The 61,016-nt window shown below is 41.2% G+C and overlaps 4 protein-coding genes across 10 annotated transcripts; 3 read left to right on the plus strand and 1 right to left on the minus strand.

The window, feature by feature from the left end:
- The first annotated feature begins 2,570 nt into the window (after window positions 1-2,570).
- On the plus strand, window positions 2,571-21,038 carry LOC122773276 (eukaryotic translation initiation factor 4 gamma 1-like). 4 transcript variants are annotated; one of them, XM_044031822.1, is made up of 25 exons: window positions 2,572-2,841; window positions 3,648-3,740; window positions 3,970-4,060; window positions 5,731-6,717; window positions 6,880-6,968; window positions 7,820-8,024; window positions 8,525-8,658; window positions 8,785-8,910; window positions 9,004-9,411; window positions 10,360-10,500; window positions 10,657-10,893; window positions 11,018-11,122; window positions 12,972-13,262; window positions 13,660-13,771; window positions 13,877-13,991; window positions 14,086-14,336; window positions 14,476-14,606; window positions 15,232-15,404; window positions 15,716-15,841; window positions 16,405-16,486; window positions 16,572-16,670; window positions 18,236-18,367; window positions 18,455-18,536; window positions 18,913-19,053; window positions 19,587-21,038. In XM_044031822.1, the coding sequence occupies exons 2-25, from the start codon at window positions 3,699-3,701 to the stop codon at window positions 19,769-19,771; spliced, it is 4,485 nt and encodes a 1,494-aa protein (XP_043887757.1). In that variant the 5' UTR covers window positions 2,572-2,841; window positions 3,648-3,698; the 3' UTR covers window positions 19,772-21,038. The 4 variants fall into 4 exon arrangements, with proteins under 4 accessions (XP_043887754.1, XP_043887756.1, XP_043887757.1 ...); XM_044031823.1 differs by having other exon boundaries at window positions 14,479-14,606; XM_044031819.1 differs by having other exon boundaries at window positions 2,571-2,841; window positions 8,785-9,411.
- Window positions 21,039-23,440: 2,402 nt separating this feature from the next.
- On the plus strand, window positions 23,441-30,053 carry LOC122773847 (C-type lectin mannose-binding isoform-like). Of its 3 annotated transcripts, none has more exons than XM_044032810.1 (7): window positions 23,441-23,455; window positions 27,116-27,167; window positions 27,272-27,319; window positions 28,049-28,444; window positions 28,692-29,036; window positions 29,133-29,221; window positions 29,697-30,053. In XM_044032810.1, the coding sequence occupies exons 3-7, from the start codon at window positions 27,283-27,285 to the stop codon at window positions 29,781-29,783; spliced, it is 954 nt and encodes a 317-aa protein (XP_043888745.1). In that variant the 5' UTR covers window positions 23,441-23,455; window positions 27,116-27,167; window positions 27,272-27,282; the 3' UTR covers window positions 29,784-30,053. The 3 variants fall into 3 exon arrangements, with proteins under 3 accessions (XP_043888745.1, XP_043888744.1, XP_043888746.1); XM_044032809.1 differs by lacking the exon at window positions 23,441-23,455 and adding an exon at window positions 26,761-26,797; XM_044032811.1 differs by lacking the exons at window positions 23,441-23,455; window positions 28,692-29,036 and adding an exon at window positions 26,761-26,797.
- Window positions 30,054-31,420: 1,367 nt separating this feature from the next.
- Window positions 31,421-49,439, plus strand: pcsk7 (proprotein convertase subtilisin/kexin type 7). Its single transcript, XM_044032635.1, has 17 exons — window positions 31,421-31,533; window positions 32,659-32,948; window positions 33,934-34,143; window positions 36,511-36,645; window positions 39,782-39,947; window positions 40,053-40,143; window positions 41,184-41,238; window positions 41,423-41,561; window positions 41,646-41,746; window positions 42,336-42,503; window positions 43,056-43,160; window positions 43,250-43,352; window positions 46,082-46,238; window positions 46,388-46,482; window positions 47,117-47,222; window positions 47,891-48,008; window positions 48,186-49,439. The coding sequence occupies exons 2-17, from the start codon at window positions 32,700-32,702 to the stop codon at window positions 48,471-48,473; spliced, it is 2,286 nt and encodes a 761-aa protein (XP_043888570.1). The 5' UTR covers window positions 31,421-31,533; window positions 32,659-32,699; the 3' UTR covers window positions 48,474-49,439.
- Window positions 49,440-54,652: 5,213 nt separating this feature from the next.
- On the minus strand, window positions 54,653-60,213 carry tagln (transgelin). Of its 2 annotated transcripts, XM_044032957.1 has the most exons (6): window positions 60,096-60,163; window positions 56,704-56,746; window positions 55,922-56,110; window positions 55,513-55,684; window positions 55,298-55,400; window positions 54,653-55,222 (listed from the first exon to the last, which is right to left on the minus strand). In XM_044032957.1, the coding sequence occupies exons 2-6, from the start codon at window positions 56,713-56,715 to the stop codon at window positions 55,084-55,086; spliced, it is 615 nt and encodes a 204-aa protein (XP_043888892.1). In that variant the 5' UTR covers window positions 56,716-56,746; window positions 60,096-60,163; the 3' UTR covers window positions 54,653-55,083. The 2 variants fall into 2 exon arrangements, with proteins under 2 accessions (XP_043888892.1, XP_043888893.1); XM_044032958.1 differs by lacking the exon at window positions 56,704-56,746 and having other exon boundaries at window positions 60,096-60,213.
- Window positions 60,214-61,016: the final 803 nt, after the last annotated feature.

Genomic DNA, 61,016 nt, shown 5'->3' on the forward strand with positions numbered 1-61,016 from the left:
ACCAAATACTTGAATTTGAATTATTACAATTATGACATTAGTTTGTATTCTTTATTTCTATGTAGAAAAAGGCATCATATTGTAAGACTTGGTAAAGTATAGTTAGGGGTAGGAATCTCAAGATTAATCACAATTGGAATTCGGTAACAATTCAGATGAAATATGATTTAACAAAATAAACATATGTCTATAATATGATCCATAAATTAACTGTAGTGAAAAAATATTGATAATATTCAGACCATAGTCTGATGACTTCACCTAATGACGATTAAGCTCTGTCTCTCTCTGTGTTACTCAGTTTAGCAGTTTTTGGATCTTGTGTCACCCAGCTACACGTGTCAGACAGACCGAGGCAACAGCAACACTGCGCTAGTCATACTTGAACCTGAGTATGACTGAAACACAAAGACTTTGTGAAGTGAATTCTACTGCTCAAAGAAAACCTTGTTTTCTTGTACGTAGCTGGCCCTGCTCTGCTGCTGTATAAACACAGTCAACGCTGATAGTATTGCTTGACAGAGCCTGTTGTCAGATGAAGGATGCAGCTTACAAATAATGTTACATCATTTCTGTTCATGAAGCGAGCAGAATTATAACATTAATATCATTATTTTTTTTTAACTGCAGCTTTAAGTAATTGTAAAGAAAAAGAAACAACAGTGTGCCTCAGTTTGCATTTTACATACATACAGAATTAATTTATTCTATAGTGGTAGCCCCTGTGTTTTTCAAGATTTATTTTACATTTAGATTATCTATAAAAAAAAGTTACTCCAAACAAAATAATTGGCTGTCCTGCTGACAGGAGTAGACCGTGATATGGTACGGTTATCAGTTTCACAGTGATTCCTCCACCTGATCTTGACAGAAAATAATAGTTTTATTTCTGAGTCCTAGAATCAATATGGATTTAACTCTGAGGCTACTGATGATGATGATGACTTAGATTTATGAAGCGCCTTTCACAAAATCCAAAGTCGCTGTACAGTTGTGAACAGAGAAGAAAACCAGAAAACACACACACGAGTAAACAAACAATCAGGGGGCAAAAGCTTGAACAAAAAAACAAGTGTCGCTTCAACAGAGATTTAAAAGACTCCAGAGTTGTTGCCGGGCGAACAGTCAGAGGGAGTGAGTTCCAGAGGGTTGGAGCAGCGACACTGAAAGCCCTGTTGCCAAAGCTTTGCCTGCAGGTCCGGGGAACAGAGAGGACAGAAGGGACGGTGCACATGGAGGAGGTCGGAGCGATAATGTGGAGCATGGGAATGGAAAGACTTGTAGCAAAGGAGGAGAAGCTTGAAGGTGATCCGGAACTTAACGGGGAGCCAGTGCAGTTGTTTCAGTGTGGGTGTGATGTGTTGCCATGGTTTGCTATGGCATCAGCACAAGAAAGCATTAGGCAAATGAATGGACCTGTTTTCTGCATCCATTTATAATCATTCAAGGTAGAATTACATTACATGACGTTTTCCCACCAATACTATGAATCCTTTAATCCATTCAAGGGGAGTTCCTTTTTCTGGTATATATGGCTGCTTATCAGTAGTTGTGGTCTCTTGGGTGGACTTTGTCTCTGTTCCCGTACTGCAACACTGGCCTCATGGTCCCACACACACTCACCATCTCTGTCACCTCCCACAGAGAATGTAAGAGACGACTGACACAGAGTCACTGTGGAAGTGCTGTGACAAAAAGAAACTGAGTAAGTGGCATTCATACTTCAGCTGTGAGGCCGCGTGTAAAGGTGTGTGTGTGTGTGTGTACGAGACCACACCTCAAGGTTTGCATTCTTAATATTTCTAGGGTGTGATGCCGCTGCAGAAAGCAGGTAGAGATTCAGTATCTTGTGAAAGACACCGTGGTGTGACTCAAGGCTCTGTTGCAGCCAGTTTGTCGCTATCAGTAGTAGATGACCTTCTGTGCAGTTGCATTTTCGTCAGATAGAGTAAGTGGGAGTTGGTTAAACTTTCTGTATTTCAAGTATTTCACGCTGATGGTATCATATTGTGACCTGCAACCGTCTGCGTCATGTTTTACCCTGCACGTTGGCTTTTATTTATTTCAACTTTTCTACTCTCTTGCTCTGCCTTCGGTGTTGTATCAGATAGAAACTGCAGAGGGGAGGGGGTGAAGGACATGTCAGCACATAGCTCAGCTCCACGTGGCCACCCGTCTCCTCCCTCTTCTGCACCGGAAGGGCTCACTAACTAGTCTTCCTCTGCTGCTGTGGCAGCCTTCCCCCCTCCTCCTCCCCCCCTTCTGTCCTCTCCACCCTCTTCTCCTCCTCTCAGAAGGATTGAATCTGAAAAAAATGGGGAGAAACTTGAGTGTGCAGGGTGACGGAGCAGAGAAAGAGTATGAGGAAAAAAGGGGGAGTTCCTTGTGCCTGCTACAGCCCATTTGATAAGTTTTATTTTCCTAGAAACCCTCCCTCTTACTCTGCCCCTCCTTCACTCTCTGGCCCCTTCAACTGTTAGCCTCTGTGTGACGAGGGGGGGTGTGCATTCCAATACCATAGCTTTACAAGGCCAGTCTCTTTATCCCCCACCCTGTTCTGTTAAGCATATGAAAGAGGGAGGGAGTTAGTCAAGTTGCTAGCTAGCTTACTGACAGTCAGACACAGCTCTGTCCTGTTCTGCTGTTGTGTCGCTCTCCCTGAATGGGTACAAGTTAGACTGAGGTGAACCTAAACCTTCCTACAACGACCCGTCACCCTGCTTTATGGGATTCAAAGTCCAACCACGGGTCTACTGGAGCTGCAACCTCAGGCCCAGGATAGGAGAGGCCTGCTAGGGTTTGTCATGCTCCGGCAGAGGAGGTGCTGACAGGCTGAACCAGGTCAGTAGCAAAAGGCAAATATTGTTTTTCTTGAAGTGAACATTTGGTCAGGGAGCAAAAGTATTAAATTAGCTCTCACTCTTTTTTAACTTTTTCAATTCAATCCTTGTCCAGTGACTTTTCTGTGTTAGATTATTCAAAAACTTCTGCTTCATACAACTTTGGTAACAACTGTGACTTCCAAACTTGAGTATGTAAAGTGTACGAAACAGGAAAAGAGTGCTGACTAGAAAACACGTGCAAAGAATGGACACACCTATGAGTGAGTGTTCAGATTTTCTCTCAGTGTTTCCCCCTCTGACTGTTTGTGCGCGCGTGTGTGTGTGTGTGTGTACAGATATACATGTTAGCTGCTGTTTTCTGGACGGACTGTGCTTTGACTGTGAGAGTTTTCACATCGACCTAAATCAGCGGAGGAATTCGTTTGACAGTTTGGCTGAAAGTCGGTTAACTCGACTCTTGCTCAGTCAGACAGCTTTCCTGAGGCTGAAGCATGTTCATTTGTGCAGCAGAGGAATTTGTGCAGTGGTTAGTGTTGTGATTTGCTGTAGCTCGGTATTTAGAGTCATGTAGCTTTCAGTGAATGAGGATCAGCAGCTGGAAAGGGAGGACACAACAAAAATGCATTGCATTACGAATATTTCCCTACTCCCTTGTTTTTCTTTTGAAGCTGTAAACAGCCAGTTTTATGACTCTCTGTGTTCTTTTCCTGCAGACGTATCACCTCCTCACTTTACTCTCTCCATGTCGCTCTTGTGCAGTTGGCTTCCTTTCCTAACTCTGGATCTTCTCCCTCTCTTCCATAGATCAGAATAAGAGACCCTAACCAAGGAGGTCGAGACATTACAGAGGAAATAATGTCAGGGGGCCGCAGTGGCTCCACCCCGACCCCACCACAGGTAAGCTCCAACGCCATTGTTGCTGAATGAATAGCAATGCAGCTGCAGTCAAGTTCAGCAGTGTGGGTCAAGTCAAGTCAATTTCGTATCAAAACTTCATGTATGGTTAATGTCCTCAGCTGTCATACACTACAGTATGCATTACACTACACAGCACTGTCAAGTGGAAAAAGTAGTGATTTGGTATCATGATTTGGTGTGTGTGTTTTGTGTGTGTGTATCTTGACAGTCAGCCATATCTGGATCAGAAAATACAGCAGTGGTGCAGGCCAATGGTGAGAGCATCACAGCTGCTACCACAACGGCACTGGTCAGACCAGGTGAGTGACACATGGGCAGAATCTTAAATAATTATTGTTAATTTTGTGTGTACAATCACCTGATGAATTGTTGTTTTTCATTAACCCAGAATTAGTCTTTCATTTCAATGTCAGGAGCGAGGTCAGCTCTATAGGCCACCATTTTTACAATTTACAACTAGATACCTTTTGAGTTTTGATGCAAACTGAAGGTGAGACAGTTCTTCCAACACCATTAGGGATATTTAGCTGCAGCATGTAACTTCAAAAATAAATGTTGATAGATTTTACATACTGTCATTTTAAGCCAGTCACACAAACACCTTCAGCTTCAAACTGTACTGCTTCACCATTTTCCAGTCCTTTTTTATTTAGAGCCTCACATTTATGTCAAAAGTCATGAGAGCAGTAAAACATGCTGACGAGCAAATAATATTAATGCATGTGCAGTGTTAATAATAATAAATCTAACAATTTTGTCTGCAAAATTGTTTTTGTTGCCATGTTGTAATTTAAAAATGTTTTAATATACACATTTAAAGGTTTATGAAACTTAATTAATTTAGTTTTACAATTTATGTATTAAAGCTGCTCTTTTCTTATACAAACACTGTTATTGGGTAGTATAATCAGTTTCTGCCAATTATCACCTAAATGTTTCACACTGGACCTTTAAATTTAACTTGGTCCTCATCATGATAAGGTTTCTGGTTCAGTGGTTTTTGCCACACTTGCTGTAAAGGTGTGGCAGGTAATTTAGTGACTGACACATACTCAAGCCACTCAATTCATGTGTATTAAGGATGTCTGAGTACCTTCTTTCTCATGTAAGATGGTACTGGTTATACCTATATTGGTCTGACGCTGTATTTTATATCCTTTTTAGACAACTATGTCGTACTGATGCATTTATCACCTAGCTACAGTTTAAGCAGCCAGCTTTTGCTCAGTTAAGGGTTTACTTGATATTTTACAGATTTAATGTCCCAATACTTGATCCAGTGACAAGTATTGTACCCTAATGTTTTATGAATGAGCTTTACAAAATGAACTAAACAAGACATTGTTAGTTTACTTGTTGTAATAGTTGATGCAGTTTGAATATACACTATCAGTCTAATGTTTGGACACACATTTATGTGTATGGATAGACTCTCTCACCCAGGTTATGTGACACGGCAGGCTTTTGGTAATTACATCAGGTGATACCACATGAGATTTGTTTTCTTGTTCTGTCATGGTGAAAATGGAAAACAAATTTGTTACCAGACAAAGAACTGGTTTGTTTGTGAAAATGTAAGGTTATTGCCAGTTTTTCAAAGTTGTTGGTTTGTGGACTTTGTAAAAACATTCAGCACATAAGTCGATACTGACTGTGTGAGCTGAGGTCTCACCTGTGGAAACACTTGAGGGGAGGAAGGTGCCTGTATAACCAGTGTTTTTCAGTGGCACTATAAGAGAGAGGATAGGAATGTTATTGATTGGGGCACCAATCAATATAATGTGAAGAACACATGTGCTATATACTGAGGCTGCATGACTTTAAACAAACACTTCTGTCACGCACCTTTTATAACATTTATGAAAGGTGATCAATGTCAATCTTGGGTCGAGTCTTAGAGATAAATTGTCACATGTTCAGTGTATGTAAGATTTTTTGCAGACCCAATAACATTCTTTTGAACCTTCAGATGACCGAGATAAACCTACGCCTCCTCCTCTCTCAAAAACCCCCGAACCTTCAAAGGGTGACCCCATCCCCACAGAGGCTTCATCCTCTGACACGAACACTAAGCCCCCCATACCCCCTCTATTATCAGAAGCAGCGGATCACTCCCTCAACACCCTCACACCCAGTGCTCCTGTTGCAGAAGTGATGGACGCTCCTCCAAGGGAACCCACTCCAACACCTCAATCAGCACCTGAAGTGCCGGCTTACCCTGCACCCCTCCCTGACCCAGTCCCCACCTTAACCGCACAGGACAAAACAGACACGAAAGCTGCACAGGAGGAAGAAATGGAGGATGAAGAGGTGGAGACTAAAACAGAAGAGGCTGCTGCCTCTTTGGACCTAACTCTTGCACCTCTCTCCACCACTAACGGTGTTGCAGCGGTCGAGCCTGAAGAACTGTCCGTTGAGTTGCCACCCAGTCACCTGGAGGCTCCTCTAGACTCTCCTATTGCGCAGCCCGAGGAGCTCCGCCTTCCCAACGGCCTGCCAATCCCTGACCCGGAGGCCCATGCTCTCTGTGCAGCCGAGCGGGATGACAGCCCCATCGCCGAACCCGACGTCAGCCAGCAGCCTATCATAGAGACTTCCACAGCCATCACCCTGGAAGCACCTCCACCTGTTGTCCAAGCCATAACTGAACCTGTTGACCAGCCCACACCTGAAGCTGCGGTCCAGGAGATTCCCGAAGAGCTTGTCGTCCCAGCAGTGCCCGCCCAGACTGAGGTAGAAGAAACATCTCCTGCAGTCACTGAGGTTGATATAGAAGATTCTCCGGTGCCTGAGACCACTGCCAAGGAACAGATGCCATCACCTCCAGAACCGGTTTCCTTAGCTGAAAGCACGCCAGAAACTGTGCCCTCTCCTCCCCCTCCCACAGCTGAGGAGAAGGAGGACGTCCCCCCTCCCCAGACAGTTACCCCTGCCCTTGTAGAAACTACTATGCAAGGTTAGTCACTTTCTCACATACTGTATGTGTGTTTGATTTCAGTTCACTATAAATATATGATTCTTACTCCCCTCTTTTAGCTCCAAAAGCTTTTCAACTTTAGCATAACTAGCATGTTAGAGGTGATCTGTGGCTAATGATGTTTGCTTTTTTTCCCTCTAGCTGCTGTGTCTGTGCCAAAGAAAAAGAGGAAAATGAAGGATCTGAACAAAATGGAGGCAGTAGGAGACCTCCTAGATGCCTTTAAAGAGGTGTGTGCATGCACAGTCATACCTTTATCTTCATATATATATATATATATATATATACATAAAGATAAATGAAAGCAAGGAAAAGACTTCATATATATCTATCTATATATATATATGTATATACATACATATATGTGTGTATATATACATATATATGTGTATGTATGTATGTATGTATATACATATATATATGAAGTCTTTTCCTTGCTTTCACTGTTTGTATTAATAGCGTTTCAGTTGTTCACAGAGACACCAATTTAAAGGGATAGGGGAATGGATTTTTTTTTTAAGTGTCCTTATATGAGTTACTAAAACATAGTAACTCATGCTGGAAACCAGCTTGAGACACAGGTGCTCACTCTCACTGAAAACATGGCTGTCAGCAGAGACACATCGAAATATTGATTTTATGAATATGTCATCTTAAATCTACGCTATTGTCAAACCTCTTGTTTAGTAGAAGTGGAGAATGCCATTCAATAAACTAATTAGTTCCACTAGTGCTACTAGTGCTTGCATACTGAGACAAAAGCAGCATTCCACTTAAACAATGGTCGCTCTACTTCTGGACACATGTTTCCAGCTGTAAAAAGCCGTCTTAACAGTGACATAAAGTGGCAATCATATTTATAGGATGTCATAGAGCCTGTGTCCCTGCTAGTAGCCGTGTTTTTAAGGAGAGCAAGTGTCTGTACTATACATCATACACCACATTTAACTTGGTGGATAATTCAAATCAACCTCTCGACATTAGCTTTTTAGGTTTAAGGTTCATTTATTTTTCATTTGCATCTCACCCACTGTAAGACTGCTGTCATACTTGACTAATACCAGTTCCATCTGTGACACAGGAGCAGGTTGTGGCCGTGCCAAAACCTGAGCCCACCCCAGCACCAGAGCCACAGCTCCCTGCCGCCGTTTCCCCTCCTGCCCCGGAGGAGGCAGACCTCACCTGGGAGGACAAGGAGGACAAGGAGGACAAGCTCGATGCTGAGAACATTCAGCCAGATCCTCTCTCACCCAACGCCAACAACAAGAAGTACCAATACAAAGACGGTGTGTTTATGAACCTTTATGCCTTTCAGCTCACTTAGGTTCATGGCTGAGCTATGTGTCAGTTTACTATGTTTATGCTGGTTTCATTGAGAATGTAGGACTGATATGAAAGTTCTGTGGAAAACGAAAGGTAAGATATTGAAACAATGGTCACACCCACAAAACGTCCATTGAACTCTTTTTGTTTCACAAAATATTGACAACATTTTTTGCTCCTTCATTGTAATGTACTGTTGTAGCTACAGATTAATTTATTAATGAAATCATTTCCCTCTCCAGCTGCCAGCTGTTTTTTTTATTTATTATTATCATCAGTTCTCAATGAAGGATCATCTTGTCTTCTCCACTCTGCAGTGCTGCTTGACTCTGTAGAGAATCCAGTTTATGACACAGTTTCATTTTGGGTTGATGCTGAGCAGAAAACCAGTTTAAATTATACAATTCCCAAACATTATAATAAAAAACAAATAATCATTTTCTGTGTTATGATCCTGTTTCAGAACAATGGAAACCAATTAACCCCGAAGACAAGAAGCAATACGACAGAGAGTTCCTTCTGGGTTTCCAGTTCATCTCAGCCAGCATGAACAAGCCTGAAGGTCTTCCAGCCATCAGTGATGTTGTCCTGGACAGGGTGAAACACTCTCACTTTGTTTAGTTACATGTGCTTTTTATTTTTTATTTTATTTTATTTTATTTTATTTTATGTTTAAGTGAAATTTCACTTTCTTTCACTTATGTTTATTACTTTTCTGTTCAGGCTAATAAGAACCCTCTACGTCAACTCGATCCCAGTCGTCTACCAGGAATGAACTGTGGCCCTGACTTTACTCCCTCCTTTGCCAATCTTGGCAGGCCTGGAATGGGAGGAGGAAGCAGAGGACCAGTAAGTTTCCTTGACATGATTTATGAATTTGCACTACGTCAACATCATGGACACGACCGAGTCTTCATGTGCTCCTGCCCTCTTTCTTCCCAGCCTCCAGGTTTGGGAATGGGAATTCCCACTTCACGCCGCTCCCAGCAGATGCAGAGGAAAGAGCCAAGGAAAATCATCACCAGCATGTCGATGAGTGACGACGTGCAGCTGAACAAGGCGGAGAAGGCTTGGAAACCTTCAGTGAAGAAGGTCCGCACCCGTGCAGTAGAGGAGCCGGAGGAGAGCGGAGGAGAGCAACAGAAGACCCAGGAGCTGTTTAAACGAGTCCGCAGCATCCTCAACAAACTGACCCCTCAAAAGTTTCAAGAGTTAATGAAACAGGTGACTGAACTGACCATTGACACCGAGGAGAGGTTGAAAGGAGTCATCGATCTCACCTTCGAAAAGGCCATCTCTGAGCCAAACTTTTCAGTTGCCTACGCCAACATGTGTCGCTGCCTTATGGGGGTAAGTGATGCCAGCCACCACACGCAAGCACACATATGTGTGTTGAATAAGCTACAATGTTGACTTAAGAATCAGAATCAGAATCGCTTTTATTCGCCAAATGCACCAATAGACACACAGGAATTTGACTTTGCATCCAGCACTAGACACAGCATGTCTATGACATATATGAATATTGTACTGCTACAATACAACATATTTAATGATAAACCAAGTAAGTAAATAATAATTGATTTTTCACTTATCGTGTGGTTGTGGGGGCACTGACACATTGTGCTGATTGTGAAGTGTGTGCGCCGTTTGTTGAGAACCAGCTTGTGACATGGACAATCGCTCTCTCTGATGACTTGGCTGGAAAAGGTTTATATGATAAAATCTATGTCTGCTTAAGTCGACGTTATCCTAGGAATATATTCATAAATTTTTCTTCACTCTTGCACCATTCTTGCACCACTCTTGCACCATTGTGAAAATGGGCATTTTAACTTGTGGGGACATGTGAGCTGTTGGTCTACTGCTGCTTGGTTTGGTACGTTTGTAGCACTTAGGTGTATCTGAATGAAGGATTTCAAACACCAACGTCACCAGATAACATATTTGATATTTACTGATGGAGGCAGCTTTGGATTGACATGTAAAACCACTGGTTTTCTACTATGGTGTGACGAGTGAGTAAAGTTAGACAAACACTAACTGTGTCAGTGCCTCATACAACCACAGCTTATATTATTGACCAAAAAGAGTTTTCAATGGGGAAAAGGCCCAGAAAGGTAAAGTGTTTCTGTGATTAATTTAGAAAGCTAACATTTACACAAAAAAACTTTGGTGGTCCCAGTTTATGCATACCTGTGACAGGTGACAATGGAAATACGTAAGTGAGGAGCCACTTGCACCACTGTCATGTCCTTCCCTGATCGTAGCTCATAGTTCTTTCCTCTTTTTTTGCAGCTTAAAGTCCAAACCGCAGATAAGCCAGGAATGAATTTCCGCAAACTGCTGCTAAATCGATGCCAAAAGGAGTTTGAAAAGGACAAAGATGACGATGAAATCTTTGAGAAGAAACAGAAGGAGCTGGAGGCTGCATCAGAGGTATAGTTATGTCTTTTGAAAGTGTGCTTCAAATTTCTTATTGTTGTTTATATTTTGAGCTGTGACATGTAATATGAAATACTTCATCCCCCTCTCCTTTTATTCTGATTGTGTTTTGTTCACAAAATATCTCTATGTCACATGTGTCCTTTACAGGAGGGATTAAAACAGCGGCTCATGGATGAGCTCGAAGTGGCTAAAGACCAGGCCAGGAGGCGCTCGCTGGGTAACATCAAGTTCATTGGAGAGCTGTTTAAGCTTAAAATGCTCACAGAGGTCATCATGCATGACTGCATTGTAAAGCTGCTCAAGAACCACGACGAGGAGTCCTTGGAGTGCTTGTGTCGACTGTTATCCACCATTGGCAAGGACCTAGACTTTGAGAAGGCCAAGGTAACAGGAAGTGATAGAGAGAATGTAGTATTCCTAACTTATTGATGTATAGTTAGGTGAAGGTTTAATTTGATGATGCAGTTGCAGAGTATGACACTCACCACACTGTTGTGCTTCTGTTCAGCCTCGTATGGACCAGTATTTCACTCAGATGGAGAAAATCATAAAGGAGAGGAAAACTTCCTCGAGGATCCGCTTCATGTTGCAGGATGTGCTGGACGTTCGACGGGTACGTCAGAGGACACACTACACAAACCACAGCTTTCCACAAGGACTCCTTTAGTTTGTCACATACAAGGCAGGAGAAGATGACCAATTGTCATGAAGCATGGGTAAACTAGGGAGCATCATATTCACGTAAACGTGTATATTTAACTGCAGGATATTCCATTTTGTCATACTTACTCTTTAAACCATAATTTGGGTCGTCTGGTATCAATTTCTGTTATTTGCCAAAACCACAGTTGTGTTTCTCTGACTTATGTAACTGTAAAATGGCTGTGGCACAGTTGTATTTTCCTCATGCTTGGAAAACACAGCTTTCAGTGTACCTTTGAGCGTGTAGGGGCACGACTGATAGACTGTCATCATGTTCACAACGTGGCAGTGTTGCATTAGACCATTAGACCATAGACCATAGATAACAGATAACCACGGTAGAAAAGATTGTCAGGCTTGGGTTAGGTTTGGTAAAGTCAAATGACACATAGAGTAAAATATGGTGTTGTATGATATTTTAAATTTCTTAATTGAAAATATGGTTTAGATATTTAATAAATAGACGTATAACTAAAAATAAGTGATAATAAGTAGAAAGTGACCCACTGTCTCTGTTTAGAAGCACTGTTTAGTATTAATGACAGCACATTGAATGCAATGCACAGGCTATTGAAGCCATCCACAGTGGATGTTAGCCTTGTCCTCCACAATAACTCAAAATAAGCCACAATGGTTGGATTATGTAAATATGAATTTTGCAGTTACAGTAAAAGACAAGAGTTAATCGAGAAGTACTCATTTTGGGGAGTTGTGTGTATGTGTTCATGGGGTCAGTAGTTGCTTCCTCTTGGATTTAATAATAATAGTTATTATTATTTATTATTCTTATTCTTATTATTATTATTATTATTATTCTTATTATTATTATTATTTATTGTTGTTGTTATTATTATTATTCCTTTTTATCATCTATGTTTTGTCACGTCATTTACCTTAGCATGTAGATATCGTTTTAGAATGTGTGTAGAACTCTTTACAGCCCCAGAGACACCCATGCTGGTGCTTGAGCCCTGGCCTGTGTGAGTCTCAAATATCAGCTCTTTAATGCCTCTGTGCCAACAGACTTCATCTCATGCTGGCTACATTGACAGGTTTCTAACTATTTCTTTAAAAAAAGGATAAAATACTGACATTTGTTTGTGCCCCACTATTGGCTTTGTTCCATCTTTTTTACTTTGTTTTTCATTCTTTTCTGTGAAAGAATGCTGCAGTCCTGTAGTTCCACTACCAATCCCACCCTCAGTGTTACAAAACCTGCTGTCTCTGTGTTTTTACAAGCCACAGTCAGCTGCTCTGACTCAGCACATTGGCCCAATTTGTATCCTGTGTTATTTTATTTCCTTTTAATACAAACATTGAAAGCGAGTCTCTCGTTTCTTGTCTCTCTCATGAACATACAGTATTATGGGCACAGTCCTGTCATGTAACACAGGCACATAAGCCAACATTCCTTTTGGCTTTGTCAGCACAAAAGAAAGTGTGGTTGTATGAGGCACTGACTGGTTCCATGGCTGTGGTTCCTTTCGTACTAAAATGCTTCAAACTAGCATTACATTCATTTGCACCCAATCTCATATTTCACTGAAGTAGTGGTGATTTCTTGCCCGGGATTGGCCCCTATTTGTATCTCCTTGTATTCTTTAGACATCGACCTGTACTGATGTCTGGACTAAAGGGTGTTGTGCTACTTAAAAACATATTTGCTAATATCTGTTCTTGTGGATTGACTGTGTTTTAACTGGAAAAGTCACTGAAGTGTTGTGTCCTCACCCTCCCTCTCTCACCATGCCCCACCTCAGAACAACTGGGTGCCCCGACGAGGAGACCAGGGCCCCAAGACCATCGACCAGATCCACAAAGAGGCTGAGCTGGAGGAGCACAGGGAACAGATGAAGGTTCAGCAAGTTCTCATCTCCAAGAAGGAGTATGGTGGAGGCCCAGGCGGCAGGATGGGTGGAGGAGGTCCCGGGGGACGTGGGGGACCTCACACCCAAGGCCGCGGTGCTCCTCCCCAAGACGATGGCTGGAACACGGTGCCCATTTCCAAGAACCGACCTATTGACACCTCTCGCCTTAGCAAAATTACAAAGGTAAGAGCACAGCATGTCAGAATGTGGCATATTTAATCACTTTTCCCAAAAGTGCCTCACTTGGTTGTAGCAAACCCAAAAATACTTCCACACACTGCTTCTCAGATGTTGTGGTGTTGCGGTCGAGGTTGGTTTAGCTTGCGTCCTTCACAACAAGTCAACATTACTGTCTTATTTTTTTAGCCACTCTGTGATCAGAGAGCCCTCTGTTGGACCATCCTGTAATTACTGCACACAGTGGTATATTTTTAACCCCCTTCCTAAACGTTCAAAAGGACAAAAGGATTTTCAAAAAAATCACTGCAAACACCTACAGTGCTAAAGAAACCCATCATTGCTGTTTCCTGTCTTGTTCCTTAACTGGCGGCTTGTTTTTAACTATCTCTCTCTTCTACAGACTCCTGTTCTTGACTTAAACAATCAGTTGCTTGCCCCAGGAGGTAAAGGCACATGGGGCAGCTGGGGTAAGGGCAGCAGCGGTGGCACCAGTGCCAAACCTGCAGATTCTGGTAGGTTTCCCACATTGATGTGGTTATTCTTTAAATAAATATGTAGTTGGGACACTTTGGTGCTTAAACCTAAATCGTGCTTTGTTTGTGTAATTTCATCCCCAGGCTCAGAGTCGGGCAGCCGTTCAACCACCAGCACTCTGAACAGGTTCTCAGCCCTGCAGCAACCTCTGTCCTCCTCAGGCTCCTCACAGGACTCAGACAGGCGAGTTCCTCAGAGGTGAGGAACAGGACGCACAGCAGCAGCCGCTACGCTTGTCAAAACCCACATGAGGTGTATGTTTTATTTTTCCTGCCGTTTCTCTGTCCTGTAGGAACAGCTCGAGTCGAGAGCGAAGTGACCGCTTTGACCGCAGCGGTGACCGCTTCGATAGACGAGACGAGCGCCGAGACGAACGCGATCGCAACCGGCTGCAGGTCACGAAACGAAGTTTCAGTCGGGAGAATGAGGAGCGGAGCCGTGAGAGAGAGCAGCGCGGCGCGGCCGATCCTGTCCGCCGTGTGGCGAGTATGACGGACGACAGAGACCGAGGCAGCAGAGAGAGAGCCAGGAGCAAAGACAACGGTATTTAACTGCTGTTTATATTCTACCACCACACTTAGAATGTACAAAAGACAGGCTCATTTTCACAAAGAATTTTTGTCTAAGTTCACATATCCCAAACAGCTCATTGGATTCTTTTTGTTTTGTGTGGTAATGAAAGTAGTGAAGCGGGAGATGGCTCCCACTCCTCCACCTCCTCAGACCCCGACCAAGCCGGCCTTGACTGAGGAAGAGATGGAAAAGAAGTCCACGGCCATTATCGAGGAATACCTGCATATCAACGACATGAAGGTGTGGTTTCTTTGGGGGGGTTAGTGAAATGCAGGGCTTAGGTTTTTGTTTGTGATTGTGATTGTGATACCTTTGTTGTCACACCCTATGATGTTAATGTAAATCCTCTGCATCCTCTCACAGGTAGAGGTAAAGTTACTCAGGTGAAGCAACAGTTCCAAGATACATTTTAGGTTCAGGCTTAACAGAAGTGAAATGTGCTCTTTGACATGTAGAAATGGACTGAGCTCATTGTCATAAAATGTCCACTTCAATAAAACATGGAGACAAGTGAAAAGGGAGCCAGTGATTGATGCAGCTTAAACAGATAATCACCTACAGAAGAGTAGGAGACAGAGATGACAGATTATCGCAGGAGAGCAACCAGTTAAAATGACTAATAGACTTATAGAAAATGTAACCATATGCACATTTCTGTGCATTTACCATGAATACAAGTCAGACTGTGGTTTGTTGGGTGCACATTTCTAATGTGAATCAGCAGCAGCAGCAGCAGGAAACAGTTTGTAGTAGCACTAACAAATACCACCCTGTTTGTGTGTGGAGGTCTATCCCCTGAATAAAGAGCATAAGCATCACTAATCACTTGTGTGTGTGTGTGTGTGTGTGTGTGATGTCCCGGCAGGAGGCACTGCAGTGTGTGCAGGAGATGAACAGCACTCAGCTGCTCTTCGTGTTTGTACGAAACGGGCTGGAGTCGACGTTGGAGCGCAGCACCATCGCCAGGGAGCACATGGGCCTGCTGCTTCAACAGCTCATAAAGACCGACATCCTGCCAACACAGCAGTACTTTAAAGGGTCAGTATGAGAGTTTATATCCGTAAGATTTTAAAATAAAGATAAGGCGGAGGTGTGGATGCAGAAAACTAGAAATCTTGAATTCACCGTGACCACTTGTGACAAAAGTTGTAGGCTGAGCTCATCATTTTCCTCGGAGGAGTGTGAAGTTTTATTTTAATTGTGACTCCCCTGAGGTTTTCAACTACAACAACTATTTTCTCTACAATCAAATAATACACATTCTGTATATCAATGCTGTATCTAAATCATTCCCGGATCTAAATCATTCCCGGCTCTTCACCGAAACGTGTGGACTCTTGCTTCTCCAGGCTTCAGGAAATCCTCGAGGTGGCTGAAGACATGGCCATTGACATCCCACACATCTGGCTGTACCTGGGAGAGCTGATCACGCCCATGCTCCTTGAGGGAGGTGTCCCCATGGCAGAGCTTTTCAGGTCAGTGGCCGACACCCCTTTGTGCTTCTGTGGCCCCAGTCACATCTGGCATGAAAACATCCTGGATGTGTCTCTGCTGATAATGCTTTTTTTATTTTATTTATCATTGCTGAAAAATTGACAGCCATTTTACATCACAGATGTGATTGGATCTCAATTCACCCAGCTGTATGCCATTAGAACAGAACTGTCAGGCTGGACTGATGTGTCAATGTTCAGTGTGAGTGACAGTAGAGAGAGAATATTTGGGCATTTCTTACTCCATGCTGTTGTTACATGAAATGAGATTTTAACCATTAGATAAAATAAATGATGTGTTTCAATGCAAATGCTGTAGAGGTGGCGACAATGAAGTTCACTGTGAGACTGCAGCAGGTCAGAGGACATCACCTGAAGAGTTGCTCTCTGATGCGTCCTGTAAAAGAATGTGGACATGCGTCCCTGAACCTGTGACCATATCACCCGCAACAGATGATAATAAAAAGTCTGAACTGGCCGTGTGTGTGTGGGGGAGACCTAGATGACATGTTTGGGGTTGATTTATAAATGTGTTTCATCTGCAGGGCGGTTTCAAAGCCTTTGATTCCTCATGGGAAAGCTGGAGTCCTGCTGGTCCACATCCTCAACTTACTCTGCAAAGGAATGGTGAGAACAAGCATCTCTTAATAATCTGTCATTCCAGTAAGTAGATCAAGTACTGCATGTAACTCGACGTGTGTCTCTCCATCAGAGCCATAAAAAGGCCGGCACCATGTGGAGGGAGGCAGGCCTCCGATGGAAGGACTTCCTGCCCGAGGATGTAGACGTCAACAAGTTTGTGACAGAAAAGGTGAGAGGTCATCATCTTCTTCATCATCATCATCGTCAGCTGAAAGGCTGATTAAAGCAGTGTCATTATGTCGTGGTAACATTCAGCATAGTAACATACTGATATAACAAAGACTGAGCGATCACACCATAACAATATGTATCACGATATAGACACTTCCACGATATCAATAGAAAAAAGGTTCAATAAAGTCACTCGACTAGAGCTGCAACTAACGATTATTTTCATAATCGATTTATCTGTTCATTATTTCCTTGATTAATCGTTTGGTCCATAAAATCTCAGAAAACCTTAAAAAATATTGATCGGTGTTCATCAAACCTGGAAATGATGATGTTCTCAAATGTCTCGTTTTGTCCACAAACCAAAATGATTCACTTTTAATGATTTCTTTGTTCTCCAGAGCAAAGAAATGAAGAAAATATTCACATTTAAGAAGCTGAAACAATCAGAAATCTTGTTTTAATCATGAAAAAAACTTCAAACCGATTATCGATTATCAAAATAGTTGTCAATTAATTTAGTAATTGATTAATTGTTTCAGCAAAAAAAAGGGCCATAATCGTAATTGAAAGATAAGTTTCAGTAATTGGACAGCCCTAGTGTGTATGTGCTTTTATAACGTGTGAAAATAATAGAAGTGTGTTTAAAAACGTGAATAAAGCACAAAATCCTTATAATTATTGTTATTTCGATGCATTGGAACACTGCACATTATATTCTAAATCAAAACAGGAAGAAAAATGTATCCATTTTTGAACTACTTTACAGAAAATGAAGAAAAATCAGCTGTTCAAAAAATAGCCATGTGTGCATTTTTATTTACAAACGGAAATATTAAAATACCATTGAGTATATGTAAATATTTATTATTATTTATTGTAAATATTTATTATTATTGATTGTAAATATTTATTATTATTTATTGTAAATATTTATTATTATTTATTGTAAATATTCATTATTATTTAAAGTATAAACTGAAAAGTCTGTAGGGTTTAGCATTCCTGTGAATCCCTTAAATAATCTCTGTTTCTGAGATCTGCTTCACATCTGTGTTGCACGGAGTCGACAGGTGATTCCAGCCCAGGATGTTTTGACGACGTTCCACAATTCCTCTGCATTTCTTGGTTTTGCCTCAGAAACAGCATTTTTGACGTCACCTCACAGGTTTTCTGTCAGATTAAGGTCCGGGGATTGGGCTGACCACTCCATAACTTTAATTTTGTTGCTCTAGAACCAAGATGTCGCTCGCTTGCTGGTGTGTTTGTGATCGTTTGTGATCGTTTGTGATCGTTAGGCCCAACACCATAGTGTAGTTGTAATTATCGCACACCAGGGATCGTGGTCATGTCATGTTGCCCTATGCTGAAGAAGAAATGCCCTTGAAATGTATGTTTGAACAAGACAACGACACATGGGAATGCTAAATCCTAAGATTTTTGCATCAAAATAAAAATCATTATAAGGATTTTGTGCTTTATTCACACACTGTGACTGCAGCCCTGGAATAACAATCTTAGGTTCAGTCTAGACTGATGAGCTCCGTCTCCTTCTCGATGCAGAATGTGGAGTTCACACTCGGTGACGAGTCAGAGAGAAGCAAAAAGGAGCTGACCTCTGCAGAACTGAGCAAACAGCTGGACAGACTGATCCAGGACAAGGCGGACAACCAGAGGATCTTTGACTGGGTTGAGGTTTGTCTTCTTCAGCCTGTTAAACATGTGTCGCAGCCACTGGTTCCCTGCACGCGTGTTGATATTCATGTCTCTGCGTTGTTGTAGGCAAACCTCGACGAGCAGCAGATCTCCTCCAACATGTTTGTCCGAGCGCTGATGAGCTGCATCTGCCAGGCAGCCGTCATCTGTGAGTCACCGCGCCCTCCACATATTCATCACACTGGTCTTTATCTACGACTGTGATATGTTTAAAAAAACATCATTCACTATGGACTACATTATCCAACGTCCATAAATAGAATCACAAACAAACATTTCAAACACTGAACTCAAAACAATAACACTTCCAGTCCGTCTAATAGCAAAGTAAAGCGGTGATATCAGACCTGAACTGAAGCGAAACGTAGCTCTGCCTTGTAACTTAACTTGACTTTTAATGGTGAAGATTGTAGACAGATTGCTGTCGCTCTGATTTGCAAATGTATGATTTAAATGTAAAGGATCAGCCATGTTTTCAGTGTGTGGTGCTGCTCAGACCTGCATGCTAACATTCTTCTCTTCAGGTGAGAACCCGTACAAACTGGACTGTGAGCTGATCAAACAGAGAGCCAAGGTCCTGCTGAAGTATGTGAATGACGAGCACAAGGAGCTGCAGGCGCTCTATGCTCTGCAGGCCCTCATGGTGGAACTGGAGCAACCTGCCAGTGAGTTACAGCTTCTTCTGTGTGACCGTAGCTTTAACTTTAGGTTGTTGTTAAAGCTACGGTTGGTGATTCGTTTCCTGCCCACGGACACATCAACATGTAGACGAGCAGAGCTGGGGATCAAACCCACAACCTCGTTCTACCAATGAGCTACAGTGAAATCATGTTCACCCTGGAACACGACCGTCATTGTTGGACAAACTGGTCAACAGTGACGGGAACTGTGTCAACTTTCATTATGTTAAGTCTCGCCACTTCCTGTCACTGCTAATAAGAGCGGACCGATTTTGAATTTTGACAGGAAATGCGATTGTGATATGATTCATGACTTCATTATTCTCATTTATATTCAAAAAAACATGGTTAAAAGCATTAATGTGTGATATTTGTGCAGCTCTGTGACAAACAAAGATAGATTAAGAACTAGATAAATAAGAATAAGACACTTTTCCATCCTTTGTTGTAAAATCCTGTCTCCTCTCGTCTCGTCTCGTCTCGTCTCCTCTCCTCTCGTCTCCTCTCCTCTCCTTCAGACCTCCTGCGGATTTTCTTTGACACTCTTTATGACGAGGACGTGATCAAAGAGGAGGCCTTCTACAAGTGGGAGTCGAGCAAAGACGTCGCCGAGCAGCAGGGCAAGGGTGTGGCCCTCAAGTCCGTCACCGCCTTCTTTACTTGGCTCCGCGAGGCCGAGGATGAGTCCGACAACAACAGTTAGGCTCCCAGGCCACTGGGGGGCAGTGGTGGGTGTGTGTGTGGGGGGGGAGGGGGGGGAATGTTATGTGGATGATTCAGAAGATTCTGAATCAGCAAAAACCTTCTGCATAAACGGAAAAAAAAAACAAGAAAAAAATTCTTCAACTGGGAGAGATTGTATTATGGATCGAACATTCGATCATGTTATTTTTTTGTTAAGTTTTTTTTGCAACTGAATGTCTTTTTTTGAACTAAACAGGATTAAATAGAGAGGAAAGATATAAGAGAGAGAGAGAGATGATGTGGAGAGGTTACAAGCCGTGGGAGACGATGCTGTTTCTTCAGTTTTTGGGGTTTTTTTGAGGTTCAAATGGCTTCTCCTCACCATGGCAACACTATTCAAGACACTTTGCTTAATGACAGATGTTATAAGAGGCTGTTCACATCTATATTTTTGATGACTTCATTTTTTTACCATGTAGACATGAAGGAGAGACGTTGTCATGTCGCATGTGCGGTGTTTGATCTACATGCTGCGCTAATGTAGATGTTAGCTTTCTGTTTGTTTTTCCAGTGTTGGATGATTGGCGTGTGTTTTATAATAAAATAGAAAACTACAAAGAGAAGCGGCGAGAGTCGTCTAATGGACATTTCAGAATAGACGTTGGACTCTTTGAGGGCGGTGTCACTAATGAGAGGGCCAATGAACAGTGACTGTTTTGCTGCTGGGAGGGGGGCAGTCATGTTTCCATGATGCCCCTCAGCCCCACCCAAAAAAAGAAGAAAAACCCACTTTCCCTCCCCGTCATGTGTCTGTTTTATTGTTTCCCGCAATTTAAAAAAACCTCCACAAACTGGACTGAGAAAAGGAGGAGAGCGCGACGAGCTGGTGAAGGATTGAACGAGACAAAAAAGCATCGTTCAAACTTGAAAACAAACAACAACAATCCACTAATAACACAAGTAGAGTTTAACCATACCCATTGTAAAGCCTTTTCCTGCTTCCATGAGAGTTTCTGTAAATATCTAAAGGAGAAGACGACGATGTTATTTCCCACACCGCTGAAATCACCCCTCCTGTATTTATATTTGTCTCTCCTCAGCTGGCAGAAGGTGCTTGTAATTATCCACCCCACGTCATTGATTACAGATTAATGAACATTTGTAAATATTTTTCCTTTTCTTTATTAAAAAAGATATTTAATTAAAGAAAATTAATGCCTCTTTTCACATCCAAAACTGGAAGAGTTAATAAAGATCATTGCAAATAAAAATAAAAAAAAAACCTCCTTCATTGTGGTTTTGTGACGATAGACGAGTGAGTTGTTCCTTCTCGCTCTGCTGCTTTTGTTAAGATTTGTGTATGGAACGACCAAAAAGATGCTCGTACTTCACGGAACAGCTTCAGTTTGAGCACACATTCCCCCCGCGGTGTCGCTCACATACGATGATTTAGTGCATCATTAAACATTTACATTCATCTTTTCCCAGGATGTTCTATGATGAAGAGGGACCATCATCAACCATGACTGAGAAACCTGTTCCCTCAGTGTATTCCGGTGGTCCGCTGACCTCGTAACGTTCATTAACCTAAAACTAACCAACGAAAGACAACACTGCCCCCTGTGGTGGATGCTGAGCGTGACGTGTGCATCTCTTCACCTGAAACAGGGTCACTCTGGACTCTTTAGTTGTGTTTGCAGAAATGTTCTTACTTTAACCATCAAACATGGAAGGACGCTCTGTTGTTGATTTGGTTTTGGCATCAAACCCTTCAGGGACGTGGTTTTTCTCCCTGACCACATGTAGATGATGTCTTTATCCAGTTTTAGATATTTCTGGATCAGTAACATCTTTTCTGTGGAATAAGATTTGTGTCAATATAGTTTAAAGTGTCGACACCTTTTAAGAAGCAAAAGAAAGTATCGATTTAATCATTCAAACTTATTGTATTTGATTGTTTGAAAATACACTTATTTGTGCTGAGGTTTTTTTTGTGGGCCGGCCTTAGGAAGCTGCCTTGAGGAAGCTGATTGGCTGGAGTTTTGGAGTGACAGCAAAATGGATCGGAGGTCGTCACGGATTTGGAGTCGCTGTCCGTCAGGAACTCCTTCCCCAAGTTTTCCCCGTTAACATCTGACAAAATAATTGTAAATAACATTTGTCAGATTATGAACTTTAGATATTTACAAATATTTTGTTGGATGTCGACGGGGAACGAGTTCCAGACCGACAGCGACCTCTGGTCTACTCCTAATAACAACACATTTGAACTGTGCTGTGATGTAAATGCGCTGATTTTCTCGATGGTCTTTGGTGTGGCAGAGTGAGCAGTTAATTATCCAGTCAGAAAAGGTTGTGTAAAAGTCAGATTTCATAGACTTCACAGACTTTATCAGGCCCTGGGTGAGCTGGAAGGTTCTGGTCGACCCAGGGAGGCGGCTGAAGTTCCCGGACATCATCGCGGTTTCTACTCTCAGGCCTGACATGGTTCTGATGTCTGAGACATCAAAGCAAGTGGGGATGAGAAAGAGACACAAGTCTGCTGAAGGCAGGGCTGGAGGGCCAGATGTTCGCCAGCTGAAGTGGGCTGCAGGGGCTTTGCAGGGCCGGCACAGGGTCTTGGGACTCTTGGGGATCTGAGGACTGCAGAGGCCGAGAGCCAACAAGAAAATTCTGGAAGCCACTGAAAAGGCTTCCTGTTGGCTGTGGATGACGGGGGTGAAGAATGATGGACATGAGAAGACCTGAACAGCTGATGACTCTGGGGGTCCATGTATTACAAAGATGATAAAAGTGGATAAAATTTCAGTGTTTCAAAACCAAACCACCCTGTGCAGCAGGAGAACATGCAAACGAGGTATCCAACCTGGACCTTCTTGCTCTGAGGCAACAGTGCTAGCCACTTCTGCACTGCATGTCCTGCTTTATAACATAAGAATTGTTCATTTTGATGGTGAAGGGTTTGTATTTATGACGCGTTTTTCTACTCACTCAAAGCTGCTTTACACGACATTCACCCATTCACTCGTCTCTCACACTCACCCACACGCTGTCGGCACAGCCGTCAGGAGCAGCGTGGAGTTAAGTGCCTTGCCCAAGGACACATTGCCATGTAGACGAGCGAGCCGGGAATCAAACCCACAACCTTCCAGTTGAATGACGAGTCGCTCTACCACTGAGCTACTGTTCTGCTTTACGTCGTCACCATGTAAGAATATAAAGTGAGAGAAACACGAGGTACTGATGTCATATTATCTCAACATTACCAACGACAACAGGATCATCTTCACTCTGCCGTGTTGTTACTGTGTATCAGTGCATCTCAAAAGCTCCTCCTCCTCACATATACCTCACACACTGGTGTAGTGACATTAGTTTAACATGAAGCGACATGTGACCTACACTTGTAGGTGCTTTCTTCAGTTACCTTAGTAAATAACTGAAGCTACTGGCCCGAAGCAGGTGTCGTCAGGTGTGTTTCGACCCTCAACCACTGCACTACGCAGTTGGTGGGCCGGCCTCCAGCTTTCCTCCTCCCACTCCATAACCAACACGAGGCACGTTCTGCCTCCTCCCCCATCCTGCGAGCAGCTTGTTTCTTGCTCTGTTCGTCCAGGCCCAGAGCTGACAACAACCGCCATGCCTGCCAGCCCTTGTCGCTACAATCCTGGACCAGGGGCCGGTATTTTAGGGCCTCAGACTTGTGAGTTGTCGCCTCATTATGAAACATTGTGGAAACATCACACACAACAAACAAGAAACAAACTATTTGAATACTGTGTTCGGTAGAAAAGATGATATCGTAGATCTTTCTCTGTTTGTTTCTGTTCAAACTTCTGACATTTGCATTTAAGCAAAGTTGGAAAAAGCAGAGCTATGATGAAAGCATGATGAATTTGTTTGTCTCATAAACAGCTAAATATTTTACATACAGAATTCAAATAGGTCATATTTGTTTCTGATCCTTATGATAGACAAATTTGCTATTTTTACATTTTAGGAACTGGAGTTGGAAAGCGTTATTGTTATTATTATTATTGTTGTTATTATTATTATATATATATATATATGTATATGTATATATATATATATATATATATATATATATATATATATATATACACACATATATAGAGTTGAAACCAGACGTTTACATACACTATATAAAAAGACACATGTGCTTTTTTTTCCTCACTGTCTGACATGAAATCAGACAATCACTTTTCCTGTTTTAGGTCCGTTAGGATTATCAAAATTATTTCTATTTGCTAAATGCCAGAATAATGAGAAAAGGATTTTTTTAGACGATTTTTTATTCCTTTCTTCAAAGTCAGAAGTTTACAAACACTAAGATTATTATGCCTTTAAACAATTTGGGAAAGTCCAGATGAAGATGTCATGTCTTTGGAAGCTTCTGATAGTTTTATTGACAACATTTGAGTTAATTAGAGACACACCTGTGGATGCATTTTGAGACACACCTGAAGACACACACGTCTTTTGCTTTTGTTCTTGGGTTGATATGCACATGTCAGACCAAAGCACGTTCATCTCTGGGACACAGAACCCGTCTCCTTCCTGAGTGGTATGATGGCTGGACATTCCCATGGTGTTTATACTTGCGTATGATTGTTTGAACAGATGAACGTGGCAACTTCAGGCATCTGGAAATTGCACCCAATGATGAACCAGACTTGTGCAAGTCCTCAATTCTCTTCCTGATATCTTTGCTGATTTCTTTGGACTTTCCCATGATGTTACATAAAGACGCAGTGTGTTACAGGTGTGCCTTCAGTTTGTTATTTGCCAAATAAATAACAACAGGTCAGCACACAGGTCTAACATTTCTATTATTATATTATATACATTTAAAATGGGCCTATTTGCCTATTTTTGGAATGGCTGCCGCAGATGTTGGATATTTAAGGTGGTGTCATAAACATATGTAACTGTAGGGGGGGCTCTGTAGAGACAAAGGCCAAAAACAGCGACCAGCCTTCTTTTCAAGAAAAGAAAAAAAAGAGAAAGAATTAAATCCTGAATCTGTAACTAGGACCAAACAAAAAGATGTCGACGCACATGTGTGAAGGTGCAACTACTTCCTGTTGAATTGCATGACTTCCTGTAACCCAATGTATTTAATACCAATAACTACGAAAATTTAATATAACATTAAATAACTTAAAATCCCCATAATGTTTTAGTTTTAGACTGTTTACACAACACACATCCATTCAGACTGTTCCGCCTCCACCTCAAGTCACCACCCCCTACCACAGCGCCCCCTGTCATCCACTCCAGGTACCAACACAACTACTCACTCAAACAGGTTACAATGAATTGTTTAATCCTCCAAAACAAGTCGACAGCTTTAATCTCACGGCTCATCCCAGATCAGACTCTTTGGTTTGATTCATTTAAGTATCAGGAGTATTACTCAGCAAGATAAACTGGATCAGCTGAAAATCCTGGTGATACAGACGGATCCTGATATTGTGGTTCTGTCTGAAACTTGGTTGAGATGCACTGTGAATGATTTGAACCTGAGGAAGTGTGTCTATTTCTATAAAAGCTTGTTTCAGCTGCACTGTTCTTCATGCTCTTACGGTAAACTGTAAAACACAGTCATTACCGTGGGATATCAGCTGTTGACAAGTTAGCGCATCTGTTAGCTCCATACATAAACTCAGAGTCGATTGTACTGGGTGATTTTAATTGAAACTGGTTGAACAAATACTAATCTCTCTCAAGTTATTATTGAATCTACCAGACCAAATGTTAAAGATCCCTCAAAGTCATCTCTGGTCGACTTAGTCTTAACAAACCGATGAGAGAAAATCTGGACTCTGGTGTATTTGAACTTGTTTTGTTTTTTTTATCATTAGCTTGTATTAGATCTTACAAAATGAAATAAATAGGTCCACGGTTGGTATCTGAATCTTCTTAATTGATCTGTGGAATAGTGATATTCAAATCCCTGATGTGGATCTAGCCCTTGACCATTTTTGTAAATCTTTTAATTCTGTAGTGGATAAACACGCCCCTTTTTAAAAAATATAGAACTCAGATTAGGTCTGGTTTATGGTTTTTCACTTTAGAAATAGAAATAAATAAATAAAGCCTGGATGCTTGCTAGGCAAACTGGGGACCCAGGTCACTGGCTTGCATTTAGGCAGATTAGTGAGCCTGGTGAAGTGGCTAAAGCATTACAGGCTATCAGTCAATACTAAGCTAAACCAGCTGCTCCATTCATAGTGAAGTTCATAGGTGTACCTACAAAAGGTGCACCTCAAGGACCAATCCTTGGAGCTGTTCTTTTCTCCTTGTATATTAATGACATAGTAACTACTGTCACTGGCCGTAACATTCATCTTTATGCAGATGACACTATTTTGAATTGTATTTCTGACTCACTGAGCACTGTGACTTACAAGTTGCTCTAAATAATCACAAACTGGTTCTTAATGCTTGTAAAAACCAAATGTTTATCTAAAAATATCACTTACAATAATCAAACTATTGAAAGAGTCTCCGAATACAAATCATCCTTTCTTCTTCATTGCAGTGCATTCATTGCATTCTTCACCTTTTATGTCAGTTTTAGGGGCGTTAACAAGAGCACCCCCCATGTAGGATGCCAGCTTCTTTACAACATAGGAGATCTTTCATTGTTTAATTAAATTAAAAAACACTGGTATTTTTAGTCATTTAAAAAAAAGATAAATAATGAAATCCTGAATCTGTAACTAGGACTAAGCAATTTTAAAATGTTCTCAGGACACGACAGATTTTTATCATCTTGAACTTTTATGAACACAGCCATTGAAGACACCAGTGAATCTATAAGTGCTGCAGGACATCAGGTTCTTGAGCTCTACAGCTGGATCCCGTGTGCCTGCTGGTGGTTAGTTGGTAGTCTCTTTTTTCCCTGCACGTGTTTCATATGTAAAGTGTCCAGGGCTTTATAACAGCCCGTTCAGAGCCAGCTCCTTTGGAGTTCAGATTTCTACATTTTAAAATCCTTCAGCAGCTGGATTTCAAACGTGTGAGTACTGTGAGTCTTTGTGAATGACTGCATTCATTGCATTGCACTTGAAACATTAAAGAACTTCAGGAGGGATAGAAAGCAAAGGAATGTATGAAGTCAAAATCATGTTGGAAATGAAAATATATATTCAGTGTATATTTTCTTACAGCTAAAACGTAATGAAAGCATGTCAAACTTCTTGTGGTTCTTGTTACAGATTGAAGTATTTGTCATATTTTTAAACAAAATTACTTTTGTTTTCTCCTGTTTTCTACTAATTGAATTAAACAATGTAATATTTCCTTTGTTGTAAAGAAAAGGCTTATTATTTTACAGTCTGTATTAGTGGGAACGACACCTTTACTGCAATAATCCGTCCACCTGCCAGGTGAGACAAATCAGATTATTACACAGATGAGCCTGAATATTAGAATAATGATCCACACGTGTTAAAAACACTGTATGATTGACCTTTTTTCCTCTTGTTTGCAGTCAACTCAGAGATGGGCTGTCATGTGACGTTGACGCTGTTGTTTGTTGGTGAGTTCAAGTGTTTGTTCATGCACTGTAATGTAAAACAATGTTGAAAAGAATTTCTTTAAAATGAAAGAAACACAAGTGCAGGGCACACGGATACGTGGAAGGTTATTACTTCACGAGTACACCTTTGTTTCTAAGTCTCGCATTAGAAGAATTAAAGAGGAAATTATTATTTTATTTCATTGATGATATTAGGATGAATTGTATGTGTATTTGTATAAATATCAAAGGGGCTGCTTGTCTTAAGGTAAGGGATTAGAAACTTTTGAAGGTCCAGTGTGTAACGTCCGGGAGGATTTATTGGGAAAATTGAATATACTACTGTATACAATACTATATTTAACAAGGCATTCCACACTTTCTTCTCATATCCTAAAATTTGCATCACGTCCAGTGTGCAAAGACCTTTTTGTATAAGAAGAAAACGGTAAATAACAGCTCTGTCCACATGAACCAAACAAAGAACAAAGAGGGAACAGCAGAGAGAGTAAGAGAGTGGAGAGACAGGTGAACGATTGTGAACCACCTTCCTGGTATGCAAAGGCCACCTTAGATGCCTGATGCACTTGGGGAAGGGAGCGGTGAGGGGAGGAGTCCTCCATTTTGTTATTTCTGCAGTGTTACCATTAGATGTCAGTCATTGTTACACACTGGACCTTTTTAATTCAGTTATTTGTGTAACTATTAAATCATGAAACACTAAAGATACCTTCTATCGTCACACCTCAGGGTGGAGCCTCAGCTCCTGCTCTCCCCCACGTATGTACTACCAGGTAAACCAGCCCATGACCTGGTTGCAGGCTCAGAACTTCTGCAAAGAGCATTACACAGACCTGGCAACCTTTGAAAGCCACGATGATATAAGAATGCTAGAACCTACGATTCCCGACCGGTCATGGTTCGGACTGTTTGATGACCCCAAATCCTGGCAGGAAAACCTTGGAAATGAGTCCAACTCCTGGAGATGGTCAGTGACTGGTGAAACAGGCAAAACTACTTTTAAGGCTTGGGCTAGTGGAGAGCCCTCTTATTCAAATGGAAATGAAGTCTGTGTAATCATGAATCCTGATGGAACTTGGGCAGACACCAACTGCCTCATTGGATACACTTTTGTTTGTTACACAGGTAAGAAGACGTTTGAGGTTCCATCAGCTCTATCAGCTATGTTTATTTTTAGGAGGAAGTCCATAGAGACGCTAGTTAAAGGAGACACAGGAGCTGCTTGTCTGCTGCTGCCTTGTTTACTAAGTTTGTGTCACTGAGGTAAATCTGAATGAAACAGAAGTAGTGTTGTGTTTCTTTCAAACCAATCGTTCGGGTGAATGAACTGAACTGAATCTAAAGACACTGACTTCACTTCTGTCCATTGCAGTCACAAACCAAAGCGAGAAAGTCTATCATTTCATCCCGACTGGGAAGTCGTGGAATTCTGCTCAGGAATACTGCAGACAACACTACACAGACCTTGCTATGATTGAGACCACTGAAGAAAACGCTTTGGTCTTTTCAAAAACTGGTGGTCAGACATCTTGGCTCGGTCTGTACCGAGTGCCATGGACATGGTCTGACGGGTCTCACAGTTCCTTCAAGTACTGGGAGTACGATCAACCAAACAACTACTACCTAGAACCAGAACACTGTGCCGGTTTCTTGTTGGGTTCTCGTAGATGGCATGACGCACCCTGTAACATGTCGCTGCCTTTCATTTGTCATCGAGGTGATAGTTCAATGAGAAAAAGAAGTGATTCTTTTTGATTCACTTCAATTTTACAGTACATGAGTGACATGCGCATGTTTTTTTTGTACTTTGCAGTAACAACACTAAAGACCACGGTGGGGATGCAGATCAGGACTGATGCAGATATGACAGATCCAGCTGTTATGGAACACTTTCTCCAGCAGGTAACATCCCTCAGACTGCGCCTCAATCTCATGGCCGCCATGTTGTATCTATACAAAAGCTGCTCCTTGTTTACCATGTTCACATTTCAACACACATATTTCTTTCCTTACCTGACCAAAGCCGCGCTCGACCCAAACCTGTTAGCGTTGTGTACTCGATGACGCATTGTTAGCCTTCTTTTATGATGACAGCAAATGACCAAAGTTATTAGTTAGGAGGAAGCATCTACTAGCTCCATGAACACACACACACACACACACACACATACACAACTTATGAGTTATCACCAGCACCAACACCTGAGGGCCACACTCTGGATTTCCTTCCAAAGAAATCTTGCCCTTTGTTGTTTAAAATATATTTGATAACAATGTTAGATATTATTGTTCTGGCATCTGTGATTCTCGTCCTTCTCCTCCTTCTTCCACCACTAGTGGCGCTCATGTGTTGACCTTTCACTTTATTTCTCCTCAGATCCATATAAGGCTGACAAACCTGGGATTCACAGACTTCAAGCTTCAGTGGAAGAATCTACCCTCAAACCAAACCAAGAAGACCTGAGTGGACCATCTTTATTCCATCTCCCAAGCAGTGGAGAAAATATTGAACTGCTTCCCAATGATTTTGCTGTGTTGTTTATGGAGTAGTTAAGCGAACAGAAGACGATAACAGAGGATAATGTTGTTAGTATGTGTGGTGTGATGTTTCCTCAGTATCTTCTGTTACTTGTGTCCTCAGGCTAAATAGAGCAAATGTATCATCTCCAACATACAAGCATTTCACTGCTGAAAGAGCTCATATCATCAATATGCCGTATACTTTTTATGTACTGTATTGTCTCGTGTGAGCTTTTCTGTCTTTTATTACATTTCTGTCTTTTATCCATTATTCTGTACAACACTTTGGTCCACTGTGTTTGTTTTAAAGTGCTTTACAAATAAAGTTGGATTGGATTGGATCATTTCAAAATATAAGTGGTTGTTTTAATATGCAACAATAAAAAAAACATATTTATGATGCAAAATTAATCTATTCATTACCTCATATGTCTTCTTACCTGTGTAACAAACAAAAGTGTATGACAGAATATTGGTAAACGTAGGTTCTATCATGATTATATCATCGTAGCTTTCAAAGGTTGCCAGGTCTGTGTAATGTTCTCTGCCGTAGTTCTGAAACCAGGTCATGGGCTGGTTTATGTTTATTTTATGCTGTTCCCTCTTTGTTCTTTGTTGGTTTATGCATCAGTTTTTTTTTCAGGCTGGTGAAGAAACACAAGATGGCTGCCTAATTAAAGTAAACCTGTTACCTAAAGTAAACACAAAAAGGTCTTTGCACACTGGACGTAATGCAAATAATATTATATGAGACCAAAGTGAGGTGAATCCGATTTACGACGCGCCCTCCCATGAACATCAAGCATGATGTGTAGAAACGAATAAATTAGGACGAGGGGAAAATAATTATATCACAGTTTGTTTATAACCAGAGCAGGCTCATACACACACACACACCTGATTTACATTCATTCCTTGTATGCATTTTAACATATTCATAAAACTTCAACTTCTTGTTTATACAAATTCAGGTATATTTCAAACTATTCATAAAACTTCAACTGCTTCAAGCCAGCAACGCAGCGTAGCTTCAGCTTATTCTGAAGACAAATTCACATATTTTTCTATCTATTCGTACAAATTCAAATGCTTAAAAACAGCAGCTTCAGCTTATTCTGAAGACTTCCCACGTTTTTGTTGTTGTTGTTGTTGTTGTTGTTGTATTAGATGACCCGACTTCAATCTCCATTGTAATTGTTTTACATGCTGTGCCTATAATTCTTTATTTCCCTGTCTGTACTTTCTAAATAAAAATTGAATATTAAAAATAGAAAGAAAAGAAGCGCCATAGGAATAAACGAATGGGCGGGGCACCATGTCACGTGGCCGAATAAAGAGTCTGTTTTTTCTTTGTTGGTAATAAACAAATATAATTACCCCAGAAAACAGTCTTGTGTTCACAATGAAAAAAGATGCTCTAATGTTTTTGTAAACATTTTGCACAAGATAGTTTTCATTTATATTTATTATTTATTTACAGAACTCTGAACTGCTGTGCTCAGACGTGTCACGTGTTCTCTGCCTTCATCTTGACCAATCACAGGGAGTCTATGACGTTCCACGTAGCAGCCGTGTGACGTAGCACGTTTGAGTACGGAAGGGTCCGTTGTGTGGTTAGGGTACGGAAATGGAATGAAAAACCCAACAGAACATTGACAAAGAATTAGTAAAAGGAAGAAGGACTTAACGGACAGGTAAGACAACGAACTGGCCCGGCTCGTGATTCGTACCTGGTTACACAACAACGGCAGGGAGAATAGTTAGCTTTCGGACACAAGCTAACCATGTCAACAACCAAACTCCTTTTATTTTCTGTTGTTTTCATTTCGTGCTGATGGCGTTATTCTATCATAGCCGTAAATGAGTGTCACTTGTCACGAGCAGAACAGTAAATGAACACGCTGAGCTAATTTAACATTAGATTTAATATTAAGCCATTTTCAAAATTGAGGAATGGCTAACATTAGCTGAAGGGAAAGATGTTTGTGAGAGTTAAAGGAGGAAGTTAGTGTCAAGGCTAAAACTCCAGCTAACCACATTTGCTTTGAAATATGTGTGAACGTGTGATATTAAGTCATCAGCATTTCGACTTATTCTGACTTTGTCTGATCTGCCACGTGTAATTTAATCCCTTTCTTTCACTGTAATCTATTTGCAGTCACATCACAGTATTAAAACACAAGTGAGCCAGAGGGACTCTACACTTGCTGCTGCCTGTTACATGAAATAAGTTTGAACAATTAGAAAAAATAATCAATAGATCAACCTGTTTAAATACTGTGATGTGACTGCAAATAGATTACAGTGAAAGAAAGGGATTAAATGACAAGTGGCAGATCAGACAAAGTCAGAATGTTTGTGTACTGTCAGACATAATATCAGTGTGTTTGTGTAAAGGGAGGGAACACCAGATCCAGAGGTTGCACCGAAGAGGTGTTTTAATGACAGGTGTCAACAGTTCTACCTAAAGCTGTCCATAATGCATTTGCATCACTGAGGACGGATATTAATTACCAGGTCTCATTACATTGACAAATTCACAATCACACAATTTCATCCATTATTTCCTTTCTATTGACAAAGTGCATTTATTTTCTTCGATTGGTTGATTATCTAAACGTTAGTCAAATGTGTTGCTTATATGCATTCTCCACATTTCCATGTCAAAAGAGGAGCATGGTGTGGATTATAGTGGATTGTGGCTTCTCTCTTGACATTGTTATTCAGTTTTATAGGCCATTGACAAGCCACCAGCAGCTCACTCCCAGATTTACCTCACTTCTAACAAGACCTTCTCTCTGTCATTGTCTCACATCCAGGTCTCTGTTCAAATGAAGAGGACCTACCTGGTTGACCGTGCATGTCACCCCCTGTTGCCATGGCAACATCATATTTTCCCAAATTTCTCCTCCTGCTCCTCCTCTCCTCATTAACCATCTTGCTTGTGACCTTCTTGCCTTCTCCGGTTCCAATGATTCCTTTTCATTCCCCCTCACCTTGGCTGCCACATTCATGTGGTCCAGGTCAATCCTGGGCTGTCCAGCTCCATGCTGATCCACAACATGCAGAAGAACAGAGCTCTGTGTTATTGGATGTAATCGCCAACAGGGTACAGTAATGCCTTCCTACTTTCGCTTTGTTTTTAGCTTGTATACAAAAGGGTGGTCCTTACTTTCATTTTTTATCCTCTGACCCTCTTAAATGATTTCATTTAGGGACAAAACACAACATACCAAATCTCTTAGCATAAAATGTGTGTTATTATCTCCTTGGTCTGTACGTCGGCGACAAAGATGTTGTTGTTCACTTGGGAAGGTTTATTTGATGTACTACTTTGTTTAATGTAGTCAATGTGCTTGTCTTTACCAACAGGGATTGTTTCTCTTCTGTCTGACCCTGATGCAGCGTTTTGCAATACTCTCAGATTATGGGCTTCCTAAACCTGTTTGTACATGTTAAATTCTTTCTAAAAGAGCTACTGTAAAGGAATGTGTAAAAAGACTGGAAAATGGGAATTACTGGCGAGTCGTACATTTAAATATGGCCTGATGACTGATGGAACTGCTATAGACTAAGTCTCTCCCCATAGTTCACTCAGTCCAGTCATTAGTGATTTAGTTTGGCAAGCAGCAAAGATAAAACATGATTTTGTTGATTGCTGTTCAATGCGCTGCTGGTCCAGTGATGTTCTACATATGCAGCTGTTGGTGACTGTTTTTCTCATCTACTGATTTTGCTGGTGTTCTGTGTTGAGTTGAGGTGAAGATGTTTTATGGGCGTGAAGTATAATTTGTCCATATTGATAAAACTGGACTTGCTGGACATGCGGTTCTGATAACTGTGTCACTGTGATGACACAATGCCTGAGTTTTATAAAGCCCATTTTTCTGTCATTACCTTTTTGAAGAACATCTCCTTTTGTTTTTTTTCTTCTTTTTAATAACTGATTTATGCCTCAAACCCATCAGGTTTTTATTGTCAGTCTCTTTTCTCATTTTGCGTGGTTACACAGTTCACTGTGGAAAAATTACACACAATACAAGACTTATTTGATATGTGTGTTCTCATTTAATTTGTACTTCTCATCATCCCAGGTGGCAGAGCAGGCTGGGCTGCAGAACCGGGGTCAGATTGGACAGCTGCACGGCCATTACTTGATGTGCTCTATAAAGACCAGTTCTGGATCTGCTGGGGTCCTGGCATCCCACCCTCATGTCCTATGGTACTCCCAGGAGAGACAACTCAGCCGCTCAAAGAGATCAGTGTCCTTCAATGATCCCCAGTATCCTAAGCAGTGGCACCTGGTGAGTATGTTCTGTCCTCAGCTGTGTATGATTGACCCTGTGTGTGCAGGATTCACCAGAAGAGTTGGTGAATGGGCAAAACACGGAAAGTGCTTACACCAGTGCTGTCAGTTTTAACGCGTTATTAACGGCATTAACACAAACCCATTTTAACGGCTTCAAAAGATTAACGTTGTTTTTGGCCGAGCAAACTTTGTCGTTTTTTTTTTTCACATGCCGTTGCAACGACAAGTAACGTTAGAAAAACTACAACACCACACCGGATTTAGCTAGACCGGAAACACAACAACAGGCACGCTGCGAGCCGGCCAAAGAGTAGTAGGCTAACGTTGCGATTAATTGCCATTAATTGCGTGTTAACTTTGACATTAATGCAATGAAATATTTACACTGACCAGGAAAATCAGGGCAAACACAGAGAAGTAGAGGAATTTCCTACAGTGTGAAATGGAGGTACTCACAAGTGAACGTGTGCAAAACCATGGATGGAAGCAGCTTCCATCTCACCTTCCTAGGTTGTCAACTGTTCATGGGGTTGAAATTGAAATGGTCACATCTTATAAATACTTAGGCATTCTAATTGATGAGAATCTGTCCTTTAAACATTGATAAACTTGTTTCTAAGATGAAATTGAAATTAAGATTATGGAGACCTGCTTTTTTATGAATGCTCCTGATCAGTTTTTAAAGAAATTGGATTCTGTATACCAGTGTGCTTTGCATTTTATCACTGGCTGCAGCTGTCGTGTACGTCATTGTTCCTTATATGCCGTCGCACATTGTCCATCTTTGTATGTTTGTGGACTCTCTCACTGGCTGACTTTTATTTATAAATCCATTGTTGGACTTCTGCCTCCATATTTGTGTTTACACATGTGTAGCAACCGCTACAATTATAAAAGACAGAGAAATAAGCTCCATTGGCTCTTGTGATTGCACTGTGTCATCATGTAAATCCCACTCGTGCTTTCCTGCAGTGTGTGATCGTATTTTACTTTGTAACATTCTGCATTTGTGCTGCCATCTTGGCCAGGTCAATCTTGAAAAAGAGGTTTTAAATCTCAAATCTCAATCTGAGTTTTTTACCTGGTTAAATGAATGAATAAATAAATAAATTGGAACAGAAGTATACAAGTGGCCATACATGATTTCTGTGGGCACTGAGATCTGCAGGACAGCAGGTGGAAGTTGTGGATTGAAATTTGCAGCGATTGACCAAAAGTAGCCGTAGTTTAATTGATTGAATTTGCATTATGCGTGTATTGCTAAATCTGTTCAATTCATTGGCTTTAAAAATGGGTTGTCACCTTTCTTGCATGCAGTTTCTATCACATTAAAGTGAAAAGTAGTTCTCAGTGGTGTGAATCACCAGAGACACCATGATACAATATTATCATCAGGGAGTGAGTTTTTTTATGGTAATCCATAAATGTTTGTTTCTTTGTAACATCAGCTCAAAAAAAAAAAAGGATACATGGTGTCTCAAAGCATTATAATGTTGCCATGCAAAATATTGTGATTAGGGATGTCATGATTAACCACTTTTACGATTTGCCGTGATTATAAATAAACCGGAAAAAGTTGATAAAAGTGTCTGTCAGGTCCGCTCTCTCTACCTTCCCACTAGAAATGATTTATGTGATTTTTGTATACTACTAAACCCAAATGTAATTGTCAACATGCAGTATATCTCCAATATCACCCTCAGTTATAGGTTATACAGTTAGAGATTACACTGTAGGCCTATTTAAAAATAACATATCAGTCTAATGATTATGTGGCTATATTAAAATAAATCCACAGTGTTGTCCTGCAGCCTGTAAGCTGTGGTTTATTTTGTTGACGAGGTATTTGAAATTATTTTCAAATGCTATTGTATATTATTTTGGTTTCTACAAGCAGCTTCAGTGAATTCAGAATGTGGCTGCGATTCCCAACCTTTTTTTTATTTAGTCATTTTCTGTTAGTATTAAATTTATTATGATTTATTTAGTGTAAAGTAGGCTTGAAGTCTTTAAATTACAGGCCAGACAAAATTCTTTCCATGGTGTAAATCATTGTGATTTTTCCTCTCGCAGTAATCGTGACACTAAAGTCTGACATCGTGACATCCCTAATTCCCTAACTATCCCTAAGTTTTTCACAAGCAATAGCATTCGTTTGCTTATTTTGCAGCATATATTTGATTAGTTTGGATGATGACGGTGGGACACACAGGTCAATTTTGTTTGCTCATAAATGGTTTAAGAGGAAATATCAGAAGAAGCCGATTCTTCTGACCTCAGACTGTTCTACCTTAACCTGCCTTCTCAATCCTATACTTTCTCCCCCTCCCCTTTACTTTCCTTACTTTTCTTGATATTGCAGCACAATGACATTAATAAGGGGATGGATGTCAACCTGACAGGGGTGTGGGAGCGCAACATAACTGGCCAAGGAGTGACGGTGGTTGTGGTGGATGATGGGGTGGAGCATACACACCAGGACATTCAGCCGAACTATGTAAGTCACGCCTAACATTGTTGATTCATAATCATTTCATGAACTTGTTTTATCTCATGACTTCATTTGCCTGTAAAGAATGAATTACAAATGAAGGAAGAGTTTGGATGTTTGCCAGACCGATTGCGCGTCACACTTTCTTTTTTTCACTGACAAACATTATTGTTTTTTTTTTTTTTTTTTGTTTTTTTTAAAATGATAGAATGTGACATTCGCAGCCACTCAAAAAAACTAGTGCTGTCAAACTATTCAAATATTTAATCGCATTCATGTCATAGTTAACTCGCAATTCATCGCACATTTGTATCTATTCTAAGTGTCCCTTGATTATTTGTCCCATTATTTCTTCTCATTTTAATGCTCTTATCAACATAAAAAAGTGGATCTGCTTGCTTTGTGCTAATGTTTTTTTATTGAGACAATATCTCTGTCACCTGTAATAATAAGAAAGGCTGTGTATCAGCCTGCAGTCTGTGAATAAAGTGCCGTGGTTTAATTGTTGTTGCCGTAACGAGCTAATCCGAGCTAAAGGAGCTAGCGGTCTTCGGAGGTCTCCTTACTACGGTTCGGGGGTCTGCCAGCTTGGTTGGTAATAGAGCTGCAGCTAATGATTATTTTCATAATCGATTAATCTGTCGATTATTTTATCAATTAATCGTTTGATCCATAAAATATCAGAAAACCTTAAAAAATGTTGATCGGTGTTTGTCAAACCTGGAAATGATGAAGGTGAAAAAAAACTACAAAGTTTGCTCGGCGTTAATAGCGCGTTTAACTGACAGCGCTAAAAAAATGTGTGGCATTTAAGTGAGTGTTGTAAGCATCATCATTATCTGTACACACACTGAATGAGAGTTGTGTTCAAGGCACTGGATGTTTCATATTGGTGGTTGTGTTGTTGATATGGTTGCATAGGGTCCCTTTAAATGACCACTTAGGTGACGTAGAGTCACGTGGTTATGGGCAGCGCCATCTTTATTTTGGGTGCTCAGTTGTTTTAACTGTGTTAAAAAATAAATGACCAACCTAACGCAATCACTGCAGTGGTAAGTAAGTGAAAAAACAGATAGAATAGGAATAGATAATTATTGAAGAATGGTATAGTGTAGTTGTTAGTCCAGAACCGTGAGTGGTTCTGTCCTACTGTACTGCACATGTGCGACGGCCACTCGATTCAGGAAAAATTAAATAAAATAACACCAAAAGAAAGCTGCCAAATTGTGAGGAGCACCAGCCGCTGCGTGTTGCTGTTTTTGGCAGCCTGTTTTGATTTTAGTTTTAGTCTTTGTGTCAAACTGTCATTTAAGTTGTTATTAGTTTTAGTCATATTCATACTCTTTTTGTCTAGTCAGGTTTTAGTCGACTAAAAGTCTGAGCATTTTAGTCTTATTTTAGTCAGAATAACCCATGATTATTTTAGTTTTAGTTGACGAAAGCTGATGACTATTTTCGTCTAGTTTTAGTCAAAGAAAATTGTATTTTAGTCTCTTTTTTAGTAATGTAATTCTATTTAACCCAATCAGTATAGTTTGAGTAAGGTATTCAAAGTCATGTTAATGGGTTAGGATTGTGTGTTGTCGGCGTTGGTGGCAGATTTTGAGGCCTTCAGGACATGGTAGGGGGCTGACATCTCTGAAACAGACAAATGCAACGGTTAATGTATGCATGGCCAGGATGTAACCTCTAAAACTTAAATATTACAACTAAAAGTAGCCTCCTGACTAAAATGGACTATGCAAAGATGAAATTGTATTTACTGCAACTGTTATTTCAAAAAGAAAAGAAACAACAGGTGAGGGAAATATGACTACACTAGTGTAAGGTAGCCTTTTTCAAACTGGGGGCGTGGAGACTCTCCGGGGGGGCGCGAGTTCTGTTTTTTATTTTTTTAAGTCCTAACTAAAGTTAACAGGCGGAACTTTTGGTCTTGCTCTAAGCTGGACTCATTTAAGTGACGTACCACAACAAAACCTACACTGGTGACAAGGTTTGGATAATAGAGAAGTTTCTGAGGGGCAAAAAGAAAACTGTGCAACTAACAACAAGCCAACGTCAGCCGAACAGAACAATGATTCACCACGACAAAAACCCAAGACCAGAAAATGCCACCAAAGACAAGTGTTGTGTCTCAAAACATTGACAGGGGACAGCATTTGTATTGTTAAAACAAAAAAATTAATTGCACAGCAAGTAATTGATGTTTAACAAAGTATTCTTTGTTATCCAAATGTATTTATTGTTTAAAAAAATGATGCTATTATAGTTATAATTGCACATTTCGTATTTTTATTTGAAAATTGCTTTCTCACAAAGCAATATTGAGGTTATTTGTGTCGCTAAAGCAAAAATGTCGTGGGGCCCCCGGGAAATGTCTTCCTCCAAAGGGGGGCCCAACAGAAAAAGGTTCGGAACCACTGGTGTAAGGAGTGATAACAGAATAAGCCACACCCCCTTCCTATATATTTTTAAACTTATTTAATTTCAAATGTTCAGAAGTTATAATGTCCAGGTTTTTTTATGTATTGTTCTGTGTAGAAGTGGAGCTCACAAAATATTATATGTATACAGAGAGGTGTGCTTTCTCCTTTTGGCCACAAGGTGGAGTATCTGCTTAGGGGTAAACAAGGCAAGCACATGTGTAGGGGTGAAGCAACAATCATTTCTGTGACTAGGTGGGTGCGTTTATTATAACTAACAACAATAATAATATTAGATAGATGAGATGATAGATAAATAGATACATTCTTTATTGAAACTCACATTGTCCAGCAGCTATTGACATGTAAGTAGTATAAAACAAAAACACTTGTTTTATACTTGTTTATTTTTTTATACTTGCATGTCAAGAGCTATTAATATAATAGTAATAATAACTATAATAATCCACAACATTATCTTCATCATGGATATCAGAAGGGGAGAACACATCATAACCACCGACCACCCCCGGTACCCCAGTAGCCTTTACAAGTTCAAAATACACACAAAAAAAAGTGAAGTTGCAAAAGATGGAAATACAATGTATTTGTTTTTGTTTCATTCATATAATTAATTGTATTCTTTGTATTGAGTCATTTTGGGGTTCTTTTAAAGAAAAATAAAACACATGCTCGTTTTTGATATTTGTGCCTCTTAGAGTCCAGAGGGCAGTTATGACCTGAACTCCAATGACCCAGATCCCATGCCTCACCCTGATATCCGCAGTGACAACCATCATGGTACCCGATGTGCTGGTGAGATCGCTGCTGTTCCCAACAACAGCTACTGTGCTGTGGGCGTGGCCTATGGCAGCAAAGTGGCAGGTACAAACTGCAGAATTTATTTTGAAGGTAGCAGATATATGACCTTTTGTTGTAAAGGCTTGGGCTCATTTTGTGTGGTGAAACTCTGACTTGTTCTGCCATCAGGCATCAGAGTCCTTGATGGTCCATTGACAGATAGCCTGGAAGCTATAGCCTTCAACAAGCACTACCAGGTCAATGATATCTACAGCTGCAGGTAATTAACACATTGCCTTCTGGATGTTTTAGGGATTTCCAGAGAAAAGTAAACATCATATTTGTAATTTACTGTATATACCAGTGGTTCCTAAATGTGCTGCAATCCAAGTGTGGCCTGGGATTTAGTGGCACTCATATATTATCACGACAAAATTCTGTAGACATGACATCATTTTGAAAAGATCAGTGGGAAGCCACTGCTGAGGACTGATGATGGCTCCCGTTGATCTTCTTCTTGCGACCGTGAAAATGTGAATCCCGTAATTTTCCAAACTAAAACATCCTTCAGAATCAGATAATAAAACGGAAATAATGTAAGTTATGTATTCTTTCTATGCGGCCCACGGACTGGTACTGGTCTGCGGGCCGAGGGTTGGGGACCACTGGTTTAATCTTCTACTGCTATGCTGATGATACCCACCTGTATCTCAGCACATCTCCCTCCACAATCTCTGATCAACTGTTAAGTTCTGGATCATCTTCAAGCTTCTCCTCTTCTGCTACAAGTCTCTCCATTCACTTGCATATTATCTTTCTGACCTTTATTATCGTAATTACTATCATTATCATTATTATTATTATGACAATAATAAATATTTCAATTTATTTCATGTACATTTTTGTTTATTTGTACTTTTTCCAATTACTGTAATGCCTTTTAAAATGATGTCCATTTCAACATAATTCATATCACTTCAACTTCTTGTTCACACAAATTCATGTTCTTTTCAAACTGTTCATACAACTCTAACTGCTTCAAGCCAGTAGTTCATCGTAGCTTCAGCTTGTATACTGTTTTCTTTGAATCACCAATCTTAGTCCTCTTATCCTTTGACCTTTGATGGCACAAGGAAACTGCCCCTCGATTGCCACAGTGACTGCCCCTCAGGAATGTAACTTAATCTGAGGGGATACTTTGTAGTCAAGTGGTAGTGGGTTGTGAGTTGTTTGTGTCAGTGCCTCACACAGCTACACTAGAACATACGAACTTTCTTGGTTTCTGAGTCGTATTATAGTTACGAGTTATGTCTCTTCCAGTTGGGGTCCAGATGATGATGGACACACTGTAGATGGACCTCATCCCCTGGGCAAGGTGAGACAAACTATTTTTGATGTATCATTTGCTTTGTCCTGAAGAGGACACTAAAGAGCTACAGACTGGTTCCAGAGAAGTGGATTAGTTCCAGAATCGTAGTAACAGGGTTTTTACGCATCTGATTTTTCTTTGAATATCAAGTAAGTATTTTTCTCCTTTTCTCAATCATTTCCCCTCACAGGCGGCCTTGCAGCATGGAGTGATTGCAGGCAGAAGAGGTTTTGGAAGCATCTTTGTGGTCGCTAGTGGCAATGGAGGCCAATACAATGACAACTGCAATTATGATGGCTATGCCAACTCCATCTACACCCTCACAATCGGTAAAATGCGCACAGATGTGTGAGCATGTACTTCCTTTTCTGCTTTGGGTATGAACTTGTGCACATATTTAATCTGTGTTGCAGGAGCAGTTGATGAGAATGGCAGGATGCCCTTCTATGCTGAGGAGTGCGCTGCAATGCTGGCTGTTACATTCAGCAGCGGGGGCAGCAAACTGAGGAGCATTGTAGGTCTTATTGGAACACCTACAAACACACACACACACACACACACACACACACACAGCAACTGAAAAGGAGGACGTCATTGATGAACGGCCCTAAACTGGAGATGTAATTGATTGAACAGATTATCCAAACTGCAAGCATTTTCTGGACTTAATCCAGTCAAAGTAAATAAAATGGCCTTCACTGTTTGGTTTGGCAGATTTTCAAGCTGTAAATAAAACGTATGTGGGGACGAAGCCATTGAAAAGAGAAGACACTTGGGCTGACTATACAGACTATATGAAAACTTCCTTCTGTATCTTGTAATTTGGCGTTATTTATCAATGATTCCATAGTAAATGGAATGTAAAGCGATGTGTACCTCCTTTCGGTTATTCTTTTACAGCCTTAGCTAGTTCTGTCCTTCGTTCAGGGTCATGTGCTGGCATTTAAACACTTGTGTTGATAAATTCAAGGATGCATTTATGTGTTAAGACAATCTGTATATTTTCTTAACACTTTTTGAAGGCACTTACTACATGGCTGCATTCCAAAACCATTACTACCCTGGCACACAGATTCATTTCAGGCATTCATCTGTTCCTGTAGGTGACATCAGACTGGTCCATGCAGCAGGGGACAGGGTGCACAGAGGGTCACACTGGCACGTCTGCTGCTGCCCCCCTGGCTGCAGGAATGGTGGCCCTCATGCTGCAGGTCCGTCCCTGCCTCAGCTGGAGGGATGTCCAGCACATCATCACTTTCACGGCCACCAAGGTAGCTTTAATTACATTTGAATTCAGCACTACTTAACTTGATATCTTGTTTATATCAAGAGTCTTGTTCTCTGGAATAAGACGAGGGGAAAGGTTGTAAACGTTGAAGACGTTTAGTTAGGGTTTTGTGCTTTCTCGATAAAATAATCTGACTGATAATTAAGATTTTGGATCCAGAAGGAGTCGAGGTCCGGCGAGCACATTGTCTCCGACACCGGCACTACACCTGGAGACCCCCAATGCCTTATGGTATATGGATTCATAATATAATAATAAACTAGAGAAACCACAAAACCCCTTTAATGGCCCGCTGATGCATCCACCGATAACCCTGCAGTCGACCAGTGCCAGATATTTCCCCCTCCAAAAAAGCATTGACTTCCTCCGAGTCCGCCTGGTTGTTTCTGCAGAAAAGATGTGTTTACTAAAACAAAGAGTTAGAATATTTATAGACTTTATTCTCGTGAATTTACGACTTTAATCTTTAATTTACATTGCTGCAAGAGAGCAAAAATTCACTTGACTTTTGTTTTATCTCTTTTGTGTTTTTTAGTGTGACAACAGCGCAGACTGGAGGGTGAATGGAGCTGGTTTCCATCACAGCCACCAACACGGCTTTGGTCTGCTCAACGCGTGGAGACTCGTCAATGCTGCCAGTGTACATGCACACAGAACACACTGTAAACTATCTGTTTTTAAGTCACACACACAATAGGCTACCACAAACGTTTTCCTTTCCTTTCACAGGTGTGGGAGTCTGTGCCGTTCCTTGTGTCTTATCAGAGTTCAGTAATGAAAGAGGAAGCATCCATCCCATCCTATCCAGATGAGCTGGTTCATAGCTGGAAAGGTAACACTGTTTGCTCCTTTCTCATCTGTGTGTAGGAAAGTTGCTTGTTATGTCGGCTCTCTGCTCTACTGAGTTGATTCCTCGCTCCCTCACTCCCTCCCTTCCTTCCTTCCTCCTTCCCTCCCTCCCGGCCTGTTTCTTAGTCAGATTCACTGCCCATATTAGGTAAAATCCTCCTGTTTTTCTTTTCCTTGGTCTCCACTGTAATACTTGGTAAGATTTTTCCAGATTGTTTCTCTTTTTTTCCATTTTCTTCATTTTTCCCTCTTTAACTCTTCATTTTACAACTCCACTGAGCATATTTTGTTTTTTTGAAGTTACCCACTGCTGTGATTCTGTGATACACAACAGTTTTTCACATAAACGCATGATTACCGCACTCTAGCAGAACCATTTCCTTTTCTCCCTTGATCTGTGTCTGTGTGGCCCTGTGCCACACTCAGTCAGTCTGGGCTCCATTTCACAAAGAAATTAGGTCATTAAACTTTTTCATACTCATTTTCTCCATTGAACCTTTATGAAATCAGTTATGATTAAATCCTTTTCGTCACTGACATTGTTGAGGTCTGTCAGCTGCAGTACTGAGCTGTGGTGCAGCATAGTTTATCTTTCTGCAGGACTAAATATTATGATTCAGCCTTATTTCATCACTTAAAAATATTATGTGTATTCTCTAGGGCTGAAACAATTACTCGAATAGTCGATTATTAATCGATTATTAAATGAATCGTCAACTATTTTGATCATGGATTTATTGGTTTGAGGGTTTTTCCGTTATTATAACAAGATTTCTGCTTCTTAAATGTGAACATTTTCTGGTTTCTCTGCTGCGTTTAACAAAGAAATCATTCAAACTGAATCATTTTTGTTTCTGGACCAAACTCGATTCATCGTGAAAATACTCGACAGATTAATAGATTATGAATATAATCATACTTTGCACCAGTTTGGACTGAACATCACTATTATCTGGCTCTGATTGATCTCATTAAAATAATGGAATAAACTCCATTATCACATGGTTGTTAAAACAGAAGCTACAAAATGTCTAGGATTCTACAGCATTTTAGCGTTTTATAAACAACTGACTTTTTAGCCACATATCACAATGCTTGGTCTGCTGGGTCTGCTGTATTGAAACATCATGTTTCCCGCATTAACTCACTGTTACACGGACGCTCATATACTCCTCCCTCTATCGCACCAGGGTTCATAGAGAAAATGCGTGTCCTGTACAGATTTATGAACTTCTGATTCCAAAAAGGCAGCAAACCTAACCTTAAGATACAGTAGAGTTAAGCAGATCTTATTTGGCCGGCCTCTTGTTCTTCTGTCCCTGCTGCCATCCAAAAATGATGCTCTCTGTGGTGCAACTGGTGATGTCATTGTTGATGATGTGTCCATACGCCACACCCCCACTTGAGGTTGTGATGAATCAGCACAGACAGCTAAATATTGAATCTGGAAGAAGCTATGAGCAAACACATGTGCTGATGCTGGTTGCTGGATGCTCTCCATTTAATCTTCATTTAATATCATGAGCCAATCTTTAGCCTTTTTCTGGTGCAAAGATTGTAGGAAGCCATGTTTGGATGAAAAGCAGTCTTAAAAGCAGCTGTAAAATAAATGTTGTTAGGGGGAAGAAGCTCAATTCCTAACAATGTCCCAATAAGCCTTTATCCTATTATATTAATGTCCAATTTGTATGTGTTCGTACACGTCTGCCGTTTCTTTTGACCCTCATTTAATTCTTTATTGTTGAACTTTTTCACTCTCCCATCATTTCAGCTTCTCTCTAAACATACCGTCTGTCTTTCTGCACCTCTGTTTACACTCTTGCTCCCTCGTTCCTGTCGCCCCTCCATGCCTGGAGGATGTGTGTTGCCCTACATGGTCAAACAGCACCACGTCTCATCATCACTATTTCAAATGCCATTAAATCACCACCTACTTGCTGTGGGAGGGCGTTCTTTGTTAACGATGGCTTTCTTCAGTTTGTCTTTCTTATAATAAATAAATAATATAAACTGAAGAGGGGTAACATTTTCTAAGGGTGGGAACAAGGTTAGGAGTACTAAACATCCAATGAAGCAGGATAAAGAAATGTGGTGTAATAACAATAATAATAATACATTTCATTTAAGGGCGCCTTTCAAAGCACTCAAGGTCTCCTTACAGTAGATGATTAAAAAACACAATAAAAACAATAAAAATACAAATATCAAAGCTAAAATTTCATTCTTCACCAGGTGAAATAACTTCTTAATCAAAATTAAGGGAGAATAACTCTCCACCTTATAAAGTCCAGACTAAGACAGGCACATTGAGATCATATTTCATATACAACAACTTCCTTACTTACTGGTTGTATAATAAAACCATGCAGAATAAGGCAGTAATAAGTGCTTAATAATGACTAATTAACATGTTACTAACTAATTAATGGTGAATATGTGTATAATCTAAAGTGTGACCGTGTGGGGATTAGAAAAAAACAACATTTACAGCTCACATGTTATATGTGCATGCTTATCATTTATTCTGTATTTCACCAGGATAATCCCATTGAGATTGCAAATCTCTTCTCTGGTTTTGGTTTAGCAGCAACGACAGCACTTACTTCACACAGCCACACTTCAAATGACCTGAACTGACCCCGCCCCTTCCTTTAACCTCAGTCAGTAGACACTCGAGCCTGAACCTGAACACTTTGAAACTTTGCTCTTCAGTCTCTGCGTCTGACCTGAGACAGTCTGGAATGGAGACACTGGAGCATGTGGCCGTCACCGTGACAATAAGCCACCCTTGCCGTGGCAACGTGGAGATTGTGCTGGTCTGCCCCAGCGGGATGACGTCAGTCATCGGTGCACGCCGGGCCATTGACAGGTGCACATGCACACGAGCATATTTGCATAGGTTTCATATGTAAAGTAGTAAAAAAACTGTAAATAAGTGGTTGTAATAAAAGAGCAGTGATCATACATCAGTGTTTCAGTGACAGCGTTCTAATCTGCTTGTGGGTTTTATTTATGCAGCGATCCTGCAGGTTACCAGGACTGGACTTTCTCTACTGTGCGCTGTTGGGGAGAAAGAGCTGAAGGCCAGTATACCCTCAAGATATCTGACCACAGTAAGACATTGCTACACACACACACACACACACACACACACACACACACACACACACAAAGGTTGCAGAACAAACTATATTCTTGTGGGGGTTTTTTGGGGACCTTGTGTATTTCACTCGTACTCACTGGAGAACATTCCACAGCGAACAACTTCTCTTCTGAGACAAAATGTAACACCTGGTAACAAGTAAGCAGTCATTAGTCAGTCAGTGTGACGAGTGGAAAACTCTTGGAAGACAAGTGAGTAACAACTGCACAATAAACAGCAGTTATTCAGAGAAGCTGTAGCTGCTGGGATCAGATGATTCAAAGCGTTTCCTCCTGGACCTCAGAGCACTGGATCTGATGATTGAGAGGCTGTGTGATGTCCTGAGTGTTAGTTCTGTAAGTCACTGTGTGCAAATATGTGATTTTAGTTTGGTGTGGTTTGAAACCACAGATAGATTAGTGTGTAAGCAGGAGGAGCAGTGCAGTACAACAGGCTGGATAATCTGGGCTGGGGGCCAGCATACAGTCCTCTGAGATTATAAATGGGTGGAAGTGTTTGATGGCTTCTTTATTGAATTGATTGTCAGTGGTGATTCTCAAGTGTTTGAAAGTCAAGTGCACTGACTTTTGTTTTTGGTCCTGCAGAAGAGCTGTCATCTAAGCAGTATGCCCCTGTGGGAGTGTTGAAGCAGTGGAAGCTGACCCTGTATGGCTCCTCTATGACCTTCAGTGAGGTCAAGGACAGACAAAGGTTGGACCTCAAATGCTTTTACTTGCAGTTTTTTAATGTGGTTGTAAGAGGAACTGACAAATAGTCAGCACTGTCAAAGGTTTACAGTATCTTTACAATCTTTCCTTTACAATCTTTTACAACTAGACGTTTGTGTTACTTTGTCGACCACTCACTCCCCTCACCAAAGTCTACAGAGAAAATCACTTTTTTTTAAGTCCGGGTGAATCTGTTTAAGTGTTTTATTGTATCAGCATTTCATCTGCACAGAAACGCTGTTTTTGAAGAACAGGTCCCAGAGTGGAAAAACCTTTGAAATTCACTATTTTCTGGCTTTCTTGGTTGTGTTTTTGTAATTGTATACATTGTAATCTATAGCAGCATGCCATGCAGCGCCACAGCGCCACGTAAAGGCCTGGCATATGTACTACAACGTTTAGAGACACTTCTGCTTCATGTGGATGAAGAGATTTCCTGAGATGACGCCATGTTTACAGCATCTGTGTTTCACGCTGGTTCCCTGTGACTGTGAACTATGTATCAGTGCCTCATACAACCTGTTACCATTGTCTTTCTATGGCAGTTCATATCATCTTGATTTAATCCACGTACAGTACGTGTAACTTTAATGCAGCTGTGTTGATTGGCTCAGTGTTCTGAATTCTGATGGGCTGTGCACACATGACTAGGTTGGTAGAGGAAGCTATGAGTGGCACATTTCTGGACAGCAGCCTGTCTCTGCCCTGTCCTCCAGGCCTGGACGTCCCTGCAGAGATCGTCAGTCCCTTCACCTCCAACAACCTCAAGGTAAACTCAGCAGCACACACACACACACACACACACACTTCTACTTCTAATATGAAGTCTTTCTAGTATAAAATATGTGTGTTTGTAATATAAAGTATTTTACTCGGGGTCAGGGTTTCTTGATGGTCGTCCTGTCTAAAGCTGAAGGTTCTGACTCCTCTGTCTCTCCTTCTTCAGTTCCTACTGTTGTTGGGCTGCTTTGCACTCTTTTGGTCTCTCTACTACACGTTGGAGGTCACACTGGCCCACCTGGACCTCAGGGGCCTTCTTTGTCTGCGCAAGAGGCGCGGAGGTCACTGGGCCAGAAGGGGGCACCAAGGAAGAGGAGTGGAGGATGCTGTGGCAGAGGAGGAGGAGGAGGAGGATGGGGAGGAAGAGGAGATGGACTCAGGGTTTGAACTACAAGCAGTGCTGGATTCAGAGGCCAAAGAACCACTGTTTAATAGAGAGCAGCTGGTAACATAGCACTGAGCTAGACAGTGGTTTTGAAATGAAAACCACCGTCTGTGATCATGGGACATCTCAGGCTTTGACACGTGGGGGCGCCACAGAGTGGACTGCACACACACTTGATACTCTCTGGACTCTGTCTTTCTCAATTTTCCAAATTTGTGGCCTTGTATGAAATGTGTGTGTGTGTGTGTGTGTGTGTACACTTTGTTAGTCCTTGGGTAAAGTTCTATCATGATTTGATGCACAAGTCCAGTGTGTAAGAATGAGTGGAAACTACTGCCCCCCGTCTCTCTGTCTCTGTCTCTGTCTCTCTCTGCTGGTTCATGCATAGGTTTATGTGGGTGGAGCCATTCTTGTCCATTTGTCACTTTAAAATACAAGTTTATATAATGAAGCCTGTAAATGAGACACTGTGAAGGGCAGAGAACGAACAGACAGACAGACAGACAGACAGACAGACAGACTGACTACCTGCAGGTCTGCATGTGAGTGTGTGTATCGAGAGAAAAGTGAACTTATGAGTTAATGGGGTTAAAAGTTTGAAACATGCTATGCACTATTTGAAGGTACAGATGTGTTATGTGTGTGTATGTGTGTGTGTGTGTGTGTGTGTGTGTGTGTTGTGCAAGGTCTTCCATTAAAAATGAATGTTTTCAGACAGTGGTGCATTTTAAGAATAAGATTGATTTTCTGTCTTTGATTGTTTTAGCCTGGGCTTATTTGAGAGCTACCACCAAACTACTGACAAACTTGAAGTAGTTCTTTCAGATGTGGGATTTGTTTTTATTGTAATATATGCACAGTGTCTTCCTGTTGTACATATGTATGCTGTGTGTAAGGATTTTATACTTTCTTTTTAAAGAGTATATTAATAAAGAGTTTAATTTTTTAATGTAAAGGAGTGTTTTGCTGTGCAGGTCACGGGGATATGAATGATAATAAAAGACTTGATGGAATAAATGTGTCCATGCAAACTCAGTGGTGTAAGAAAATGCAGAGGGGTCATTCAAAGGTTGCATCTCCACTACAATAAAAAATACCTACTCATCGTGGGCGGAGTCATCGTTGCATGGCTGCGTGAAACTGCGGTGACACACACACACACACACACACGACTGACAAGTGACTTTACTCCAGACTCCTGGTAGTTGTTGGAGATCAACCCGCGTTTTTAGTGTTGTTAAATAGTTTTAAGTGATCTACAGTTCGGCACAGTTCGGCTTGATTTGTGTGTGGGACGTCTCTTCCTGTGACGGTGCTCTGGTCAGTCAGTGGCCGGCAGTCTGACCAATCATCGCATAGTTACCTACTCGGCACGCTTTTGGAAACTCGCCAGAGCAAGTACTAGAAATAGTACCTGGTACCAGATTTGGACTATCTGGGTATCTCATAGGACTACTGGAATTAAGCTAAGTATCACTTCTGTAGGTCTTTCTTATTTGGTTGCTATTTCATTATTTGCTAATATATCTAACTGTGTTGCTTGACTTTAGTGACTTTTGACTTGTCTGTGTAGTTAAGGTGAAAGTTGTTTAAGATATTTTTGTCTGCTAGGTCAAAGACAAAGTTGTTATTGTTGCTGTTTTGACCTAGTTTCTATTGAGCCATCACCATCACCAGGTGAGAAGTTTCACTGGCTACAGGGGAGTGGCCAACACAGCTGTAACCAATCAGCCTCTAATCAGCTTCACTGAAGTGCCATTGGCTAGAGGGAGTGGCCACTCAGCTGCAATTAATCAGCACCTAATCAGGTGTCTTTGAAAAAGCAGCACTTACTCGGAAGCGGCAGCTTCAGCGGCAGACTCCTCCTCAGATGAAGACTCCGGAAGACAAAGACAAAGGAGTCTAAACAGGAGTCAAGACTCCGGAAGACAAAGACAAAGGAGTCTAAACAGGAGTCAAGACTCCGGAAGACAAAGACAAAGGAGTCTAAACAGGAGTCTAACGGGGAGGCTAATGAGGCTAAGTACCTGTACCTACAACTGTTACCTACTACTTTTCACATATGTGCGTTTTTTCCATTCCTGTTCATGTCTCTTCTCATAGATATTGCAAACCTCACAATCATTCACAGCACCACCGTAACCTTTCCTCACTTATATATCCCACCCGCTCCACACACATCCAACACCTTGTTGCAGGGGGCCTGTGGAACTGCCAGTCAGCTACCCGCAAGACTGAGTTCATCTCTGGCTTTGCTACTGAGCAATGTCTGGACTTCCTTGCTCTCACAGAGACTTGGATAACACCCTCCAACACAGCCACCCCTGCGGCTCTCTCCTCTGCCCACTCCTTCTCCCACACACCCAGATCCACTGGAAGAGGTGGCGGGACAGGTCTGCTTATCAACCCCAACTGGACTTTCACTCTTTTCCCACTGCCTCACTTCTCTTCACAGTCGTTTGAATTTCATGCTGTAACTATAACTCACCCAGTAAAACTCATCATTGTTGTCATCTACCGTCCACCAGGCCCATTGGGACACTTCTTGGAGGAACTAGATGTCCTCCTCTCAAACATCCCTGAAAATGGTCCACCACTTGTTCTTCTTGGTGACTTCAACATCCAGTCAGAGAAGTCATCTGATCTACTTCTACTTCTTTCATCTCTTTCTCTCTCACTTGCTCCTTCTCCACCAACTCACAGAGCTGGCAACCACCTTGACCTCATCTTCACCAGAAACTGCTCCACCTCCCACCTCAAGGTAACCCCACTTCATGTCTCTGATCATTTCTTCATTTCCTACTCTCTCCCACTCTCCCAATCGGATGATCACATCTCATCAGATATTGCACTTGTCCGTCGCAACATTCGCTCTCTCTCTCCCTCCTCTCTCTCCTCAACTGTTCTATCAGCACTTCCTTCAGCTGACTCCTTCTCCCTCATGCATCCCAACTCTGCCACAGACACCTTCCTCTCTACTCTGTCCTCCTCTCTTGACTCTCTCTGTCCTCTTACTTCCCGGCGGGTTCGTAAGTCCTCCCCAGCCCCGTGGTTGTCGGACTCAGTGCGTGCTGAGAGAGCCACGATACGGGCAGCAGAAAGAAAATGGAGGAAATCAAAACACCCTGATGACCTGCTTTCCTATCACTCTCTCCTCTCCACCTTCACTGCCTCTATCTCTGCAGCCAAACAATCTTTCTATCAGACTAAAATTCAATCCTCTTTCTCTAACCCCAAAAAACTTTTCTCTATCTTCTCTAACCTCCTTGATCCCCCCACCCCCCCTCCTCCTTCCTCCCTTCTACCAATTCACTTTGTCAACTACTTCACAAAAAAGGTAGATGACATTCGCTCTTCTTTCTCAACCCCACCTCCTGTTCTCACCACTCCACCAACCACACATTCAGCTCCTTCTCTATCCTCTTTCTCCCCTCTATCTCAGGATCAAGTTCTTTCCCTAATAACCTCTGCCCGCCCCACCTCCTGCCCCCTTGACCCTATCCCCTCTCACCTTCTTCAGTCAATTGCTTCTGATCTTCTTCCTTTCCTCACCCACCTCATTAACACATCTCTGTCATCTGGTTGCTTTCCGGACTCTCTTAAAGAGGCCAGAGTGACCCCCCTCCTTAAAAAACCCACCCTTGACCCGTCTGAAGTAAATAACTACAGACCTGTCTCTCTTCTTCCTTTTCTCTCCAAAACTCTGGAGCGCGCTATCTTTAATCAACTCTCCTCCTACCTTCACCGGAACAACCTTCTTGATCCTCTTCAGTCTGGTTTTAAAGCAGGTCACTCGACCGAAACTGCACTTCTTGCTGTCACTGAGCAACTCCACACTGCCAGGGCTGCCTCTCTCTCCTCTGTGCTCATCCTCCTGGACCTTTCTGCAGCGTTTGACACAGTTAACCACCAGATCCTTACTTCCTCCCTTCAAGAACTAGGTGTCTCAGGCTCTGCACTTACCCTTCTCTCGTCCTATCTTCAAAACCGAACATACAGAGTAACCTGGAGAGGATCCGTGTCGGAACCCTGTCCTCTAGCTACTGGGGTCCCTCAGGGTTCTGTCTTGGGCCCTCTCCTCTTCTCTCTATACACCAACTCTCTTGGTTCGGTTATTCGCTCTCATGGTTTTTCCTATCACAGCTACGCCGATGACACCCAACTCATTCTCTCTTTTCCCAGCTCCGACACACAGGTAGCAGAACGGATCACCGCTTGTCTGACTGACATCTCTCAGTGGATGTCTGACCATCACCTGAAACTCAATCTCGACAAGACTGAATTTCTTTTTCTCCCAGGAAAGGGCTCTCCCACCACAGATCTAACCATCACCCTCGACAACTCTGTGGTAACTCCTTCTCACACCGCAAGGAACCTGGGTGTGACACTTGACGACCATCTCTCCCTCACTGCCAACATTGCTGCAACAGCTAGATCTTGCAGATACATGTTGCACAACATCCGAAGGATTCGGCCTCTTCTAACCCAGAAGGCGGCACAGGTTCTGGTCCAGGCTCTTGTCATCTCACGCTTGGATTACTGCAACTCCCTCCTGGCTGGTCTTCCTGCATGCGCCATACGACCTCTGCAACTCATCCAGAATGCGGCAGCTCGACTGGTCTTCAATTTACCAAAATTCTCCCACACTACACCGCTCCTCCGCTCCCTTCACTGGCTTCCTGTAGCTGCTCGCATCCGCTTCAAGACTCTAGTGCTTGCGTTCCATGCTACAAACGGATCCGGTCCAGCCTACATCCAGGACATGATCAAAACCTACACCCCAGCCCGCCCACTCCGCTCTGCATCGACAAACCGGCTTGCTGCTCCCTCACTGAGAGGATCACAGAGGCACTCGCAGAACTCGAGACTGTTCACTGTCCTAGCTCCCAAATGGTGGAACGATCTCCCCATCGACATCCGGACAGCTGAAAGCCTACACATCTTCCGACGCCGACTAAAAACACATTTGTTCCGACTCTACCTCGACTAAGACGACAAAAAAAAATAAATAAATAAATTGTATTGCACTTATGACTAGCACTTCATAGTTTGTTCTACTTGAAGCTCTTACTTACTTCTAGCTCTTATTTGTACCCAAATGTTTAAATGCACTTTTGTAAGTCGCTTTGGATAAAAGCGTCTGCTAAATGACATGTAATGTAATGTAATCTAAACCAACATAGAGGTGAATAGCGCCACCCAGTGTATAGGAACGTGCTCACTAGCTCTGGGATCGATTTGTCTTGACTTGATGTGCAGGGTAAACAATCAGGTGCTAGAAAACCGCCCACTGACTTTGATGGGCGAGTTTGACAGATAAAAAAAAATGAATGATGCACTGCAACACGGACCATGAAATAATGAATTAAATAGTGAAATAATATGTTTTTTACATACAATTAATTGGCATTTTAATTAATTAATGACACATTTAATTAATTATTTAATGGTGTATTTACTTATTTAATTAATTACTTAATCAATCAATTAATTGATTAAATAAATAAATAGATACATAAATACACCATTAAATAATTAATTAAATAGTGAAATGATTATATATGTTTTTTACATACAATGAATTGTTATTTTAATTAATTAATGACACATTTAATTCATTATTTAATGGTATATTTATTTAATTAATGACACATTTAATTCATTATTTAATGGTATATTTATTTAATTAATGACACATTTAATTCATTATTTAATGGTATATTTATTTATTTAATTTTGGCACTTTCCGTCCTCCACAGACAGGCAGGGTGCACATGTTCAAATCCATCTTCACTGAGCTGATTCTCTACAACAGTGACATGAATATGTTTACAGTTTGATGTTTTCATGGTCAGCTGTCATCAAAATTTTGATGATTATTTGATGATTATCATCAATAATCATCAAAATTATTGATGATTTTGGTCAGATCATCAATAAAAAACAAATTAAATATCCACGTCAGGTTTCGCCAAATCATCTTTTCTCATTTGCTACATTTCATTTAAGCCATTTTTGTTTTTTAATGCAGGATAACTTGTGTTTCCTCCACATCAGAAGCCAAACCTGGAGCTGCATCAAATCCTCTGGTTTTATGTGAACCTACAACACAGATACTCAGTGTGTGTCATTCAACCCAAAAACCTGAACTGTCACTTTAATGGGTCACATTTAAACAATAGATTTGAAAGCATTGTGTCACAAACATTTTCCCAAAATAGCAAAAAATAAAATATGCAGAATCAAAATGTCTGTATATCAAAGTCATTATTTAATAAAACAATGTACAACATATTGGTGCTGATACAGCAGGCATAGCATTGTGGGAATTCATATTAAATAATGTCAGAGTAAGGAGTGGTGGCATGTTGTGGCTGTCACCACTCCAAATGAAAAGAAATGACCATTTAAATGTGTATCTGTGATCATTTGGTTGGTTTTTAGTTTTTTTTCTACACATCCAAGTCACAGATTTAGCCAATTTTATGGAGACCATTTACTGAAGGCTTTCAGCAACACAGGCGAAGCATGGCGAGTACTGCGGTGGTTCATCGATACAAAGAGCGAGTGTCAAGACAAAGGAGTGGAGAAAGCAGATTAAGGTTTAAGATAAAAGGACTTGTCAGGACCAGTGAGATGCTTAGCGGCTATAAGAGGGTGTTGGTGGCGGCTTGTTATTTTAGAGGATCTGCCGCGGTCTTCCATAGCTCATGCCCTCTTGACTGGCTCCTTTATTGGACCCCATCTGTAGGCCGATCACATTTTTGCCCGCCTTGATCTGCTCATCACTAAAGTCTCGCTTGTTCTCCTGTGCTTTCCTGAAACAGACCATTGGAGATGTCACTCAATAAATAAAGTTCTTCATACTTTACCACTGAATGTTTTTCACTTACTTAAAGAACCAGTTAGGATCTCCATTGTATGTTCCTTCATCCTTGGTAATGGCCAGACTGCCCAGAGCGGACAGAGTCCTCTGCACTGCGGCCAGGTCCTTACCTGTCTCACACATACAGATTATAATCCTTACACATCTGTTCGTCATCATTTCCAAACATAAGCCACTCAACGTCAACGTCTGGAGTGTAGAGAGTGATAGAACCCCTCTGACCTTCCCACAGGTCCACAGTCTGGAACATATCCGTCTTGGTGACACCATATTTCTCAGCCGCACTGAGGAACTGGGAAATCTGCTCCATCTGTTTGAAGGCCATGGACGAGCTTTGGATCTTCTTCACAGGCTTCTCTCCAGCAAACAGGCTGTTAATCAGCTCACTCAACACCTGCGGAAGAAATAGGATTTCATTTATTTAACTGTACAATTCATGTGTTCACTAACACGGAGTCGCCAATCAAAATGAACAACTGGTCGAAAGAAAAGAGGAAAAAAGGCAGAATGAAGAAGACGAGAACAAAGAAACACACACAGTTTACGTTTCTGTGAAAATGAGCAACAACAAAAAAAAAAGAAAAGGAAAAAGGGAGTTATTCTAATAATCAAACAGACAATGCACACTCACACATCCATCCTTCAGCCAGGCCTGGAAACCCGTTTTGCCGGACTCTGGCCTCCCCACACCCGAGCCACACTGACGGCTAATCCACTCCACCAGGATCTGCTCCAGCTCAGGGTCGTACTTGCTGTCAATTTTATCCTGAACCTGCCGGCTCAAGCCAAACGACGGACCTTTGTTAGCCATGCCCACTCCCTGAGAGGTGAGAAGAGGTGGAGAGGAGACAAAGTGTGGAGACACGTGGACAATCAAGGCAGGGAGACAAGAGGAACACAATCAAGTACAGAGGACTGACGCTGAGTTCCTCTGACATCATCTCCACTTTTATACAATTTACTGTTTGTGCAATTTGTTTTCCTTGTTTATGAAAATCCCGAAACACTCACCTTTTGGTCCAAAACAAATCTTATGCTAATGGGAAATAAAAGTCACCTAATATTTCCTGTGAGAAACAAACATGCACTGGTGTCTGAACAATCACACATTCACACACTCTCCTGTCATATTTGCTGTAATACACCAAAGCGACCTGTGGTCACATGCATGTGTATGTGAGCGTCAGTGCTTTGAATGCTTTCCCCTCATCAGTGACTTTAACAGTGACTTTTGTCTGAGGTGAAGTGGTGACGTAACAGTGGAGCTCTGTCAGCCAGATCGCACACGCGCACGCACACGCGCACGCACACGCACACGCACACACACACACACCACTGCCAGTGCTTTGTTCTCCTGTGTGTGTCTGGGCCAGCATCCAAGTGAAAACCCATATCAAAGTTCACAAATCCAACCTTTGCAGACATCTTGATATCAGCTCACTTCAACTTCCTGTTCCTGAGGAGGTTCAAAGTTCAAATGTTAAAGGTTGAAGCCAGCAGTTGACTGCAGGAGGGTGGTCTCTGACAGCAACAGTGCTGTATACGTGCATTTATGAGTGAGTATGTTTATTTAATGTTTATGTGAAAAACATGTTGATACACAGACATCAGTCTAATGTGGGATAGGGACTTGGTCCCTGGCTCCTCTAGTCTACTGTACTGTACTGTTGTAATAATAATAATAATAATAATAATAATTAGAATTTTAAGTTATTGTGTTAAAGGAGCTGTATGTAAGAAATGCAACTCCAAGGTTGTGGGTTTGATTCCCGGCTCAGGTATGTGTCCTTGGGCAAGACACTTAACCCTGTGTGAATGAGTATGAAAGATGCACTGCTCATAGATGAAAGTGTGAGTGACTCCATTCTATTCAACAAAGTGCTGTAGTTTAACTTTGATCCTCTGTGGCGCGCACACACACACACACACACACACTTCTCTTCTTTTCCATTGGCATTTGGTTGTGAGCGTCATAAACTACTGTCTGGACCACAAAAGCAAATCATGCACACTACACTCTTTGCTGGAAGTATGTTGACCACACTCTGCACTCATTGCCTTCTTGAGTCGTGTCCTCTGAGGAGAATTCTGTCTTGTGTCCGTTTCTATGACAACCATACAAAGATTACATCATACCTTTTTTTAAGTTAAGTCCATTGGGGCATGATCTCTATTTCGGGTTTTAAAGTGTAACTCGGGAGCCGTTATTATGTTTGGTCTCATTCCTGAGCATCATCAGCACTTCAACAATCTTCCAAGGAATGCTGCATTAAGTCCTGCAACCTTTCAAACAGTCACAGCAATGACTTCTACTTCAAGCAGCTAATAAATGAAGATCTGTACTCGACTGCGTAGCAACTGTTGTTACTATGAACTAGTGCTGTCAGTTAAACACGTTATTAACGGTGTTCATTTTTATTTATCATGAGATTAACGTTCTTTTTGGCCGAGCAAACTTTGTAGTTTTTTCACTTGCTGTTGCAACAACATGTAACGTTAGAAAAACTACAACAACACACTGGATCGAGCTAGACCAGAAACACAACAACAGGCACGCTGCACACACATGTTTGGGCCACAGAGTCGTAAGCTAACGTTCAGTTCTGAGTGGACGGCGAGCGCTGTGCGCTTCTCTGTATCCAACGCAGCCTGGATCATTTCATCCAAGTCATGATGTCTGCAGTGTTACCAACCAACCACGCTCAGACCCCCCAACCGTAGTCAGGAGACCTCCAAAGACCGCTAGCTCCTTTAGCTCGGATTAGCTCGTTACACTTTATTCACACACTGCATTATTGTTATTATTATTATCACAATAAGAGCAATAAGTCACAATATGCAGGTGACAGACGTATTGTCTCAATAAGAAAGCAGATCCACTTTTCTATGTTGATAAGAGCATTAAAATGAGAAGAAATAATGGGACACAAAGAAATCAGGGGACATTTACAATAGATACAAATGTGTGATTAATGGCGAGTTAACTATGACATTAATGCGATTAATTGTGATTAAATATTTGAATCGTTTGACAGCACTAGTATAAACATGACATTGTCACAAATAATAGATTTCCTAAGGCTGATTTTCCTAAACATCTGACTAAAAAGTGAGTGTGTGGTGCATAAATAACTATGAAGAATAAAGAGTGCAATGCAAAGGTAAGCAAAGGTAAACTAGGATACAACTACAGATGTCAAGTACAAGACAGCCTATCATGTTTCCGCTGTAAAGCCTCTGTGTGTATCCTACACAGCTCTATCCCACAAACATGACCTCACCACTGTTGCTCCTCTGTTTCATTATTACCATGGTAAATCTGCCTAATGCCAGAGCAGGAAACCAAGGCGAGGGCTGTGGTCGCTGTGGTGGTCTGACAGGAAGTGGCGTCATGTGGCCTTGATCAGCTCTGTAACACTTCTGTAATGAATGCAAATACTGGAGACTTTTTCTGATCATAGTTTAAATGAATGATTGTATTCATCCGCTGAAAGGAGCAACAGCACAGTGCAGCAGTGTTAAAGCTATGGTTCCGTTCTTTCAAAATATTGTGGGACAACACTCAAGGAAGCCTTTTGCAACTGCAAAGTAAAGTTTGTAATGTGTGTTAAGTTTGTAAAGTTTGTAAAGTTTGTTAAGTTTGTAAATTTGTAAAGTTTGTTAAGTTTGTAAAGTTTGTTAAGTTTGTAAAGTTTGTTAAGTTTGTAAAGTGTGTTAAGTTTGTAAAGTGTGTTAAGTTTGTAAAGTTTGTAAAGTTTGTAAAGTTGTATTAAGTTTGTTAAGTTTGTAAAGTTTGTTAAGTTTGTTAAGTTTGTAAAGTTTGTTAAGTTGTTAAAGTTTGTTAAGTTTGTAAGTTTGTAAAGTTTGTTAAGTTTGTTAAGTTTGTAAAGTGTGTTAAGTTTGTAAAGTTTGTTGAGTTTGTAAAGTTTGTAAAGTTCGTAAAGTTTGTTAAGTTTGTAAAGTTTGTTAAGTTTGTAAAGTTTGTAAAGCACTCACACATGTATATCAGAACAAAGGATTTCAGACACTGAAGTCACAAGACAACACATTTCAAGTGGCCTCATTGGATCAACAACCTCTCTAGGAACTTTGGTGCAGGGAGTGAGTAACTTACAAAGTGAGATTTGATCCCCTTAGCCACAGTTTCCAGTTGGAAAATAATATATTAATATAAGATATACGACTTTCATTAGGTTATTAGCCTTTTGTTTTTCCTGTTGGGGACAGTACCTCATACACATAAAAAAAGACGTCAGTTGAGCTGAGATACATCGTCCCTCATTTGCCTTTGCTCTGTATATATTTGTTATTATATGGCTCTGCTCGATGCCGGACGTTTCTTATCACAGGAACATCTGGGTCAGGTGATGTTTGCTGTTGGCTGGAGAACTGCACCTCCGTACGGCCACAGACAGATTAAACATGTGGATGATGATGCATCCCTGCATGCATCCCTGCATGCCACTGTGTCTGCCTTCAGAAACATGTGACACTTGCTGATCTGCATGTGTATCCTGGCCTGTGGACTCCATGTATGGCAGTGGATGATTTGCTTGTGCAAATAAAAGTGCCGGGATCAGCTCTCGCTGCTTCACTGGTTACTGGTCTGAATGACACTCGTGATAAACGGTGGAACAAGCACACAAAGAAAACTGTAACATGAAACATAAACTTGATGATTAAATACTCCTGGTATTGGCTTATAGACCTCTGCTGCCATGCATTTGAAAACACTGAATGACGCTGAATAATATCAACTGAGCTTTATCCAGTATATTTACTGAATTTAAGAGAAGAATACTCACTGTGTAAATGGTCAGTTGTCTGCTGGACTCTAATGCAGTCTGTGGCGGAGTGTGGATGTTTGACTCGGTGTATATGCTTCCCAGGAACCTCCCTCTCAAAAACGCTGACTTAAAAGGAGCAGATGAATTAACATCACTATACAGTCCACTGTAGAGATTCTTGGGGAGTGAGCAGGGAGTCTGAAGGAGGAGTCAGAGGGAGAGAGGGGTAGGGAAAAAGGAAACTTCATCCTTAAAAAGGCATGGCCTGTCAGCAGTTCCCTCATCATGTCCATGCATCTCTCCCCCTTTGTCCAGTGAAAAAGCCCAGCCTTATTTGGGTAGAGTTGTAGCAAGGAGTGGAGGGAGACGGCAGCCAGGAAGTATTGGTTTGGTCAGCAGGAATTTTCCACATACTTTCAACACAAATCCTCCTCATGTAAATGAGGAAAGAGATGGTGAATGGGTTGAGGAGAATAAGAAGAGGAACAAAAGAAAACTGAGGGGAGACCAAGTGTGATAAGAGAGGAAGAAGGGGAGTGAGTTATAAAGGAGTGGAGAAAAAAAAGAAGGAGAGAAAGACACAGAGTAACAGGTCAGTTTAAGAGTCAGGAGAAGGAAAGAAGTCATCGTAAGTCGTGGCCGTGTGCATAACCTGACGTTTCCATCACTTCCAACGATGCAAACACCATAATTATGTTTGAATATAAGTGGTTTTCAATATAAATATAATAAAAAAAGTGGTTATAATATAATATAAACATGCAGTAAAACTGCAGTTATTTACCTCAGTGAAAACTTCTTCCTTCCATTTAGATGAGAAATTAGTCACAATACACAATATGTTCAAAAGAGGGCGACATTTGGACGACATACTAAACTGTGACATTTTTATCACATTTTGGACGACATACTTAAGTATGACATTTTTGTCACATTTTG

Source organism: Solea senegalensis, linkage group LG8 (assembly GCF_019176455.1).
Source record: "Solea senegalensis isolate Sse05_10M linkage group LG8, IFAPA_SoseM_1, whole genome shotgun sequence".
Classification (NCBI taxonomy): Eukaryota; Metazoa; Chordata; class Actinopteri; order Pleuronectiformes; family Soleidae; genus Solea; species Solea senegalensis.

Bases quoted from the DNA above. Each gene is read 5' to 3' on its own strand.
- LOC122773276 (XM_044031819.1), top strand. From the start codon at position 3,699: ATGTCAGGGGGCCGCAGTGGCTCCACCCCGACCCCACCACAG. The intron at 8,659-8,784 runs GTGAAACACTCT...TTTTCTGTTCAG, and splicing joins GTGATGTTGTCCTGGACAGG to GCTAATAAGAACCCTCTACG. The intron at 18,537-18,912 runs GTGAGTCACCGC...TCTTCTCTTCAG, and splicing joins CTGCCAGGCAGCCGTCATCT to GTGAGAACCCGTACAAACTG.
- LOC122773847 (XM_044032810.1), top strand. From the start codon at position 27,283: ATGGGCTGTCATGTGACGTTGACGCTGTTGTTTGTTG. The intron at 28,445-28,691 runs GTAAGAAGACGT...TGTCCATTGCAG, and splicing joins CACTTTTGTTTGTTACACAG to TCACAAACCAAAGCGAGAAA. The intron at 29,037-29,132 runs GTGATAGTTCAA...TGTACTTTGCAG, and splicing joins GCCTTTCATTTGTCATCGAG to TAACAACACTAAAGACCACG.
- pcsk7 (XM_044032635.1), top strand. From the start codon at position 32,700: ATGTCACCCCCTGTTGCCATGGCAACATCATATTTTCCCAAATTTCTC. The intron at 39,948-40,052 runs GTACAAACTGCA...TTCTGCCATCAG, and splicing joins CTATGGCAGCAAAGTGGCAG to GCATCAGAGTCCTTGATGGT. The intron at 42,504-43,055 runs GTAGCTTTAATT...TGTGTTTTTTAG, and splicing joins TCACTTTCACGGCCACCAAG to TGTGACAACAGCGCAGACTG.
- tagln (XM_044032957.1), bottom strand. The intron at 55,685-55,921 runs GTGAGTGTGCAT...TTTCTTCCGCAG, and splicing joins CCTGGCTGAAGGATGGATGT to GTGTTGAGTGAGCTGATTAA. The intron at 55,401-55,512 runs GTCAGAGGGGTT...TGTGTGAGACAG, and splicing joins GACTGTGGACCTGTGGGAAG to GTAAGGACCTGGCCGCAGTG.